The following is a 72,089-nucleotide window of genomic DNA, read 5'->3' as shown; positions in this document are numbered from 1 at the left end:
AGAAGTCTAATTCTATTGAATAAGTTCGCACAAGGCTACATAAAACTGTTGTGTTTATTTTTCTTCAAATGCAGTCTAAGCCGATGAGTTTTGAATGTTATATTTTGTATTTGTTTAAGTAAAAAATAAAACGTATTATAAACTAAACAAATCCATGGTTTATTGTTGGCAAAATGATCATGATAGCCTTTATATAGCTATGTGGTTCAGTCTTGTATATTAATTAGGCCTACTTTGCTATTCTATAAATATATAGGCCTAATAAGTTGTATTATAATATGCTATAATCTATGCCCCCACCCCCCACCCCGCTGTTCCTTATTTCCATTTCAGAAAGTTGGCAACCCTAGCGCTGATCCACAAGTTACTAAAGTTACTCACATTCGGACATGCCTGACAGTCCGACTCGAAATAAACGAATATCGCGGAGTATATTTTACTCCAGTAACTCCAACAGTTCACAGAACTGAGTCATGTTGTGCTGAGAGAACAGTCATGAGCACGAGCAGCTGATACTGCGCATGTGTGCGCACTACCGAACGCACAGGTACAGCGGTTCTCAATCACCAGTACAGAACCGAGAACTGTTTCTTTCAGACACGTTCGACATACTGAGAACTGATGAGCTGATGAACTGAGCATGCGTGCACGTTTTTCAGAGAGACGAAATGCATGATTCTTGTATTTTGTTGAACATCAGTAAGTATAAATATCTTAATTCGTGTTCCGAAGATGAACGAAGGTCTTACGGGGTTGAACAACATGAGGGAGAGTAATTGCTGACAGGAATTTTCATTTTTGGGTGAACTATCCCTTTAAATGAGGGGCCGAAATTCGTCGAAATGTTAGTTTATTTAATAAAAAATCAAATTGATTAAGACCAGTTTATTCACTTATATCTTTAAGACATGTAAAACATCCGCGTTTGCACATCGCCTGTAGGCTACAGGGTTCATTTGCAAAACGTAAATTTAAGAAACTTATCCAAGATGATTTTGACGATGATTATTATTATTTAACTGAAGTTATGATTACAAATGCCTTTATTTGAATGTATTTTAACCGCCGGGATGATAGAATTGACGTCATTACGTGATGACAGTAAAAGAACTGGTGAATTGTTTTTTTGAACCGGTTCATTGAAACGAACTGTCCGAAAGAACCGGTCCGTGGAAAAGAACCGAATTTCCCATCACTAGTGACATCGCCATCTACTGGCCTGGCATGAATAATACTGTTTTTTTTATTTTTTATTGTTTTTGTGGATTCGTGTGAACGGGGATCATTTTGACAACGTTGTCATGTGTACGCAAAAAAATTAAAAGGAAAAACGTTTCCGCTTTTAGTACATCGTTGTTGTGTAAATGCACCCTATGTTTCAACCCTAAGTAGATTTCACATTATAGAAGCAAAACAGGTTGCGAGTGTTGACTTTAAAGAGTTAAAAGTAAAAAAAAAGATTGTCATGGTCTACTCGTCTTTACGATTTCCATATTATGTTATCAGTCAATTATGTCCAAGTCAAATCTTGCACCTTCACCTTCAAGAATGTTTTTTTTTGTTTGCCCACAGCTGGAAAACGTGGTACTTTTTATGTCCTTTTTAAAGACGAACACAATGTGCTACATTACACTTTTTGTGTTCTGTGGAAAAACAAAAAATCATACCGGTTTCAAACACGAGTCAGTATCTTAGGGGGCCAAAAGACTTCAAAACACAATGCTGATTCATAATGGGTGAAATCTATAAATTACAGGAACGTCTGTCTGTCTGTTATTCGCATATCTCTCGAACCGTTAGTCCGATGGGTTTCAAACATGACAGATGTCTTGCTACGAGTAAATTCAGTGCCAAGTTGGAGGTTGTTTGGATTAGAAATGCAAAAGATATCGGTAAAATATATCGGTAAAAGAAGCACTTATATAGTTTTGGTTTAAAAATAAACATTCTGACATAAACACTCTGTCAGCTACACTGTTTACTTCTGAATATTATATTTTATTCACAGCCATCATTTGTAGTAGCCTATTCACAAACGGTTTGCTCAAGCGTAGCGTTTTCTCGGAGTTCACTGTGTCGCTGCTCCCTGAATCGTGTAGTTCAATTTTACATATTTATTGTATGTTATTATGTCAGTATCAGTGTTCGCTTTCTACCATGCACAAATAAAAATGTCACTGAACTTTTGCTGTTTATTTGTAACAATGAGCACTCAACTACACCAAACCAACAATTACTAAAAACACACACAAAAAAAATTTAATTTGCACGGGCACTTTGCAGTAGTGGTTTTAAATAGAAGGCAAACACCAAACTACTTTATTTCAATGCCTTGTTATACTTCAGTGGCATGAGGTCTTAACTATATAAATCATACACAATCTAGCGCCACATGGTAAAGCACTTGATTATTAGGCCTCATTAGATACAGATGCATTGAGCAGTATTTCACAACAGTGCAGTGATACAGCTCTTGTTGTGTGCTTATTCTGTTCTGGTCACTGTAATCCACGGTTTGGGTTTCATCAGAAGACTCCAATGAAGACGCCAGCTATTGCAGCAAATGTTCGGCGACTTTTAAACCCAAGTTGTAGATTATGATTAACAGAAAGGGTGAAGAAAGAGAAAAGGACTTGAGATGGCAAGAAGTAAGAACGGCAGGTTGGCACACTAACAGCTACACCTTTAAAGGTGCAGTGTGTGATTTTTAGCGGCATCTAGTGGTGAGGTTACAAATTGCAACCAACAAAAGTTACGGTGGCCGACAGGAAAATGTCATCGTCTGAGACAGCAGAGAGTAGCAGTTCAGCAATGAGGTTTCTTTACAAGTATAAATTAATAAATTATGTTTATTTAATTATTCAGTAAAAATATGTTATTGCGAATATTATTGTTACTTGTTCATCATTGTGTCAGTGTTTTATTCGCTGAACTAAGCTTGCTTCCTTGCACGAAGAGCAACATAGTAACGAAACGCGTTTGTCCGTTTAGGGCTACGGTAGAAATATGTCGGCGCATTTCAATGTAAGGGAACCCGCGGTGTGTGTAGACAGAAACTGCTCACTCTAAGGTCATACAAATATAACGGTTCATTAAGTAAGGTCTTTAAACACCACTGAAATCTTCTTTTTCAAGATAGTGACGAAACACGCTCTTTAGCGCTGTGTGTTCGATGTCGGCTACGCTAGAAACAAGACGACACAATATGTCGACCTTAATAGAAGAGGGAGCCCGCGGTTATGGAGATATAAATGTCTCATTCTAGGGTGATAAAAACATAACGGTTCATTATGCAAGGTCTTTATACACCACTGAAAACATAGTTATGGATCTTATATTGCATTTCTGTGAAATATTAAATATTACACAATGCACCTTTAAAAAGTGTTGACTAAGAATGTTCACTGAAAGGTTCATTGGGGAACCAAAATATGTGTTTCTCAAAGTTTCGGTAAAGCAATTATCTTTCACAAAAAATAGCTGATGATCAGGGCCGATTATATCCTGTCAATCAAAAGGGGGCAGAAAAATATGTCAGACTGCGACTCATACTGTGTGTGAAGAAAATGTCTCGTGTGTTCAATTTAGGGCGCCAATAACGCTTTGACAGTTAAAAAATTGTGATGTTAAAGAGGCTCTATTTGACCCAATCATCCGTAGTTCAAGCCAGGGTTGCGGTTTAACCAACGTCAAACATTATTTGTAGCACCTCCCAATAATCGCGAAGAGCTTTTTGCTGGTTACTTCTGATAAGAAACAAAGTCTCAGCTTTCAAATTCTGTTCATTACATCACAAAATTTAATAAATAGCATTTAAAATGCACTTAAATGTGACGTGACAGATCGCTGTGGTGCCTCAGTTCAAGCAGTCTTTTATTCCACTTTAATACAAGTTATAACACGAAAACACATACTTGAACATCAAAAGGTTTGTTGAAAGATACAGAACAACTTACTGAAATGTCTCATGTAATCCCTCATCAGTGTTTCAACCGCGGAAAGACGTCAATAAAACAGCTTGTGAACAATTTATCACTTAATGTTACGTTTACCTCAGCAAAGTTCTCCGATGTTCAATTCGTTAGTATACAAACACTAGAGAAGATTATTTACTATGAATTATATATGTATGTTTGAATAAATTTGTCATGAATACAAATGTTTATAAAAACTACCTAAGTTGTATTCAGACAATTATATATATCTAAATTAAATAGCATGTTGATTTATAATAATTTGGGCTCTTTTGTTGATTTTAACCTCTAATATTATAGTAATGCACCAAATGAGAGGGTTTTCTGTATAGTTTACAGCATTAGTTGGGAATTAGTTTAAAAAAAAGGATTGGTATTCAGTATGGGCAGATATTATTCTTAATAATTGGCTATCGGTATCGGCGGAGAAATTTAGTATCGATGCATTTCTATTGAAAGCAGATGAACGCATGGATGCTAGATCGGATGGGATGATGCGGATGTTGAAGAGGGGATTCTTGCCTAAAGTAGCTCATTGTTGTTATATAACCATGGAGTGATTGCAGATGTTTTTTTTTAATGTTTTTGCAGCTGCAGCAGGCTAAAAATAAACGCATAAAAGCTTTATGACTGTACTGTTATGAAAAAAACATGAGTTGCTGACTTGAAGCCTCGTCTATGGTAATGCCCGATGAAAGACGATGGATCACATGCACATGCATGACGGATAACTCACAGCATAAGCACACTGAACTTTCACAATTGTTTAAAAAAGACTTTCCTTTTCGCCAATTCCTCGGTTTCAACGAACTCTATTCTGGTACGTAAAGGCAGACGCTGTGTAAAAGAAACTGTCCACTCGTAAATATTTAATTGGGAGAAGCTCAATATGGTGATTGTAGTTCGCCTAATGCCAGGTTCAGACTACACATTATTTTTCTCTGTTAAAGATACAATATGTAAGACTTTTGTAATAAAATATCCAAAAATCACTTGCACAGTGTGATATATTTCCTGCAGTTGTGTACTTACAATATTCCAAAAGTCCATTAAGGCCTTGTTTACACGAGAACGCTCGCGGTTGAAAACGTAAAAAAACATGGCGACGATGTTTTTGGGACTTAAAACGCAAAAAAAGTGAAACCACCCTCCAGAGTGGAACTCTTAAAAACGCTCCACCGTCGCGTTCCCGTCTAAAGGGTAAATCTGCTCACGGTGGCGCTCGTCGTGTACGTGTTTACGCCACAGGCATGCGCCAGTACAGGAAAATAACAACCAACACGTCGGATTATTTCCATATGTCGGACCTTCAAGTTGCGCTAGTAGCTCTGATAAATGTACAAGAGTCTTTTTGCTGTTCGCTTCGCCATGTTTTGATTTCGCGCTACTAGTTAGAGAAGTAGAAGGAAGGTTTACGAAGGCGAGCGGACTTGGTGTTGTTGTGTGGCAGTACTTCACATTGCCACCTAGCCGCCTGGAGCGCACACTACGTCGAATTTCACACACTTTTGCGTCACCATACCCACGCAGATCCCCCCCCCCATAACGCTCGTCTAAACGCAGAATAAAAAGTGATAACGCAACGCCAATTTTGCGTTTTCTCTTCAGATCGTTTCCGTGTAAACATAGCCTAAGATTTTTAATTTCAGAGAAATTCCAATTTTAAATAATCATCCGTCCCGGAAAAAATGTCACCTGTCAATGACGCAATATCCGTGCTATCCTCGGTTTCCGCAATATCAGGTGGACATATGCGTAAGTGGTGGTTATAGCTGTTGTGTACATCATGGATCACGATTACTCTTTGGCGAGTATTGAAACTCCAAAAAAACGCAAGCGTTGATATGGGGAGACACGCAGAATTTCTGACAACCGGAGGAATAAAACATAGATAAATATCGGCGTGGTGTTTTCGAGATGGAGAGAGCTTCGCAACGAACTTGGGCTTGACAGAGACTATGTTCTCGCGTCTGTTTTAATAGAAAGGTAAGCAAAACTATTGATATTACAATGATTCCCCCTTGTGGTGAAAAATCTTACATATTGTATCTTTAAAACAGTCAGTTGTAGAATCTTTTAATAAACACCTGAAGACATCTTTTTGGACAAGCTTTTAATTAACAATATGGTTTGGCATTTATTAAATTTCTATGGTATTTGTACAGCTTTGTTGTGATATTATTTAATTTTTTACTGTAAAGCAATTTGCGACCCTTCTTTGTCTGTGAAAGGTGCTATAAAAATAAACTTTACGAGCTTACTGTGTCAGATTATGCTATTTTGACTCCTAAATTCATGTCAGAAACAAGTCAGACTAAACTTTTTTTTCCGACCAATCATGTTTTGCCATCTTTAATGGTGTAACTCGACAGCAGGGCCTCATTTAGTATACGCAGTTCTATGAATATTCAAATGAGCCCCGCCTCCACTCACTCACTCAGCTCAGAGATCCACCCGTTGACGATCACACGTTGATCTGATTGGTTACAAGGTAGTTTGTGACGTCAGAAACACCAGCGATTTCAAACCGTGTTTTTGAGACTGTCTTTGGTTCACTGCAGTTTTAAGCAGAAAATACTCAGCAATGCTGTCGACTTATGAATTTACACATGGTCTGTCTTAAAGCATATTAAAAACACCACATGGACATAAACAACATTAACTTGATTTTGGCCACAGGGGGACCTTAAAAATATTTTGTAAAGGAATGCAAAGTGAATGAGCTTATTTGCATTTGTCATATCAATTTTGATTATGGTTTAAAATCACCTTTTTTTACCCACACTTTCTCAAATTATATGATTTATGAAAGCAGAACGCTTTTTATTTCCGCTGAATACATGTAATTGGTTCCAAAATGTGGTTAATCCAAGGGTTCAACGCTGTAACTGACAGATTGTGCACTATAATTTGTAAAAAAGCAACATGAATAAAATGCTCAAGTGTGCAGAGATGCCTAAATTACAAAAAACAGTGGTGTCAAAAATGGCAAGTAATAAATGTAGAATACTACAATAGTAGTCTGGGAGCTGTGGTAAAAGTTATTAGCATCATCATGAGAAGAAGTAACAGTGGATCATCAGCCACAGAACAGATTATTGTGTATTTATTTTGCACCACATTAATCTCAGGCTCATCATCATCATCAGAAAGCTGTCTGATTTTTCTGTTGGAGTTTATTAGGATGACTGCAGTGTTAAGGGTTTCTTCGTCTCCTAGTGAGAAGAAGACCTGGATAAACACACACACCCCTGAGCTGCACTGGGACCACAGCTTTCCAGTCAGCTGACGAGTAAATCAATACATGCACATATCAATCCATCCTCCAGTGTGTGTGTCTCAATAAGAGACGAAAGCTGCATGAATCCCTGCAAAGTGAACAAGCACTCTAGATGGCACAAAACAAGTATGGACCTTAACTTATGAATATTTAAGATTTGGGAGACTCCTGAGAGGGAACATGGCATTAATGGCCAGCCAGAATTATTTATTAGTTTAGACCACATAAAAGCCAACAGCTCAGAAAGATGTTGAGGGAACGAATCATTATATAATATTTGAAATTCACCAAATTGTCAAGCTCATTGTCTCTGAATGAAAACTGTTAGGGGAACCATTACGTGAACCGCACTAATGTCAGACTGGTGTATCAGAAGCCCTGTGCAATATACCTTATCATATCCCCACAGAAACACTCCTCTACCCAGCGGATGTCAAGAGACAGTGCAATTACACGATGATGAGGCATTTCTCAGTAATGGACAGCTTCCAGTCTTACAGAGTAGATAAAAGCAACGATGCACTTTCCTTTTCATTAAATGGCTGCAAGTTTATCAGCTCCAACCAAAATTTGACATGCAATGATTTACAAATCAATAGCCACATTTTTAACAAACAAATGCTGTAGGCAACCTATTCCCTACATGTTTTTATATTATGTTAGGTAAGGTTACACTTTATTGTTGTTTTAAGTTGTTACCTTGTACTTACTCAAATAAGTACTGAGTAATATTGATTAACTACATGTACGAGTTAGGGTTTGGTGGTTTAGGGTTAGTTACTTGTAATTATGCATAATTGACTGTTAATACTATAGTAAGTACATATAGTAACATGTAACTATGTAACCTTAAAATAAAGTGCCATTTCAATACTTTTTAGATGTTATAAAAATAGCATATATATTCCTCCTGTCAGATGATTTGTGCATAAATTTGCTTACGCCACCGAATAAAAAATAAATCACAATTCTGACTTTTTTTTCACACAATTGCGAGCTTATATCAAGCAATTCTGCAAAAAAAAAAAAAAAAATTTATTCAGTGGCGGAAACAAACTTCCATATGTGCATATGCACTGCTCTAGTCCATTGTATATTGTCCATTTGGAAATGGATTTATTTCCATTTAATTATTAAATTGATAAACTGATTTAATTGTACGTGTCACTCCTAGTGCTCCACATTGACATTTTATGTAAAGATGTTTTCACAACGATTCAGAAACGTTTTATTCTGAAACGCTTTCATTATTTCTTTTACTTTAGATGTGGTGTCTAAAGTATTTTACAAACATTGAACTGATCTACATGAATAAGGTGTGACCTCCAAAACTTCCATGACATGAGATTGTGATTTTTAAAACACTGGTTGAGTTTTTAAATCCACAAATCTCAGGGTTATCTAGTTCTTCCTTGCAATACGATCCAATCAACTTTCAATGCAAACCTACGCCCTTGATGAAGAGAGAGAGAGAGAGAGAGAGAAAGAGATAGGGGTTGTACCCTATTGGACGGAGGCTGATGGATGGATGAAATGCTGCATTATGGGCACTGCACCTTGGCACACGTTGTGACACGCCTACAGAGAGCAAACCTGCAAAGCCGGAGAATGTGAATATGCGAAAACCAAATGTAAATCGATGGAGACCACAGTCAGTGCTGCACGAGCAGAGCTTCTGAGACAAAAGAGAGAAGCCTTGGATCATCTGCATCCTACACCAGCATTATGAATCATAAACCTCTTTAATATGGCATTCTTTCAGAGAAATTCTGCACTGAATCGGCATTCACTAGATGCAAAGGCTATATCATTAATGTCTCTGGATTTGTAAGCTAACTGTTATAATTATGGCCATGCATGTGCTGTACTGAAGTAGGCTATATCTGATGTCCAGTTCGTTCGGGTCTTTGAAAGGCACCGCCCAGAAATCTGGATTCACACTCAACGCTGCATTATTGGACTCCTGCATTATTATACTCTATTTTAATGAATGACAGCCAGTGACACACAATATTCCCAAATATGCCTCGTCATCATTTCAGCAGGACTGTGACCTGTCAGTCGGTCCGGATCAACTTGTATGGGCCTTTAGACTAAAGAATGTGCGCGAGCTCACTCGAATCGATTATGTAATCGATATAAGAACGTTGAAAAGATTCGAGAGAGAAAGAAAGAACGCGCGCGCGCTCGCTCGAATCGATTCTGAAAATCTGGAATTTCCAGTGGCAATGCGACGAATGCATTATTAAATATAACTGGAAGATCCCCACGATCTTGTGAGACGGTTCACCTCGCGTGATTATAACTATCTGAATAGCCAAATTATAAATGAATCATTCATGTGCAGAATAATGCATAAGTTACACTTACCGATTTCATGGCAGAAGCCATATCGTCATATCTCTCAGCCTGTTCGGCCAGCCGGGCTTTCTGGACCAGCTGCTCGCGGTCGACCATGTTTAAATCGCGCTTGATTCGGGTGATATGGATGTATTTAGTGAATATGCCGTCGGACGCGCGCGAGCTCCTCTTGCCGCTGCAGCTGCTCTCTCTCTCTCTCTCTCTCTCTCTCGCTCGCTCTCTCACTCTCTGCTGTGCGCGTGCCGATGCAACACGCCCCTCCCCCCCCCCCCCTTACGCTTTCACTGGATTGCGTCATCACTTGTGAGGGGGGTGCAGTGACGTCATGAGGGGTCTTAGTCGATCGAAAATTACTAAATTCTCTTTGTAAACAGCATCCTGAAACTATTTGCATATTTTAAAAATGTATTGCAATACGTATAACTATATTATTAGTCCCAGAATAATGATAATAATAATGGTTTTTTTTAATTTGATGTTTGATTTTCTACAAATTATTTTGCATCGCCGTTAAACTTTATACGTTTTTATGTAAATCTGTTATGATAGCGTACATGTTTGCACTGTTAAAGTTTCTTCTGATGTTTTTTTTTAAGAGACCAATAAAAAAAATAGCCAAATTATATTCAATCATATGTTTTTAAATTTGTTATTTTGGTGATTTTTATTTTGGACTTTAAAATACCTGCGTCATCTGCAGCTTTATGTCTGTAGCGAAAGAGAGAAGCAACGCACACGGAGCGGAAAGAGCTTGAATGAAGCGAGTTTGACTCTAGATAAAAATATTAGAGGATATACTTCTGAAAGATCATTACCGACCGTAAGGCCGTGTGTCCACCAAAGCGTTTTTTCACGCAGCTGGCGTAAAATTCCAATTGTTTTCAATGGGAGCGCCGCGTTTTTTAAACGCCATGAGCGTAACGAGGCGCTGAGCGTGTATTTAACGCTCAAGCGCTGAGCGCCCAGCGTTTTTTACTGGTCGCCGAGAGTTGAAAAATGTTCAACTTTGGGTAAAACGCTGCGCTCATCACTGTCACTTTTTACCCAGACGTCCAATCACAGTGGAGGAGGGGCGGGACAAATACCACATTGACCATCTGTCACAACATTCTTTCTGTACAACGACGTCAACCAGCAGAGCTAACCGAACACAATGGATGAAAAAATAAATTTTTAGTATGAAACAAAATTATCTGCGAAATCAGTTACAAGTAAAGTGTGCTGCGGATATTCTGTATCATAGCAACGAATCGTCACAACTGAAAAAACGCAGCGCTGCCAAAACGCTCTCAAGCGCCCACAGCTAGGCGTTTTCAGCAGAGCGCCTAGCGTTTTCAGCTGGCTAAAAACGCTTTGGTGGACACACGGCCTAAGGCCGTGTGTCCACCAAAGCGTTTTTTCACGCTCCTGGCGTAAAATTCTAATTGTTTTCAATGGGAGCGCCGCGTTTTTTAAACGCCATGAGCGTAGCGAGGCGCTGAGCGAGTATTTAACGCTCAAGCGCTGAGCGTTCGGCGTTTTTTTCACGCTGAAGCGCTGAGCGCCCGGCGTTTTTACTGGTCGCCGAGAGTTGAAAAATGTTCAACTTTGGGTAAAACGCTGCGCTCATTACTGTCACTTTTTACCCAGACGTCCAATCACAGTGGAGGAGGGGCGGGACAAATACCACACGACCAACTGTCACAACATCCTTTCTGTACAACGACGTCAACCAGCAGAGCTAACCGAACAAAATGGATGAAAAATACATTTTTAGTATGAAACAAAATTATCTGCGAAATCAGTTACAAGTAAACTGTGCTGCTGATATTCTGTATCATAGCAACGAATCGTCTCAACTGAAAAAACGCAGCGCTGCCAAAACGCTCTCAAGCGCCCACAGCTAGGCGTTTTCAGCAGAGCGTCCAGCGTTTTCAGCCGACTAAAAACGCTTTGGTGGACACACGGCCTAAACGACCCTGAGCGCTTGTGATGTGAACCCATCCGCTGCTCAATTTAATCTATAGAAAGGTAAAATGGCACAATTATGTATCGCGGTCCGCCATTTGAATACCACTGCTTTAGGGGCTCCATATAATCTCAATTATAAAAGGGTTGGTTATTTATTTATTTAATTTGGTTATTAGAACATTGAGAGTTGCAGTGTTACTTGCTAGCATTTATAGAGTAAACTGGGGCTAATTGTCATAAAGTTACTCCAGTGAATATTTGTCATGCTTGTTTTATTTTTAAATTTTTTTATTTTATTTTCTGTATAGACACCTTCTTCTTGGCTACAGAAAGGCTATTGAAAAAAAACATGTCAAAAGACCCAGACTCCCCTTATAACTAATAATAAATAGTAAAATACATCTATTACATATTCATTATAAAATTTGAATATGTGAAATATAAAACACAGATGACAAAACTTTTATTATGTAGAGCACCAGCGGGGAGAATAAATAATGTGCTGTCTGAAAATTTCAGCAAACAACTTTAGACCAACTTTAAGAATATATAATATATTTATAGCACTTTATTTATGGGCAGAAAAAAGGCAAAACATTTAGTGGTCTTTTAATGATCTTTTTTATTCACAAATCACTGGTCAGGAGTTGCACAAATTCTGTATATATAGTCACTCAGAACAGAATAGCCTTGAAACAGCTTGATTAGAGTCAGTGTTGTTCCTCTCAATGTAAATGGCTTTACAGTTCATGAGCAGTTAAAAATGTTTGAGTTTAATCTGAGACCAAATATTCATAGGGTTCAAATCTGGACTAAACATGAGCCTGATTCCTTCTCAAGCCTGGGTTGTCTTTGCAGCGTGTGCAGGAGCATCGTCTTGTTGAGATAACAACTTTTCATTTGTGGGGAAACAAGCCATTCTGCAATATTCCTCTATACTCTGAACCATTCAAGGACTTGTATGCATGTATTATTATATTTCTCAGCAGATTTTCGAAGACGCCGCTCTGGAGCTTGTGTTTCATTGTGATTCATCACTCTCATATTCAGCCAAAAACTTCATTCTGTCTTTTATGTTTTTCTGAGACAGCAATGGCTTTTTAAGTAGTGCATATGATTAAATTGAGTTAATTTCCTGACCAATAATGTGTGGTTAATGTGTGTCTTTAACTTTAGGTTTACCAAATGTTTATTTATATATTATATATAAAAATCTCAACGTCCTTTTTGGCCTAAATTTCTTTCCTATCTTAATATACTATTATGCAATTAGGCCAATTACATGGTTTAGTTTCCTCAATACAAATGCAATATTTCTTTTATCCCATTATTTTCATTCTGTTAATACTAACAAATGATGGAACAGAGACACACAAAAAAAAAGACAGAAAGAAAATGAAAACATTTTTTAGCATTGAAACCATTATTTTTCAATAATCAATTAAACCAATCAAAATGGACCTGAGAATTTTTTTGATTCTGAGCAGACCAATTCAGACAAATATTTTTGAATAATGAATGATGTTTTGACATTCAATAAAATGTTAAAGATATTCAGATACACTTTAAACTTTACTGTAGGATATGCAACAAAATGTATCTTCAAAACAGAATTTTTTTACGTTTACTTCTAGCATTCAGTTCCACTTTAAGTATCAGTTTTTGTATGGCATAATAAATTTGGTGCTTGCAGTCTATATCAAAACGCCTAAAGAGAGGAGAGTCTAAAACTTTGGTTTCCACTGTATATCAATAGCCTCAGCTTATTTATTCACCTATGTGTACACGTTCGTATAGTTTATAAAGTGCATAATTCGAATTTCCATTCATAATATTTATTACAGTTATTTATATAGCAGTAGTAGCATAACTTATTTTTCATTGTTTCACACCCAAATACCTATTTCATCTTTAAAATCTATTCTTCAGGGTTGGCGTGAGGTGTTATGTACAAACTTTATACAAGTCCTGTAGTCAATGCTATTCCTATCCCCTTACGATTGGATCAGGCTGGTGGGCGTGGCTTGAGGTGGGTGGAGTCATTAGAGTGAACATGTGACGCTGGCGTCCTCTGAATGGTCACAGTTGTGGACGTTCCATGCTATGTGAGAGCACCGAATGAGAGTATCCTCTGTGCCTGTGCATTTCAGATTGTCCAGGTGGATTGTGCCACGACCGGGACCGAAGTAGGCCTCTACCTGTGCGGCTCTAGGCAGCCTGCAGCCCATCTGCCTACACACCACCTTAGCATCTGTAATATCCCAAGCGTCGTCACACACGGTACCCCATTCCCCTCTCAGGTACATCTCCACACGACCCTCACAGCGGTGCAGGCCTCCCACGAGCCTGATGGTGGCTTGAGGAGAGAAAGAGAGAGAGCTGGATAAGATGCGTGTTTGTTCAAACCAAGCGACAACCTTCCGGTCTCTCTCTTGAATCCAACATGGAAGTGACTTAAACTGCAATTCATCGACTGGCCACTAGAGACAGGCTGCAGAAGAGAGTCAATCTCATAGACCCCCATGTTAAAATGCCCAAATTTATGGCAGAAAAAAATGTGTTTTGGTCTATATAGCAAATTTTGCCTTTCATGACAACTGTGAGGGGCGTGATTTGTTTTATTACGCATCCATTTAAATTACATTAAGCCTTAAAGTTCTGCATAATTAAGGGCGTGGCCATTCGAGTGACAGGTGGATTGCCGCTGATGTCACTACTAGGCGTTTGTCTGCTGTTTGTTGGCGTCACGCCACCTCAGCTAATCGCGACTCTTTGCCCATTTTCTGTTATCCGGGAGTGACGCGCTGCCAAGATGGCGACGGCTGGCTCCGCCCACTTTGGGCTTCAAAAATACTCTTCAGAAACCATCGGGTTACGTCACGGACACTACGTCCATATTTTTTTTACAGTCTGTGGTTCAAATACTATTCAGTAAGTGAAAACAGAAAATAGAGACTTGAAACTTTGAGAGATGGTGGTCCCGTTTACAATTTCACCGAAGCTCGCCGCAATTGGCCAGATGGTTGCGCTACAGCAATCAAAAGTAGGAAAACGCTCATAACTCAAATTTTTTTAATATTTTGGATTATTTGGAAAAAAATAATTTGCAAACTAGTCCTAGGTTTTTCACCCGATTGGAATTAAACCAATTCAAGTAAGTTTCTCTGGAGTCTGATTGTCAATATTTATAGAAAAATAATAATTTCGATTTACGCTCGCGACAGGACGCTAAAACCTTCGTAGAGGGCGGGGCTGCTTTTACTAAAGTGTCTTTAACTCTTAAAAAGGAATGAGATATTTTCACCAAACTCGGAACATGTATGTATGGGCTTAATCTGAAGTCACAGTAACAAAATCTCTGTGATTAGCCACTTGGTGGCGCTATGACAGAAAAAAACATGAAAATGGCTGTAACTCACAAGCGTTATTCCGATTGACTTGAAAATTGGCATGCAGTTTCTTTGTGTAAGGTGCCACGTCTGTCTATGAGGACATTTACGTATCTCGAAAAACATGGCCGTAATCGGCCAATGAAGTTTGAGCACCTATTAGACAAGTTTAACGGAGGCCGACTGGCACAAAAAAACGAGTTTTATGCCTCAGATATCACGCATACACACAATATGCATATCATATGTTAGACCTCCTGAACAACTTTGCCTCAAGAATTACTGCTGTCAATCAAATAATTTGTTAAATATTTGAGAATATTTAACCCTTTGGGATAGCTATAACAGGCTCATTTAGAAAAGGGGCATAGCAAAATATACTCAAAAGCCTGTTAGTCCTAAACAAAAACTTAGCATTTCCCGAAATTAGGTGAGAACATGCAACATATGATTCTAAAGAAGCATGCAAACCTTTATGGAGATCGGAGTCTAGGTGGTGCTATAACCGTTAAAAATCTTTAAAAACATATATTTCCTTAGTAAATTGACTGTATTGGTTGTAAATGGTCTTTTCCATCTATGATCTAGATTGTTACAGGCTTGCTAAATAAAACATATTTTGACTAATGTGCTTAAAGGCTAACTTAAAGTGCTTGAACCCCGATAATTGCTGCTCAAAACTATATTAAATACAAAATACTAACATAATTTTGGCCCAAAATTCTTTCCGAGCTTATAAAATAACCACCTAATATAATAAAGGGGTTATGCAATTAGGCCAGTGATATGGTTTCCCATTATCTGCTCCATTCATGAGCACAACATCTGATGGACACATAAATCAGTGTGCTTCCATACACTGCACCATACACTGATGTACAATGTTTCTGAAATGTCTTTGAGGATGTCAAAACTTGAGCGTCACTTTCGGTGTGCTTACCTTCCGCTGGTGTCGTGGTTGTAGTTGCAGTTGTAGTTGTAGTAAGTCCCTCGGTTATCCCTACGCCAAAGTCTCTTCCTATTACCTCAAATTCCAAAGGCGCTGAAAAATAGAAAATACAAAAACTTACTTTAGAAGATTAGGTTACATTATGTTGGTTAACTTTCGTTTACTGTGACCAAATAAACTCTTTTAATGAACCACTAACTTGTGGTTCTCGTTCTAGAATGTAGTTGTAGAAGTTGTAGAAACAAAGATAATTGGACTATGTTATACAAACACATAATATTTCAGTCTTTCTACTTTAAAATTATACTTTGTGAAATATTTATGAGTGAAATATTTCAGAGAAAACACTTTTTTTCCAGTGTATGAGAGTGCTCTAAATGTTGACACTTTTTGTATCTTTATCTCATGTTTATTTCAGTCTTTCCCTGTTCTCTTAAATGCTCATCTATTAGACACATGCATGCATATATTTATGCGTTAGTGATGCACGTGGCTTGTACGGACGGGCCTCTTTATTGTTCATGCAGATATGACCAACTGTCATACAGAAGATGTTGCTGATCTTGAGTCAGTTTTGTGATTTCCCTCTTTCTCAATGGTTTATGTTGGGATTTCTAAAAGAGACAGTGGCCAAATAAATGTACAATGGATGTTAGTTTGTATGTTGTAGTTTGAGAGTATTGGTAATTGAAGGGACAGTGATATATGGATGTGCGTGTGTGTGAGTGTGTGTGTGTGTGTGTGTGTGTGTGTGTGTGTGTGTGTGTGTGTGTGTGTGTGTGTGTGTGTGTGTGTGTGTGTGTGTGTGTGTGTGTTCTTAGTGAAATGCTTTTGTAGTGAATGAATGAATTTCATGAATAAAGGGCACATGTTTGTGTGCATAGACTGACCTTTGAATATATAGTTGTAATCGAAATTATTCACCCCCCATTGCAAATCAAGTTTATTGGCAGAATGCACAGACTTTCAGCTGTTTGCAATGAATAAATCAAACAAAAGTAATTGAAGTACCTCAACAAAACAAACATTTCAAGTGGTTTCCCCAAATTTAACGAAAATGCAACTTTTAATGACTTCTGCAGTCTCCAAATTATTCAACCCCCTGAAAAGAATCCCTCACAACAGCACAAATCTGCAGAACAGGTGTTGTCTCAAGCACACCTGATGCAAATAATCAAGGGCTTCATTAGTTGCAGAAGAAGTCCTGGGTGATACAGTGGCATCACAGTCACCAGACTTGAACCCCACGGAAAATCTCTGGTGGGATTTGAAGAAAGCACACAAACCCAAGAATATTCCTGAACTGGAGGCCATTGCTCATGAGGAACGGCCTCAGATTCCTCAGAAACTCTGCCAGGAGCTGGTGTCTGGTTATACATCTCGTGTCCAGCAGGTTATAACAGCAAAAGGGTGTTCTACTAAGTACTAAAGATGCTTGTCATGAAGGGGTCCAATTTTGATACTGCAGAAGTCATTAAAAATCGTTAAATTTGATAGTCGTTCATGTGTAAATTACACAAACTGTCTCAAAGAAATCAGGACAGAAGTGGTTGAAAGTGGACAGAAGAGACGGATTAAAACACCAGGAGTAAACGTGAATGTGTCTCCCTCGTCTACCTGTGATCCGATCGAGCAAAACGCATCTTAATAGCAGGTGTAAACTGGGCCTAAATGCTTTGTAATGTATGTAATATTTGCTGTTCTCTTACGTGCACAGATCACTCCAGCGTCTTCGTAGTGGCCGCAGTTATGCTGTCCCCAGCCCAGATTAAAGCAGTCGGTCAGCTTTTGCTCACGGCCAGTGCAGTCGACGTTATCCAGCAGAATGGGACCTGAGCCTTGGCCGAAGTAAGCCAGACTCTTGGCAGCCAGAGGCGGGCCGCATCCCAGCTGTCTGCAGACCACCAGCGCGTTATCCATGTCCCAGTCGTCATCACACACGGTCCCCCAGACGGTGAAGTACAGCACCTCCACTCGGCCCTGACAGCGGTCCAGGCCGTTCACCACACGCAAGTTTGACTTCTCTGAAACCAACGATGGACGCAGAGGGTTAGAGATATCTATCTATCTATCTATCTATCTATCTATCTATCTATCTATCTATCTATCTATCTGTCTGTCTGTCTGTCTGTCTGTCTGTCTGTCTGTCTGTCTGTCTGTCTGTCTGTCTGTCTGTCTGTCTGTCTGTCTGTCTGTCTGTCTATCTATCTATCTATCTATCTATCTATCATCTATCCATCTATCTGTTGTTCTATCTATCTATCTATCTATCTATCTATCTATCTATCTATCTATCTATCTATCTATCTATCTGTTGTTCTATCTATCTGTTGTTCTATCTATCTATCTATCTATCTATCTATCTATCTATCTATCTATCTATCTATCTATCTATCTATCTATCTATCTATCTATCTCTCTATCCATCTATCCATCTATCCGTCGTTCTATCTATCTATCTATCTATCTATCTATCTATCTATCTATCTATCTATCTATCTATCTATCTATCTATCTATCTATCTATATGTCTGTTGTTCTATCTATCTATCTATCTATCTATCTATCTATCTGTCTGTCTGTCTGTCTGTCTGTCTATCTATCTATCTATCTATCTATCTATCTATCTATCTGTCTGTCTGTCTGTCTGTCTGTCTGTCTGTCTGTCTGTCTGTCTGTCTGTCTGTCTGTCTGTCTATCTATCTATCTATCTATCTATCTATCTATCTATCTATCTATCTATCTATCTCTCTATCCATCTATCTATCTATCCGTCGTTCTATCTATCTATCTATCTATCTATCTATCTATCTATCTATCTATCTATCTATCTATCTATCTATATGTCTGTTGTTCTATCTATCTATCTATCTATCTATCTATCTATCTATCTATCTATCTATCTATCTATCTATCTATCTATCTATCTATCTGTCTGTCTGTCTGTCTGTCTGTCTGTCTGTCTGTCTGTCTGTCTGTCTGTCTGTCTGTCTGTCTGTCTGTTGGTCATTCTATCTATCCATCCATCCATCGATCCATCTGTCTCCCCAATTGCATTATTTCATCAATTTCACACCACAGTTATGAAATTCTACATCATCCAGTCAAAATGACTAATGGAAGTTCAGAGACGGCCACTGGTGAGAGAACTGAGATTGTCAATGGTCAGTGTCTTCTCTACCTTTAGTGGTTGAGGCTGCCGTGGACACAGTAGTGGTTGTCGTCTCAGTAACTGGCACTGGCGTTTCTGTCACTAAAGAAAACAGAGAAAGGAGGAGAAAAAAGTGAGGAACACAAAATGAGACTGTTTTGAAAGCTCGCCATCTGCTGGTGCTTTAAGACATCAGGACAATCCAGCGTGTGACAGATGGTCTGTTCACTACAGCCCAAAGTAAATGCCAAAACGCATGGTCATGCACAGCGGTTAATAACAATGAATTAGCTGTTAATTCAACCGTGTGTTATTGAAAATAGCAGGTGAAGTTACAGGCCCAGCGTACAGTGGTCTATAGGCAGCGTTTATACCTGCGGTGGTTTCTGGAATAAGGAATCCTCTGCCTAAAGTCTCTGTGTTGATAAACGGGCCCATGGTCGAACTCGAGCCTGCAATATGAGAGAGAGAGACGGGGAGAGTTAGATCTACAATCACATTAATACAGTATCGGTGAATATTCACATACAATGGGCTCTAAAAAGTTTGAGACAATTTTGAAAATTTCTGAAATGCATGTACACACTATCCTGGTCAAAAGTTTGGAATAATTCAGATTTTTAAAATATTTTTGAAAGAAGTCTCTTCTGCTCACCGTGGCTGCATTTATTTGATTAAAAAAAATACAGTAAAATCAGTAATATTGTGAAATATTTATAAAGACTGTTTTCTATGTGAATATATAGTAAAGTGTAATTTATTCCTGTGATCAAAGCTGAATTTTCAGCATCATTACTCCAGTCTTCAGTGTCACATGATCCTTCAGAAATCACTATGGGCCAGTTGTTCAAAACATTTAATCTGGATCAAAATGATCCGGATTTGGAAATCCCATTTTTTCCTATTCAGGATCAGGTAATCCGTCTTACTTTTATGCCGGTTTTTCAAAGCAACAATGGACTGGATCACCCTGATCCAGATACACAGTTTTCAAGATTACCAAATCCGGATTACCAGTGCTCTAAATGGGACAACATATCCTTTAGCTATGTAAAGAACAGGTAGAAGAGCCAACATGGAGTCACTGTAAATGCTTCTTATTTTGAGACAAAACACAAAAATAACAAAAACATCCACTTCCATTCGTAAATTTCTTTTATGACCCCTCATCTGAGCCACAACAAATAAAAAACAAATATACATTGTGGATATTTTGAAAACATCTTAAAAAATTTTTTTGAATGAGGGACTGACTGGACGTTTAGTATGCAATTGTTAGAAATTATTTTTGACAGGCTCATCTCTGATGATTGTTTCTTTGAAATTAATATACGGTGATGAATGACAGAAAAATGGAATTATATTATTTTTGTTTGTTATTGAAATCTGTTTGGGGGATTATTTCATGGGGACAAGATCATTTTTATTTTTACTTTACTTTACTGAATAGCTTTATTGGTAGCCTATGTCTACTTTATCTACTTTATCACTGTTACAACGGTTACACAAGTCAAGTGCAAAATATAATTAAAAGTATATATACACTAAATGATACAAAAGTATTATTTGACCAGTTTTAAAGTTTTACTACATTTTCTTCGTGGAATCCAACTTCAAATCCTACCCCCTGTTGGGATCAGGATAATCCTGTTTTTTTTGGATCAAAGTTATCCAAATCATACTGACAAGTTTTGAACAACACAAACTGAAGGTTTGATCCAGATTAAAACTAGGATTGGATTCCATGATCTAATCTGATTTCAGACTCATTCTTTCCCTTTTGAACAACCCATTTTCAAGATTTGATCCAATCCGATAACCAAAATCTGATCAGTTTACCTTTGAACAACTGGCCCTATAATATGATGATTTGATGCTCAAGAAACATGGGTTAGGTAATGTAAAAAAAAAATTAAAAAAAGGAAATTAATACTTTTATTCACCAAGTACACATTAAATTGATCAAAAGTGAGAGTAAAGACATTTATAATGTAACAAAAGATTCTATTTCAAATAAATGCTGTTCTTTTGAACTTTCTATTTCTTTAAAGAATCCTGAAAAAAAAATTATCGCGGCTTCCGCAAAAGTATTAAGCACCAAAACTTAATATTAATATCCTTGTTTTTAACATTGATAACATTATTAATAACTCAGCACCAATAATAATTGAGCAGGATCATGTGAAACTGAAGCCTGGAGTAATGATGCTGAAAAAGACACAGAAATAAATGACATTTTACTAAATATTCAAGTAGAAAAATTGTAAATTGTAACAATATTTTGCAATATTACTGTGTTATTGTATTTGCAATCAAATAAATGCAGCCTTGGTGGGCAGAATAGACTTTGGACCGGCAGTGTAATTTTTCAGTTCAATATGATACAATAAAAGCATGTCACTAGTGTTTTCCAACTTTAGGACTCTAATGCATCAGAATATGTCTTTATGAACTGATCAGGATCATGTGGTGATGTGGTATCAGCTAATCAGGATCATGCTTTCTTGTAGCTCAAACAGTAGAGCGTTGATGCTTGCAACGCTAAGGCCATGGGTTCGATTCCCAGGGAAAGCAAGAACTGATAAGAAAGGAAATGTGGACCTTGAAATGCAAATGTAAGTCGCTTTGGATAAAAGCGCCTGCCAAATGCATAAATTTAATTTAAATGTTAATGTGAAACTGAAGACTGCTGAAAATTCACAGGAATAAATTACATTTTACAATAAATTCAACTAGAAAACAGTTATTTAAATGGTAACGATATTTCACAATATTACTATGTTATTGTATTAACAATCAAATAAATGCAGCCTTGGTGGGCAGGTTAGACTTTGGACCGGAAGTGTAATTTTATCAATATTATTAAATTTATAAAATGAAAGCATTTCACTAGTGTTTTCAAACTTTAGGACTCAGAATATGTGTTTATGAACGGCTCAGTCTCCCTGTAAGAGATGGAGATCATGAAAGTGCGTATCTAGCCTATACAACGAATGTTATTTCTCGTGCCATTTATACAGCAAAAATAATTTTTGCGTGCATATGATACGCACTTTATGGCGTGTAATACGCACACACTCCACACCCCTAATCCTTCCCAAGGGGATATAATATGCACGCTAAAACCATTTTTGGTGTATAAATGGCACGAGAAATAACATTCGTGGTATAGATACACACATGGAAATGACGTACCTGAGCAGATGGCACCAGCGTCCTCATGATGCCCGCAGTTATGCACTCCCCATCCCAGGCTGTAACATGTGGCCAGGCTGCTCTCATGCCCATTACAGTTGACGTTATCCAGCAGAATCCGGCCCGTGCCGTAGCCGAAGTACGAGTTTGTGGGAGCAGCGAGTGCTTGTCCACAGCCGATCTGTCGACACACGACTGACGCGTCTGCCATGCTCCAGTCATCATCACACACCGTCCCCCAGCTGCCCTGGTAGTAGATCTCCACCCGACCCTGACAGCGGTCCGACGTGCCGGCCAGCCGTGCCACACCGTCTCCTACAGCACAGCAAGATCAGGCAAGCTTACTAACTCTGATCCAGGACCAGTTTCAATGCAACATTTTACAATGTGGAAGTGCAACAAGGATTTGATGTGTAACTCTCGAAATACAAATCATTCTTGTTTTGAAGTAAGAAGAAACATGAAGCCTTGGTTTCACAGACGAGGTTTAAGTCTAGTCCCAGACTAAAATGCATGTTTGAGTTGTTTTAACTGAAAGCATATCTTTAAATACGCTGGTGTCATCGTTTTGTCATGTTGTTTTTTAAGGTTGTCTTTATAAAAGCTTAAATGTCCTAATTGAACTAAGGCCTAATCCTGTCTTAATCTAAACTCTGTTTGTGAAACCAGGCCTGAGATGAATCATTCATGCATCAAATGTTAATTCCGAAAAAAATAATTCTAAAAATAAATTTTTAATGAAATCTTTTGACAAAATATAAGAGTTTGCCTGTGTTTGTGTGTGTGTGTGTGTGTGTGTGTGTGTGTGTGTGTGTGTGTGTGTGTGTGCGTGTGTGTGTGTGTGTGTGTGTGTGTGTGCATGTGTGTGTGTGTGTGTCATATTTGATACATCAGGCTTTGATGGCTCATATACTGAGAATTTGGAGGGAAAAACGTATTCAAAAAGAGCAAAAATATTCAATTTGCTGCAGATCCTGATATTTCTATGTCCAAAAAGTAAGATAAAATTCTGATGCATGTAATGTAAATCAATGAGATCTTTATAAAAGTACAGCAGATACTGACATTAAATGCATATAAATATAAATATCTGCCAATAATATGTCTTAGTAAGATGAAATTTAAACGCTTAGTTTTATGATCAAAGCTCTGTAGTTTTAAAACATATAATGCATTTGATCTTGATTTATGATGTATGGATAAGCAAGTTAACGTAAGTTGCTTCAGTCCCTTAATTGTTCAAGTATTAAAATATAATAGTTATACTTACATTTACTTAACGTGTACAGCTTTAAATATTTTACGTGAATGTCATGGCTAGTTCTGTGCATTTCGGTGTTATTGTTATCATTTACTCTGAAACATGAAATCATCGACAAACAATTGGCTGTATTTTGTCCAACAGAAACTCTAGTTCTCTTACGAGAGTATCTCTCGTACTGCGTAATATCTTACGCTTTGGGGAAAACCTCTTTTCCACGAGATATTGAAGCTAAAAATTATCCTTAATTTTGAATTAATGTAAAACGCTGTGCAGCAGTTTGCAGATATAGGCAGGACAGCTCGCGTGCCTATTGGCTGCCCTGCGGCAACAGCAGCAGCCTATCGAGAGAGGCGCTGCGTGACACCATCCTATGGGGGCATTTCGCGCCCATTTCGTCACGTCCCGCCAGAAAAGGCGCATGTTGCGAACAGGACGGCCGAGGGACGTGAGAGAACGGCGCGAGGCCGGTGGTGCGATTGATAATGAGCAACACCTGTGAGCACACCGGTCTCGCATCTCTCACGGAGGAGCGGAAGCATAAAGGGGGAGCGACGACGTTGATGATCGAGAGAGGAACAGGCCTGTGTTTTAGTTGTGTTTTTGTTTTATTTTAGCCAGCAGTCGTCCGCGAGGGGCTGCTGGCCGTTATGTTTATTTTTGGTAAGCCAGCAGTCGTCCGCGAGGGGCTGCTGGCGGTATTTTAGTTTGTTTATTTTATTTTAAATAAAGTATATATTGATTGTTCGCCGGTTCCCGCCTCCTTCTTCCCTGAACATTGCTACACTGGTGCCGAAACCCGGGAAGAGGGAGGAACGCGCTGTCAGAGAGTCCTCGCCGCTGTGGGGAATCCGCGGTGTCATCGAGCATGGTGCGCGAGTCGCCGCCGCTCGCCGTGGGCCGGAGCCTGCTGCCATCCGCCTAACGAGGGGAGGAGCAGGGAGCTGGGGACTCGCGGCCATGGACACTCGAGGCGGTACGCTGGAGAGAGTTGCCGGTTGGACGGTCGAGCTCGCTGCCGGCCGCCTGTGTATTGGAGGGGCGGCTGCCATCCGGGAGGGAGAGGAGGAGTCGCCGCCGCTCGCCGTGGGCCGGAGCCTGCTGCCGTCCACCAGCGAAGGGGAGGAGCAGGGAGCGGGGGACTCCTACCGTCTGCCCAAGGCACCCGAGGAGCCGTCGCCGTCCACCGGGCGGCGGAGGAGCGTCGAGCCGTCCACCGAGGGCCATCCAGCGTCACCGCCAGGCACCGCGGAGGAGATCGCCCAGCTGGTGGGGGACCAGATGGCAGCGCGTTGTGGGAACCGGACCATTTTTTTTTTTTTTTCCCTCTCTCCCCTCTCTCGATCTGTCGCTCCTCATGCTTCCGTCTCCATTTCCCTCGGCTTGTCGGTCCATACCCCCCAGGGATCGCCGCCGCCGGGGGGGGAGTAGGCACAGGCTCGTGGGTACCCCCCGGCCTGTGAGGGGCGATGGGGGTATGTGGCGAACAGGACGGCCGAGGGACGTGAGAGAACGGCGCGAGGCCGGTGGTGCGATTGATAATGAGCAACACCTGTGAGGACACCGGTCTCGCATCTCTCACGGAGGAGCGGAAGCATAAAGGGGGAGCGACGACGTTGATGATCGAGAGAGGAACAGGCCTGTGTTTTAGTTGTGTTTTTGTTTTATTTTAGCCAGCAGTCGTCCGCGAGGGGCTGCTGGCCGTTATGTTTATTTTTGGTAAGCCAGCAGTCGTCCGCGAGGGGCTGCTGGCGGTATTTTAGTTTGTTTATTTTATTTTAAATAAAGTATATATTGATTGTTCGCCGGTTCCCGCCTCCTTCTTCCCTGAACATTGCTACAGCGCAATCTCGCCCTATAAATATAGTTTGATAAGGCTGGTACACTGATTTTCATCTCTTCAGCGAAGCATCACGCATCGCTGGATCCGGAGTGAGAAGCAACGCCGTCTGAGGACAAGCACACAGCGGGACGAGCCTTTGTGTCTGAAGTCGCTGGCACCGCCGCCTTTAGCCGCCGTACCTGCTACGCTTTCCGGCGTCATATCCTTTCAATTACTGTGTGTGTGTGTGTTCGCCGCTGCGACACACATTTTTTCACTGTCTCTCTCTCTGCTAAAAGAGCTGCGTCTTTTTCAAGATGCAAAGATCCTGCGGCTCGTGCCGAGCTACACTCAGCGACGGGGACCGTCATGTCATCTGCGTTTCCTGCCTGGGTGAGGATCATGCGGCTCTCGCTCTCGTCGACGGCGGATGCCCTCACTGTGAGCTACTGCCTATGGTGACTCTGAGGACTCGCCTGGCATCCTTCTCAGAGCCTGCACTTCAGCCCGCCGTAGCGCCGCGCCGTAAAAAGCGCCGTGCCCAGCGCGGCCCCGAGCCTTCTCCTGCCCGCCAAAGCTCGCCGGTTCGCCCGCCAGCTTCGCCGGCATCGCTCCAGTCCCTCCCCGACGGACAGCGGCCGCCGTCCGCCGCCGCTTCCGCCATTGAGGTCGACGAAACAACCGAGGTCTGTTCTCTCCTGGCATCAGATAGGCTCGGGGCTCGTCCCGCTCGCCTTCTCTCCACAACCTGTCAGAGAGAAGCCGAGCGTGGTCGGGCTGCCCGCTGTGATCAGCGCACCCCCCGCCTCGCACACTGCAAACACAGTGTCTATTTCTCATCACACCGGAGCTCTCCGGCCGCCGCTATGCCGCGGCCAGAGCCCAGATTTCATTCTACCTCTAGCTATTCGCGCAGATGCGTGGGCAAAGCTTCCCGGGGTATCAAAATGGGTGCTGAACACTATAAAAAGAGGCTATTCGCTGCAGTTCACTCGACGCCCCCGACTTTGCGCGGCGCGAGTCGAAACAACAGTAAAAAACGAAGTATCTCATCTACTTTGAGCCGAGATAGCGAAACTACTGAGCAAAGGGGCTATAGAACCTTTATCTCAGGCTCAGAGCGACTGGGGTCTATACAGCAGGTATTTTCTGGTACCGAAAAAAGACGGGGGTCTCAGACCCATTCTAGATCTGCGACGGCTGAACAAAACGCTCATGAAGCGCCAGTTCAGAATGATTACAACCAGGAAAATCCTCGCGCAAGTTCGCCAGGAGGACTGGTTCATGTCAATAGATCTGAAAGACGCCTATTTTCAAATACAAATAGCGTCACGTCACAGGCAATTCTTGAGTTTCGGCCAGGCATACCAATACAAAGTCCTGCCGTTCGGCCTGTCCCTGGCACCCCGTACATTTACGAAGTGCATGGACGCGGCTCTCGCACCCCTGAGACTTCATGGCAAGCGAATTTTGAACTACTTGGACGATTGGCTGATTCTAGCTCGATCACGATCAGAGCTCATAGAACACAGGGCCACATTACTCGAACATCTCGAGAATCTGGGTCTCTCAGTCAATTGGGCGAAGAGCTCGCTGTCTCCCAGCCAGAAAATTTCTTTTCTGGGAACAGTGCTGGACTCGCTATCCATGACAGCGCGTCTGTCGCCAGAGCGCGAACGGGACATTCAGCGCGCCGTGAAATCCTTTCGCCGCGGCTTGATTGTCCAGCTCAAAAGGTTCCAGAAAATGCTGGGCCTCATGGCCTCAGCAGCTTCAGTGCTCCAGCTGGGTCTGCTTCGCATGCGCCCACTGCAGCTGTGGCTGAAAGCGCGAGTTCCGCCCGGGGCATGGACCGCTGGTCGGTTTCGCCTCCGGGTCGATCTGAAATGCGTCTCAGCTTTGGAACCTTGGCAGAAAACCGACTGGTATCAGTCAGGTGTGAGTCTGGGGACTCCCTCGAGTGTGACGGTGGTGTCCACGGACGCCTCCACCTCGGGATGGGGAGCGCTGCTCGAGGGCAGACCGTTCTTTGGCCAGTGGTCAGAACGGGAAAAGCTCCTACACATAAACTGTCTGGAAATGATGGCAGTCGACAACGCGCTACGGCGCTTCTGTCCCCAGATAAAGGGCCACCACGTCTTGGTCCGGTCGGACAACATGTCAGTGGTGGCATACATAAATCGCCAGGGCGGCATCAAGTCCCGAAACCTTTACAGGCTAACGGAACGCCTCCTGGTCTGGGCTCAGCACAACCTGCTTTCGCTGAAAGCGGCGCATGTGCCTGGTCGCCTGAATCTGGGACCACACAGACTGTCCAGAAACAATGTCCCAGCAGGGGAATGGTCGCTGCACCCGCAGACGATCCAACTGCTGTGGGAGACATTCGGCAGAGCGCAGGTGGATCTGTTCGCGTCTCACGAGAACGCTCACTGTCCGAAATATTTCTCCAAGAGCAAGGACGCGCTGGCCCACGCTTGGCCCCGCTGTCCCCTCTATGCTTTTTCCCCCGTCTCACTCCTGCCTCAAGTGCTGGAGCGAATCAGGGAAAACGGATGCCCAGTGCTGCTTGTGGCTCCGCTCTGGACAAACCAGACGTGGTTTCCGGTCTTGATGCGGCTGACCAGCACTGCCCCGTGGCCAATACCGCTGAGGAAAGACCTCCTCTCTCAGGCCAAGGGCTCGATTTGGCGTCCTCGCCCGCAAGTATGGTCCCTACACGCATGGGCCATCAACGGCTACCCGCTAACCTCCCGGAGGGAGTGTTAAACACGATCACGCAGGCGAGGGCCCGTCTACTAGACGGCTCTACTCCTCGAAATGGTCTGTGTTCTCTGCCTGGTGTAAAGCTCAGGGCTTTTCACCAGTAGACTGCGGGGTCACGGAAGTACTCTCCTTCCTGCAAGAGCTACTGGATAAGGGCAGGACCCCATCCACGCTCAAAGTGTACGTGGCGGCCATAGCAGCGTTCACAAAACCTGTGTCTGGCCAGTCACTGGGGAAGAACGACCTAGTCGTGCGATTCCTCAAGGGAGCTCGGAGGCTGAACCCTCCTAGACCTCCTTCAGTCCCGGTGTGGGACCTTTCTACAGTTTTGGAAGCCATGAAAGGTGCCCCGTTCGAGCCAATCCATTTGTCAGACATGAAGCATCTGTCTTTCAAAACGGTGTTTCTTTTGGCTCTCGCTTCAGTGAAGTGCATAGGGGACTTACAAGCGCTTTCTGTTAGCGCGTCATGTATGGAGTTTGGGCCTAATGACTCAAAAGTCATACTCAAACCAAGGCACGGGTACGTGCCCAAATCCCTCAACACACCGTTCAGGGCCCAGGTTATTTCCCTGTGCGCTCTCTCGGCTCATGATGAGGAGGAGGATGTGAGTCTCCTTTGCCCTGTCAGGGCACTGAGAGCTTATGTGTCCCACTCGTTTGCCTTCAGACAGACCGAGCAGCTCTTCGTTTTGTTTGGCGGACGCTCCAAGGGACTGGCCGCATCAAAACAGAGCCTATCCAGATGGATAGTCGACGCCATAGCACTGGCTTACACTTCTAAGGGCCTGCAGTGTCCTTTGGGTGTCAGAGCGCACTCCACGAGAGGCGTTGCCTCGTCGTGGGTGTGGTATAGTGGGGTTACCTTGCAAGATATCTGTACGGCTGCGGGCTGGGCCTCGCCGTCTACATTTATAAGGTTTTATAACCTAGAGGTTCCCCCCTTACAAGCCAAGCTTCTGTCGGTATAGAATTCAGTGCTATCTGCCCCGCTGTGCCGGCCCAGATGCTGAGTTTTGCTTATGTATCGCTCACTGAGCGATAAAACGGCTCTATGGGTGTTGAATAACCCGTACTATTACCCAGTTCAGGCTGAACATGTTCACCCTGCCTGTGTCAAACACTATTAACATAACTAGCTCCTATAGGATGCTATTTCATGGGGAATGATGCTTGCAGCCTCTCTTCTCCGACTCTCTGTGAGTCTATGGTGATTATGCACTACATGAGCCCCGGGCTACTGCCCTTGGGACCTTGGTGTCCAGTACGCACGGCGTTTTGCATTGTGTTCCCCATAGCGTAAGATATTACGCAGTACTCTCGTAAGAGAACGTACTCGGTTACTAACGTAACCTCGGTTCTCTCTAGAGAGGGAACGAGTACTGCGTATCTTGCCGTGCATACACATCTCTGGTTCGCTTCGGCGATGAAAACCAGTGTACCAGCCTAATCAAGCTAGGATGGTGTCACGCAGCGCCTCTCTCGATAGGCTGCTGCTGTTGCCGCAGGGCAGCCAATAGGCACGCGAGCTGTCCTGCCTATATCTGCATACTGCTGCACAGAGTTTTACATTAATTCAAAATTAAGGATAATTTTTAGTTTCAATATCTCGTGGAAAAGAGGTTTTCCCCATAGTGTAAGATATTACGCAGTACTCGTTCCCTCTCTAGAGAGAACCGAGGTTACGTTAGTAACCGAGTACGTTTTCTCCACAGAAGGTGTGTGCCGGATTATTGCTCATTTCATCTTCATTTCATCTTCATTTCATCATTGAATATGATGCAAATGGACGGCTACGGTTTCAAGCAAACACACGCTGATATTTCCGGTATTGTTTTATTGAGCGATGCTGCCACATGGACACAAAACTCATTCTCATATTGCCAGAGGAACAAAGACTCAACCGATGATTCCATCCCATTAAATTCCCCAAACACATTCCCATACGGCTTTGTTGCTTTCTTTAGAAACATATGAACGAGATATGGGTGGCAGCTCTTATGACTGAAACAGGACATGGAAAACAAAGACAGGATGAACACGATCTCCTCAGAAACCTTTAGATCATCGCTGCACTTTTAATTTGGGATAAATCATAACTATAATCAGGGTTATTACTAAAACAGTAACACTTTAAAATATCATTTGATTCATATCATTTTTAAAGTCTCATTTGTTAACATTAGGTAATGCATTAACTAACATGAACTAACAATGAGCATTTGTTACAGTATTTATTGATCTTTGTTAAGGTTTGTTAATAAAAATACAGTCGTTCATGTTAGTTCACAGTGCATTAACTAATGTTAACAAATACAACTTTTGATTTTAATAATATATTAATAATTGTTGAAATTGACATAAACTAAGATTAATAAATGCTGTAGAAGTGCAGTTCTTATTTCATGTTAATTAAAGTAGTTAACTAATGGTAACGAATGAAACCTTGCTGTAAAGTGTTACCACTAAAACAAAAAACCAGAAGCATACAAAACATTGTTTACTGAAATAAAATTAAAATGAAAAAAAAAACCTTTTCAAAGTTGCTTTGAACATTTCTTGTTTTCATTTAGTTTAACGTAATATGCGGAAATAGCTAAAACTTAAAAGAAAATTTATAAAAACTATACGGGCATGTTTAAAAATGACAATAAACATGACAAAAACACAACAAAATTGCTAAAACTAACTAAAACGAAAATGGAAAATATATTAAAAAATAATCTCTATTAAAATATCACTGACTATAAGGAGACACTGCGCATTAGTTTTGATTCAGAACTTTTGTGTCACTTTTTCTCTTAAAAGGCCATACAATATTACATTTTGGGTTATTCACTAATATGATGTCTTATATCATATATATACTAATATGATATATATACTAATATGATGTCAATATATTAAGACATACATGTCTTAATATATTGAATAAAATATAAAAAATTTATTTAATTGAATTATTAAAACAAATATACATCCTAAACTTAATATTTAAAATATTTAAAGTTTTAATCAACAATTCACAATGAATTTTAAATCATTTCCCTAACAAATTATATAGTCATAACTGACTGCTTTTCCGTTGTTTCCAAAATGTCCTTTAAATCACTTTCCATTCTTTAGTAGTCTTGTTTAAGTTCCTAGGAATTACATCATCCAACAGGAAGTGACAACATCAGCTTCATAGGTCGTGAATATTGTGTACACTTTTTCTTATTATATTATATTCACTACATATCGGGACACTGACAACGTCCTCGTTATACAACATCACAACTGGCATTTATGAACAACAGCAGAACTCATATCTTTATATATTATTTTTTAATGTTATTTAAAGTACATTATGATAAATAATTTGCTTGTTACATATACGTGTATATAAAATAACATTTTAGCTGTAAATAAATTATAAATATTTGCTAGATTATGTTCAGTACCTGTCTAGCGATATATGCTTATGCTGAAATATAATTAAATTAGTGCTGGGCAACGATTAATCGCAAATAATGGCATCCAAAATAAAAGTTTGTGTTTACATAATATATATGTGTGTACTGTGTATAATTATTTTATATATATAAATACACACATATGCATGTATATGTTTAAGAAATATTTGTATGTATATACTGTAGCCTATATATATTTATACATAATTTATATTGTATATATTAATAACACATTTTTCTTAAATATATAAATGCATGTGTGTGTATTTATATATACAAAATAATTATACATTAATCACAATTAATTGTTGCCCAGCACTAAATTAAATAATAGATTATATTTTAGAAAACATCTATTGTGTGTCATATATAGTGAGTTGGCTCACGTGATTTATGTTTCATGCTTGAGAACGTCCATTAAGGAAACATTTAGTGAGCACTGATGCACCCTAGTTTTCACGGTGCATTATGGGACTTTTTAGGGAGGGAACGTTTCAGTGACCTGGAAGGATTTTGTGATTGACAAGTGAACTAGGGAGCGGATTGAGACGCACCCCAAGTCTCTCTCTCTAAAACATTCCATCCTGATTAATCACATTATACAAATTAGTTTGAGAGGATGTTTAAATAAAACTCATGTAAGAGTTCAAATCAACTGTTTAACCTACTTAAACCAGAGACCAGACGGGACGGGGTTGTTGGCTCCAGGCCTCGAGATTCCACCACATTATTGCCTGTAAGAAACAAACAACACTTGATCTCACCATTAAACCCATTCATAATTCATTATCACCACATATTAGTAACAAACATGCCAGAAATTCTCCAGTGTTTAGTGCAGGTGTTTAAATAATGCATGAAAATGTGACAGATCCACTTAGTTTCTCCTTAATTTGACTTAAATCAGCAGTGAGTAACAGAATTTATGGAAGCTTGTTTTCATTAAGTTTTCATATGGAAGCTTATTTTCAACTTTTTATCTCACAATTCTGACTTTTTTCACAATTCTGACTTTATATCTTACAATTCAGACCTTAGTGCAAGTTTATATATTTCTCAATTGCAAGTTGTAAACTCAGAATTGCAGGTTTACGTATTGCAGTTCAGACTTTTCTCTCAGAATTGCAAATTTAAATCATTTAAATTTTTACTGCAATTTTTTTTGTAATAAACTCAGAAGTCAGAATTGTGAGATGTAAACTCACAACTGCAAGAAAAAAAGAATTTTGAGATTTATTTTTTATTCCATGGCGAAAACAAGCTTCCATAAGAACATGTGTGAATGTTTAACTTTAAATGTTGTCTAGAGAAGCGTAGCCTGAAAGTTTGGTAACACTTTATTTTAAGGATCAGAAATTAGACACTAATTAATGACTAATAACTGCATGTGTAAGTAACTAGTTATGTACTTGTATGCCATTACAAGCTATTTACAAGGCCTTCATTGGCTGTTGTCTTATTTTTGTCTTATAGCCCCTTTATACTCGTTTCTGTCCTAACAATGTACTAATTAGCTAAAAATAAAACAAACTAATAGCTTGTACTGTGCCAATTACACACTTTATAAGTTCCCAGTACACTGTGTGAATGTGTAGCTTATAAGTGTGAAATAAATATAGAATGGGCATTTCAACACAGACATTTAAATTTGCTGAGAAACACTGTCTTTCTAGCAGTTGTTCTATACTAACAAATTATTTATAACTGAAATTTTCCCTTTGTTAATAGGTAACAAGCACATTTATCACTAATAAATGCAGTATTACTTCAGATTATGTTCCCTATTCTAAAGTAAACATTTGCTGTTTTCCAATTAGAAAAAAGATATGTAATATTGCAGTGAACAACACATCTTGAATAATCACAATCAACACTCTTTTCTAATTGGAAAACAGCAAATGTTTACTTTAGAATAGGGAACATAATCTGAAGTAATACTGCATTTATTAGTGATAAATGTGCTTGTTACCTATTAATAAAGGGAAAATTTCAGTTATAAATAATTTGTTAGTATAGAACAACTGCTAGAAAGACAGTGTTTCTCAGCAAATTTAAATGTCTGTGTTGAAATGCCCATTCTATATTTATTTCACACTTATAAGCTACACATTCACACAGTGTACTGGGAACTTATAAAGTGTGTAATTGGCACAGTACAAGCTATTAGTTTGTTTTATTTTTAGCTTATTAGTACATTGTTAGGACAGAAACAAGTATAAAGGGGCTATAAGACAAAAATAAGACAACAGCCAATGAAGGCCTTGTAAATAGCTTGTAATGGCATACAAGTACATAACTAGTTACTTACACATGCAGTTATTAGTCATTAATTAGTGTCTAATTTCTGATCCTTAAAATAAAGTGTTACCGAAAGTTTCAGTGTTCGCTAGCTATGTTTCCATTCAAAGTTACAAATTTAACTAAGTGCAAAATTGGTATATCACATAAAACATTTGCCAAATAAAGTAGCGTTTCCATCTAATGTGTTCAAGAGAACAAAATCGTCACTTCCTAATAAATTGGCCCAAAACAGCTGTATTAAAAATGTAAGTTGCTGTAATCAAGCTAGATAAGCAAGACAAGTTGTTTGTTGTAGGGAATTACAAACCTGCGCACATATACAGTATTCAAACGCACATAACTATAGAATCAATTCTTAATGCGCATGTAAACGCCATCAGCGTCTATCACAGGTTCACGTTTAAAGTCTGTTTAGAGAGAACGGTGTCGTCTTAGCGGCCCCTAATTTAATAACAAATGATCATTTAGACGGAAGTGAATCAATCAAAACTAACTTTAGCTGGAAATAATAATTATTCAAGAACCACTATAAAACCAAACCAATCTCTGTTACCTTAAATTATATGTTTATCTCTGTAAAGCTGCTTTGAAACAATCTACATTGCTAAAAAAAACGCTATAGAAATGAGGATGACTTGACTTGACTAGATAATGTGTACAATGCGAGATTGCGAGATTTTTACTGTTTTTCGTCTTGTTTTTCCGTATTTAATGTTTTACTTGTTTGTATCTGTCTAGTCAATAATAATGTCCTGTATAATTGTGTTTAAATTGTGTTTATTGTTCTATGTTTCTGCAGAACAGGAACCTGCTGTAAAACTGAGTCAGGCCCGTTTACTGTAACTAAATTGTTGCTCTTAAATTTTCCTGTACAATAAATGAAATGAAATGAGTTTGGAAGCTTGTTTCCTGCACAGAATAAAAAAATAAAAATGATAATTGCAACTTTTTATCTCACGGCTCCACGTACCTCTACAGGTGACGGCCACGTCTTCATAGTAGTAGCAGTTATGGATAGATGAACTATTATTTTTAGTAATAATGCGATAATGCGAGATCAGCTTTGTATGGAAGCTTGTTTCCGCCACAGAATTAAAAAAATACACATTTTTATCACACAGTTCTGCTGACTGCACGTACCTCTACAGGTGACGGCCACGTCTTCATAGTGGTAGCAGTTATGGACGCCCCATCCCTGATTCCCACACTGACTCAAGTACATTTCTCCCCCTTTACAGTCCACGTTATCCAGCAGGATTGGACCGGATCCCTGACCGAACCTGGAGCTGCTCCCCACGGCCACGGCCACTCCACAGTCCAGCTGTCGACACACCACGTTGGAGTCCACCATGTCCCAGTCGTCGTCACACACCGTCCCCCACGAGCCGTTGTGGAGAACCTCCACTCGACCCTCACACCGGTTTCTGCCGTTCACCAGTCGCACTGGAGGAACAACAGCGGGTAGATAGAAGAACGTTCAAGCATTTCTAAAGAAGTCTCGTCTGCTATAACCAAAGCTGTGTTTATTTGAGCAAAAATGCTGTAAAAATGTGAAATAATATTACAGTTTTAAAATTTCATTTTACAATGTATTCACATAAAACCAGTTATTTATTTCTGTGATCAAAGCTGAATTTTCCGCATCATTACTCCAGTCACATGATCCTTCAGAAATCATTCTAATATGATGATTTGATGCTCAAGAAACTTTTATTTTTTCAAGATTCTTTGATGAATAGAATGAAAATTCAACATCATTCATTTGGAATCGTTTGTAGCATTATACATGTTGTTAGTGTCACTTTTAATCAATTGAATGCGTCCTTGTTGAATAAATGTATTTAAAAAAATCATTTTCTTTTTTTTTTACTCTTGCATTGTAGTTTATCATGGTTAACTGTTTTCAACATTACTAATCAGAAATGTTGAGCAGCAAATCATCATATTATAGTGATTTCTGAAGGATCATGTGACACTGAAGACTGGAGTAATGATGCTGAAAATTCAGCTTTGATCACTACATAATAAATTACATCTTAACATGTTTTCACATTGAAAACGGTTCTTTTACACTTTGATAATATTTCACATTTTTACTGTATTTTTTTAATCAAATAAACACAGCCTTGACGAGCAGAAGAAACGTAACAACTAATATACAAACAAATAATAGACTTCAGGAAATAATTTGGCACTGAGTATGATTAATAGAAATACTTTCTTTTTACATGTGTTTTATTTTCTGTGAACTGTGGCAGTGACATGATACTGAATGATGAACTTTTACATGTGCCATTGGTATATGTATTATATGTCCATTAAATGGTATTATAATATCCCAAATAGACACTCGTGAATATAAAAGTTCTTTATTGGCATTGAAGATTCCATGAAGAATCTTTAGAATCTTTCCATTCCGCAAAAGGTTCTTTAAAGTGCAAAAAGGTTCTTTAGATTTTCAAAATGTTCTTAAAAAGAACTGAAAGGTTCTTTGGGGAAGCAAAAATGCTATGAAAATCCCTTTTTAGAACCTTTATTTTTAAGAGTTTACATGTCCAAAAATATGATGTTACCAAATTATTATATCCTAAAAAATCTAGTGTTCAGTTGAAGGTCATAGTCTAGTGCGCATGAAATCTACTCTGGCTTCTGCATAAGTTGAGCTCAAATATAATGATATAATGAACCCAGTAAGAATGTTCCTAATCCCCTTCAACTTAAGGCACAATAATAAGTCTAAATATGACATATGACTCCAAAAAGAAAGCGAGAGAGGACGTGGCATAGCGGCGGAGAAGGGGATTGTGTAAACCGAGCAAGAGGAAGTGACCCGTCTTTTTTTCTTGTCCCTTTGGATGCAATTATGATCAGTTTTCTCTCTTTCTGAACCGCAATTGGCGACGGCGAACTTGTCTTTTCGTAAAAGGGTGTGTTCTTGTTTAAAGTTAGAAAGGGTGAGAAAGTGAATTGCGAAGACGCTCACCGTCAGACTGTGTTGTCACTGGGGCATTTGTAGTATTGGCTGTGGGAAAGAAAAAAACAGGAGAGAAAGTCAGAGAAGGAGAGAGAGAGGGAAAGAGAGAGAGAGCAAGAGAGAGAGAAAACAACGATTGTGGTGAAATTATTTGTTGAAAGGAGGTTCTTGGCCCTCCATAGCTCCAGTCCTCTATATCTACTACATCTATTTTCCTGTAATCTTAGACTCGCTGAAACAGGAAGACTGTGAATTCTGTTCAGGCTGTGATTCAGACAGACAGAAATATGTGGCATGGCTCAATAAAACACTCCTCTCATAATGCAAGATCAGATATTCAGATAGTCTGATCAGATTCTGCTGACAAGCCAGTGGATATTGAATCTCTTATGCAGAAAGAAATCAATAATTCTACTTATGTTTTCTTCCAAATTGTCTGCTTCAGTCTAGACCTGCGAGACGCATTAATGAGACACTTGAGATATGTTTTCAGAAAAGTTATGTATAATATATAAATAGTGTTGTCTCATGTTAACTAATGAGTCCTAAATTATAATTTTTATATACAGTTGTTATAACGTGTTTTGGAGAAAAAAATGTATTTCATAATGTGAATATATATATATATATATATATATCAGTGCTGCTGTCTGAAAGTGTATTTCTATATAGTTCCAGTTGAAATCTATTTATAACTCAACATTTGATGACATTTGACATGTTGGCTAGACTTGGGTGTGTTTGTTGAGAAAGGTGTTTTCTCTTCGTTCCACACACACACATACACACACACACACACACACACACACACACACACACACACACACACACACACACACACACACACACACACACACACACACACACACACACACACACACACACATACACACACATACACACACACACACACACACACACACACACACACATACACACACACACACCGGTCTTTTGCAGGTTTTGCAGCTGTATTGAGACAGCTAATGCCAGCGCCTAAACAAACTATTGTATTAAACTGTGAATCGATGGTGTAGGGTTTCAGAACCTCACAAAGACAGCAGAAAAGAGGCTTTTTTCCATCACATCCCATTTAGGTCAATTCACAGGCTTCTCCGCTTATTAATGCGTATGTCACTGAAACATTAGTCGCTCTAAATACTCGCTTCAGGCATGTTCTGTTCATTCACACATACTGTACTTCTGAAGCTTTAGCATTCATATAAAACATGGCGACAAATAGATTTTTAGAATGTACGTTTTCAAATTGTTTCCCACCACAATGTTCTAAGTTGTTTGGAATGTTGCTACATTTTTGCAAATGTTTTTAGAATGTTGTTATGCGGTCGTTAGGTTGATTCTCGGGGATGTTGTGACTGACATCATTAAGGTTGCTTATGAAAAGTCATAAACAAATATAAATGTTCAGTTTATAATGATACTTACTGGAAACTGATCTTCGTTGGAGTTTGAGATTGAGATTGACATCTCCTGCACACAGAAAAGATCAAAACAATTAAACATAAACCAGACATCATCGTCATTAAGTAACTTAAATATGCGATTCTCAATCAGAAGAAATATATGTACATTTCAAATATTATAACCTTTGGTCACAGTTTAGATTAGGGTCCAATCCTCACAATAATTGCATCAATAAACTCTCAATTACTGCTAATTAATAGTTAGTAAAGTTGTCGTTAAATTGAGGTATTTTAGGTTTAAGGGACGTAGAATAAGTTTGTGCAGAATAAGACATATGTGCTTTATAAGAACTAATAAACAGCCAATATCTTAGCAGACAACAGTCAGTCACATGACACATACTGTACACACATTATCTCACGTCTTTGTTTGTGTTTGCGTCACTGCCGATCATTTGTAAGATTCATGGGAAAGCATTGATCTGCTGGGAGTTCAGTTGTGTCATGTGGGGAACCACCTATAACTCTCTGACACATACACATCTTCTCAGGTGTCCATGTCCTCGTTACACCTTTAGTGAATCTGTCTTTTCAAAAGTTTGCGTTGAACGGGGGATTTACGTCCTGAACTAACAATGAGAAATTACTGTTGTGCTCCACCAGGATCCATTAAGCCTGCACCGTAAAAACGAATTTGTTCAGTTTACTTAATTCAACTGTGCAAACTCGTTGCCTTAATTGAATTAAGTAAGCATAAATTAATTGCATCAAGTTCTTCTTACTTAATCCATTTATGTTTTGTCAACTTAATTCTATCTGTGATCTGAGGAAGTGTACTCCCAGAGTGCATTGCGGCATGAATAAATTAATTGCTTTGTTTTACTATTTTTGGCTTTATTTTACCATTACAATTTTATTTGCTATCGTAATTGGGGTTATACTGACAAGAGACAGCAAATAAAATTGTAATGGTCTAATTAATTAAATTAATTAAAAAACTTGTTACTGTTGTTTTGGTTTGCATGCTGAATGTTGAAGTCTGTGTTTGACTCAAGAAAAATTGCAAGATATTGTCACAAATATAGAGGGATTATATCAACCCAATTAAAAAGTTTATGCCATAAGTTTTAGCAATAAAATGTTACAAGATCATTATTAAACATGAAATATAGTTACGTTATATAATACATTCATTAAGAACATGGAAATAATTTAAGTGTAAATGTATATAATATTTATTACTTCACTTCCTTTGAAAACAAATAACTGTGGTTTCATCACTGCATCAATTGGAAGAGAATTACTATAATATAAATGAAGTTCCAACCAAAGGGAACACTAATCACAATAATGGTGAGAAATTTTAGGAAATCAACATGAATTTATGAATTCAACTTATGTGACGTTCTCCCAAAATGTTTTGTTGTATTGACAATAACATTCAAGATGACTGGAAAATTAGTGAATGTTTACTTGGGTTTTCTGAGTAACAAAGGGATAGCATGCAAACAGTACAGATTACTAAATTATTTTAAGTAAGTTCAACAAATTATTGGACATTAAGTAAAGTTAACTAAAAAGTCTTAGTAATAACAACTTTTAGATTTTACAGTGTGGAGGCTTTTGTCTTTGATTTTGATTATTGTTCCCATAAAGCAGATGTTTAAAGACAGTGATTTAATATTTGATGGCATGATGTAGTGGGGTTTTTATAAAGTAGTTAACTAAACTGGTAGTTAAGTAAAATTAAAATCATAGAAGGAAATCATTTTATCTAGATTTTTAGGTTTTAGTTTCTAGGTTGGTCTGCGTGGTTGGTTCTAATATTCAGCTACTCTAAGGGATTTATGTTGTTGTTTAAAAAAAAACATAATAAAGTAACACGACACCTGATGTGAATTTCTATTAATGTTATAGCACAAATTATCTTGACAGAATTATGCATCAAAGTTTAGTACTTAATGCAAATATTCCATGTATTTTCTCAGTTTGAGTTCATAAAACCTGCATGCATTATTATATCATATAATATTATATAATATTATATTATATTGTGTGGTTTACGGCTGGATTCAAAACATATTGCCCGAAAAGTTGACCTATAACCTATATTATATAATTAGCAAAATGCTGTTTTAAATAGTTCTAATATATATATATATATATATAACTTCTTATATCATACACTACGTGTCTAAAGTTTGGAATAAATCAGATTTTTTAAAGTTTCTTATATGTTCACCAAATAATGTTGTGAAATATTACACTATTACGATTTCAAACAGCTGTTTTCTGCGTGAATATATAGTAAAGTGTCAAAGCTGAATTTTCAGCATCATTACTCCAGTCTTCAGTGTCACATGATCCTTCAGAAATCATTTATGATTTGCTGCTCAAGAAATATTTCTGATTATTATCAATGTTGAAAACAGTTTACATTTGTGTGGAAACCGTGATACATTTTTCCAGGATTCATTTATGACTAGGAAGTTCAATGAACAGCATTTATTTGAAATAAATTATATTTTATACATTTTAAATGACTTTATATTCACTTTCGATCTTATTAAGATCTGTCTTTGCTGAATATATATATTGAGAGATATAGATATATATATATAGAGAGAGAGAGAGATAGAGAGAGAGAGAGAGAGAGAGAGAGGCAGAGAGAGAGGCAGAGGGAGAGTATATATATATATATATATTTTTTTTTATCATTATTATTTTATTATTATTATTATTTAAAAAAAAATGTATACCAAACTTTTTAATGGTAGTGTATCACAGTTTCCACATGGTTTTGATCAAATAAATGCAGCCTTGGTGAGCATAATAGACTAAAAATAAGAAAATTCTTAATTATTCATAACTTTTGTCTAGTAGTGTACTGTATATTATCTTCTCATATCTAAAAGCTTCACACAGAATGTGCTTCTCACTCACTGTGTGGACGAATGGTGGAGACGGCGATCAGAAACAGTGAAGCCAGCAGGCCGGAGAGGATCCAGGCAGCAGATTTACAACCTCTGAGCTCCCAGTCTGACACACGCTGACCTTTCATGGCAGAACAGATCTGGACACCTGCAGAACACACACACACACACACACACACACACACACACACACACACACCTTCAGTGAATCCCTTCAATCTCACACAATCCGTGTCTGTCGTTTACTGTCGCTTATTCTCACTAGTTGACGACACCAGACGCGAGGTTATTACAGTAACTGGGCTACTATTGAATCTGCTCAGATTCTCCTCATAGTATGTTATGTAAAAACAACAACAACAACAAATGTTGAGCCTGCAGGCCACAGGCACTTCTGGACAGACACATATTGATACGAGAGCGGACCGATCGTTCTCGGGCACGCGCTTGCTGATTGGTTTGTGTGGTGTGTTCCAGAGATTTATAGGCCTAATCAAATGTAGCTATCATATGTTAATGAGTTATACATTTTAGTGTTGTTGTTATGTATAGGCTATTTTTGCATGTGAAAGAAATTTTTTAAGGTTTTCAGATTGATTTACACGTGCTAGCTCCAAGTTTTCGACTCATTTTCCCGGAATGCCGTATACAAACATAAACACGTTCAAACACACACACACACACATACACGCACGCACACACACACACACAAACACACTCAAATGTTTAAAGTAGCCTACATTTAACCATATCTGGATTTACAGTGTATTATCTGTTTTTGTTTTTCCCAAAACCCTCCTGACCTTACACTGGAATGCGTGTAACTGGTGGGATAGGGCTCAGGATCTGGGATCTGGGGGAGAATATGATATTCCGCGGGAAAGATAGATAGTGAACATTCCGGGCCTCGGTGCACAAAAGGACATTTCTGCTGTCTGTGGTCGCCATCGCCAGCAGTTAAACGCTCCTTCCGGAGAATCTGTCACTGGGACTGTCCTGAACGCTCGGGCTGGGGCGCCGGGGGTTCGGTGTGTGTGTGTGTGTGTGTGTGTGTGCTGAAGGAAAGCGCTGGTTTGCACCGCGAAGACTTCAGATGACGCAAACTCTGAAGCAACATGCACCAATGCTGCATTTTTTTAAATGTCAATTATTTGTCACCTTGGATCACAATACCAGTCATAAGTCGCACGGGTATATTTGTGGCAATAGCCAACAATACATTGTATGTGTCAAAATTATTGATTTTTCTTTTTTTTACCAAAAATCCTTAGGATATTAAGAAAAGATCATGTTCCATGAAGATATTTTGTAAATGTTAAATATATAAAGAAATTATTTTTGCAAGTGGACTTCAAAGGCGATGTTCTCAATCTCGGCCCAATATTATCCTATCCTAAATAACCATACATCCATGGAAAGCTTATTTATTCAGCTTTCAGACGTTGTATAAATCTCAATTTCAATAAAATGTACCCTTGTGACAAACAAGCTTGTTAAAAAGCAATTATTCATTACTTAAATGGGCTCATTGCTTCTGCATTAAAATTATTACATTGTTTAAATTAATACCTTTTTAGCTAACTGTGATTTAGTATATGTACATTTCTGAAATGCATAACTTAGACAGTTACCTGTGATAACAGATCACTCTAACAGCAGTTGCTAGGGTGCTCTAAATGATTGTTTCCAGTAGAGCCCGACCGATATGGATTTTTGGGGGCCGATGCCGATACCGATATTAGGGAGTAAAAAAAGCCCGATACCGATATATCGGCCGATATTATTTATGTGTATATTATAATACAGTAGCAATATTATTTATGTGTATTATAGTACAGTATACCAGTCAAAGGTTTGGACACTTTCCTATTGGTGTGTAACTTTTGATGGGTACTTTACACAGTAGCTATAAACAGAATAAATATATTTTATAAACACGTTTTGCAATGATCACTCAAATGTGGTAATCAAACACTTGTGTGACACAGATATGTAATGGAGGCAGGGGGAATGATAGAATGAGAATTATACAGCTGAGCTGTAACCAAACTAGTTTGCATTGCATGTTATATTATATTATATTATATTCTAAATACTGTTGCATAATCTTCACTAACGACGACTTTGTCTTTTAATTTAGTCATAACTTGTATCAATAAATATATAAAAAGTGTCACTGACAAAACCTTATTATCTTCTATTTTTACTCTTAATTCCTCTAATCTCTACCAGTGGAGGAAGAACTCAGATCTTTTTACTAAAGTAAAATGAATAATATCATAATGAAAACGTTTTTAATTACATATGTACAGTACTTTTATACTATTTTAAATAATTAGTAAGCAAAATGTACTAAACGTGAAACTAGGCTACTCTTAATGCAAAATGGCCCTATATAAAGTGTTATAATTATATACATTTTTGGAATATTGCTTGATGTTGTAACGTAGCGTTATCAGGCAGAATGAGCTTTAACACTGTGTCTACACCGGACGTGGCCGTTACTGCTCGCGTCGCAACAGCTGTTTACCCTAGACAAAGCAGAATCAGTTTACTGTCGGAGATCGCTCGAGCCACGCATTTTAATCAATGTTTCATCAACCAATTGCCTTAATAAATAAGAAGGCCTAAATATAGCAGACAATATAATCAGGACTTCTCAGCTGCACGCTTGCAATAGTCACAAGCTCACACAATACGTGACAGAGGCTTGTAGCAGAGAAATCAATTCTGTGAATTACACTGCGCAAATCACAAGTAGGCTACTACCCACCGGATGAAGAAGGGTTGGCTCTCAGTCTTCACAGGCTACATAAAATATTCACTTTATTTTATTTTATTTTATTTTTCGTGTTTGCATTTATGAGGAAAAAACAATGTTACAGACGCGACAGTTCAGCACTACGGACGTGAGCGCTCTGAAAGCGGCACTAATGCTTTGAAACTTTCACATAGACATCAAACAGAAAGCACAAAACCTTTCGTTTCAAAGTGAATTTCGTTTTGTATTAATTGTATCTTAATTTTAATCAATGTTTCATCAGCCATTTGCCTGGATTTAATTTATAAGAAGTAAATTTAGCAGACGATAGATAATCTCGACACGGAAGCGCCTGCGGGTGAACTGGAGCTCGTCTCATGAACCGAAACTCAGCGTATAGACCTGAGAATTGAAATATATCTATATTGAAATGTCTACTTTTAAACAGAACAATTCAAAACGAAAGACAGACAGACTCATGTAATCGTATGAAATGTGCATTTCTCTCTCAGCATCGTCAACTTCATCTTTGGCTGACACTGACTGAAAACACTTGTTTATTAATAAACAATTAAAATGTCTCCTTGCTATATTTGTTGTATTCATAATCATTATTTTTGCCAGTTCTTGAGACAGCTTTTAGGTGCTTTATTGGCAGCGCCACCCTTACATGAATCACCGTACACGCATTTTTAAAAATATTCATTTATCGGCCATTATAAATGCCGATACCGATAGTTAGGAAAATGCCTAAAATCGGCCGATAATATCGGCCCGCCGATATATCGGTCGGGCTCTAGTTTCCAGGGTGATATTTAAAGTTTACTTGCCAGTCTGAGTCAAAACCTCCCTCACCTTATCATAATGTTCTGATCCAGAGATATCCCTCTTGCCCTTTTTCAATGGAAGTCAATGGAGGGTGGTTGCTAGGGTCCTGTAACTGGTTGCTAGGGTCCTGTAACTGGTTGCTAGAGTGTGGCTAGGAAGTTGAAATGTCACCATTTATAGGCTGCTTGGTAAAAAAGAGCACACGCCCAAATCTCTACGACAGTCTGATGCAGAGATACAATGATCTGTCCCGCTGTACGAACATCGTTTTATCTTATGTGATTTAGCCTACCTTTTATCTCTTATAAAAGTCTATAATAGTTAAAGCTGTGTTGTCCTCAATAAGACACATGATTTGACACCTCGTCCGAATTCATGGATCTACGACAAATGGTGCTGGACGATTTCTCAATTTCATTTATAATATATAATTTCATAAATAAAAATATAAAACAAAACAAAAATTAAAAAGGACAAAACCTCAACAAAATTAGCCTACTAAAACTTGAACTAAAATGAAAACGAAAACATGCATTATAAAAATAAAAACTCATATAATATCTAATATAGCCATTAAAGGATGCTCGGAGGAAATTGTATTGTAAGAGATCAGATTTGTTATTTTCTCTTCCGCATGTGCCTAAAAAATTATCATAAACGAGCCAAAGCCAAACAGCAACAGAAATAAGCACGTCACCCACCGAGAGAAACATCAACTTCCCATTGATGCAGTTTCTGATCTGCTTGCATCTGAAGAGCTGAAACCCTGTGGTTCAGAAAGCTTATTGTGCGGCCAATTAGAACATTTACTAACGCAAACCGCTGCGAGCCTGCAGACAAAATGGTGCGGTTGTGAGGGCCTGAAAATTAATCTAGTCTCCAATATTATGTTTTTCAATACTCCATTCATGGCTGGATGCAGCACGGGTCCACGAGGGAATAATGTTGCCTTTTGTGTCGCCTGTGTTTCCCCTCCCTCTCCTTCTCACACTGACAGATCCCAGGCGCTCGCGAAAATACCCCCTTAAAGTCCCAGATTAACCGGGACAGACATCAAACTGGATTTTTTAAAAATTCAGACTTCAGTTCATTTTTGCCTTTTTAAATGTCTGATGGTTAAAATAAGATTTGTTTTCCCCCTCTAAATATCAAAACACGAAAATGCAACAGGTGAATCAATTAAAAGAACTTGCATTTGCGGAATAATAATACATATCACTTTAAAACTATTTCTAGAATTATAGCAGAAAATGTGCAAAAATATATGCAATTTTTTAAATATAATTTTATTTAATTTTTGCATGAAGCATCTTTTTAAAAAAGATTACATTTCCTGTTAAAAATTACTTTAAACGACCCCCTTTAATGAGAATGATGCATAAACATACCTTTGATGGAACGGAATTTTCTTTTTTTTTTTTTTTTTTTACAAAAAAGCAACAGTCCACAGTGAATTGAGATGTAGCTCACAGGACACTTCTTCAACTCTCTGAGTTAGCTGGGAAAAGAAAAAAGTGCATCCGGCTGAAGAGCAACGCAGTCTTTCATCTCTCTAACCTTGTGAGTCTATAAGTAGGCTACCTGCTCTAGAACCTATTATATAAGGGGAGATATGAAAAAAAAAAGTACAACAGCATTCTAGGCCTATGTTAATGCCCTGACACCTCGTCCCTGCCTGGTACATGTGAATGAAGAGGAAGCGGGAGGAGGAAAGAAGACAGTAAAAGCCAGCCCTTCACAGCATCTCTGGTTTCAGGTTGCGCTCACAAAAGGTGCGGTTTAGTTCATCCAAATAACTGTACAGTAACATGAGTGTGTCTGTGTGTGTGTGTGTGTGTGTATTACCTCTGTCTTTCACATTTTTTTCACATTAAACCACAACTAACAGCATTTTTTAATAATCTTTATTAACAGGCCATCAGACTGCTGGATCAATACGTTCGGCCACAGCACAATATCGATGAAGTTTGGACAGCTTCCATAATCATTATCGCCAGCGCTTGACTTTGACACATTGTAATTTCAATCTATTCACTTCACCCAATGCTATAATTCAACAAGTCATAATGGTTTTGACAACTTGCTCTTAAAAATATGTTCAATGTTATTTGAAATTGTCCGGTTCTGTTCCACATCTATAGTGAGCTTCCTACACATTTAAAGATGCTCCTGACACAAATGTCTGAATGCAAATGCCTTTTAATGGCAAAATATAAGGTGGCTTCTTATGCATCCTTTGTGGAGAGGGCTATCCCATAATGCAATGTGCCAAGCTCAACGGGTGAAAACGTTTTAAAGATGTTGCTATAAGCAAAATAAATACTGTTTTTAAATTAGAGGTGGGCATAGATAAATTTTTTAAATCTAGATTAATCTCACTGGAATCTTGGAATTAATCTAGATTAATCTAGATTAAAATGGCTCATTTGAATTCTGCCGATTATTCTACCCAAATAATGACTAAAAGTAAGTCTTTGAGAATAGTTCGCCTCGCGTAGGGATGTGCATTTCTGCCAAAAATGCGATTCGACAATAGAGGAGCAAAAGTCGAATATCGTTCAAAAAAAATAAAAAAATAAAATAAAAAAATTAATCGCACAATTACAATGACAGAAAGGGAGGCCAATTTCATCTTTAGCGATTTGTCATCAAACAAACTGTTTATTAATTGAACAAGTAACATGTTTTCGTCGTTTTTTTTACATATTAGGCTAATTGGAAGAAGAAAAACAATAAGCACGACGTAGCTACAGTCCGTTTTTGCATCGCCAAACCAGATGCTCGTTAGATCAAAAAATAATGTCATATGTCATAATGATTTTATGTGAACCTGCCTTTATAGGTGTTGTGCCGAATTTTGACCCCCGCCAAATTACTACCCCCCTAGCATTGGTAGGTTTAGGATTAGTTGTGGGGGAGGGGTTAGGATTAGGGGTGGGGTTAGGATTAGGCAATCAGGTACTGACTTCAACGAGGGGGGTAATAATTTGGCAGGGGGTCGAAACACCTGCAATAGCCTCATCCTTTTTAAACAAATTAGTTTCAATCAATGTAAACTATTCGTGTGACTATGCCCCTGCGCAATACACACACATTACCGCGGGATGGCGGGTGTTCATTTCATAAACTGTACACAATGGTAGCTTAATTAACCTGTAAACCTTTGCCAGTGCGACGACGCTCTGAAGAGTTTTTTTTTTTTGTGGCCTATAAATTATATGTCCAACGGATAATGTCATACTTTTTAGTAGTGCTATCGTGGCGTAATAATCTGTTTGGTTGTAAAATGGATTACCTGAATGGAATGAAATCGAATGTATCGTCCTGTGGAATCATTCATTCACAGACAGCTTACGAAGATGTTCAACTAATAAAGATCTGCATCGCTGGCAAAAATATGATGCATTTGCAGATTTGCTTTCACTAGACTAAACTGTAGCTCTTGATGTTCTTAAATCTTCCTGTTACGACTCCGTGTCGAGTGTGATTGAACGCGCTTCAGACGATTCAGTGCGTGAGGAACTGAACAGAACTGATTCGCGAACCGATTTAGACAGATCTGCCAACTTGTTTGATGAAGTCTTTGAACAGAATCGACCCAAAAGAGTGATTCATTTGTGAATTGAGCATCGCTAATGCCTATAAAATAGATACAGCGCGCTTGGAATAAACTCATTTAACAACATGTAAAGTAACGAGAGGAACGTCGCCCAACCTAACATGTAAAAGTATACACCTTGTGTCCCTGACAGGAAAATACCCTGCTGCGCGATTTGCGCGAAAATATAACGATATTCGAAAAAGCTATTTTATGATCCCAACCCAACTTTGAGAATAGATTAACGGCGATATTTTTTTATCGCCCGATAAGAGTCTCACGTTAACGCAGCACCTTAACGCCGATAATGGCCCACCACTATTTTAAATATAATTATATTTAAAGGGCTATCTAAGAATTTGTATGTATTAATCGCTTTTTTATTGGCGATGTGTGAACAGCTTGTAACGAAAATTGCAGATGTGTGTTTTCTACAGAGAGCCTCTCTTCTGTCCACATGTAACTAATGCTTATACAATGTTCAGGATAATGCTGAAAGAGCCGTTCTGGACTGTAAGACAATGTGTCGTGCGAAGAAAAGAGATTCATTCAAACTATAGTCTCACATAGTTAGATCTATATAGTCTATAGTCTCAAATATACTTTATAATCAAACTATCATAACAGTTTAATTTTAATGAGCTCATCTGTCGCTGCTGCAAACATCTCCACATCTCTATGATCAGATGCTTTCTGAACTGCTGTTTATCATTTCTGTTGTGTTTATTGTGTTATTGAGAGGAAAGAGCAGCAAATATTCAAACATTCATCTATTGCTCTCAGCAGTGGACGGCTTGGGGATATTCGTTAACAGTAAATCACTGTCTGCAACGGTATTTCCAACTTCTTTTTACTTTCAAAGGGAAGAACGAAAGAACTTCACCGTGAGAATATCAGGTCTTGAATCACGTTCAGTCTCTTGTGTGTTATGTGAGCACAAATGCGAAGCTGCTGCTGCATTTCACTTAACGGCCACCGGTGTCGCTAAAAACAAGAGTTTCTCAATTCTAAATTTAGCACCTTTAAAAATCAATGTTTATATTGAGTAATTTAAACTGAGTTGAATTCGATTCTAAATTGAATTTATATATAATTCAACACCAAAGTGCATTGAGATCAAATATCTATAGAAAAGAAAAATATTAATTGATTTTAAATAGGCCTATTTTATGTACTTATATTTAAAATTAATGTTTAAATTGACTTATTTAAATTGAATCCAATTCTATATTAAATTGATTTTATGTAATTCAATACTAAAGTAGCCTATATAAAATATTTTTAGAATCTGTTTAAAATAATGTAGTTTTATGCCTGATAGAGTATCTGATAATATAATTTGAGGACATTGAGGAATAAAGAAAAATAAGTGTGGTGGTTTATTCATTTAATGCAGGTGAACTTCCAGACATACATTAGATACTGAAATTTGCCCTGAAATTGCTAGTAAATTTCACAATTTTGAAGTATTTTGAAGTAGAAAGACTGAAATAGTATTTTCTTGTAAATCGTACTCCGATAATGTTTGTTTTATTTTTAACTTTGAAAAATATTTTTTTTATAGTGTATATGGTCTAACACGGTCAAAACTGGCCGTTTACATGTCATTCACACAGTCTCTTCCTGTCTAAGTGTGCGGTTATTGTCTAGTAGCCTATTATCTGCAGTTATCTAGACTGATAAACGTCTGTCTCTGTGAGAGATGTCTCAATACGGCTGATCCGTAATAACAGCCGAACCCCTCTGAGCGGGACGAGTGTGTGTGTGTGTGTGTCTTTTGTCTGGTGTGTTTCTCAGACCCGCGGCCTGTGTGTCCGTCAAGTGACAGAGCAGGTCAAAACACAGCTGAGTCTCTTTCATCAGGATAATCTGCTCGATTTGGGACACTGCCTGGTTTTGTGTTGGATTAGCCCGAAGAAAAGAGATGATATCCTTGGTGCGAACGATCATTTTCTCTCATTAGGCCTACTTTAGGCTACAGGAGAAACTATTAACACGAAATTTCATGCTGATTTTTTCTTCCCAGCAGCCACACTGATACAAATATATAGCTATAAAGTTTTTATAATCCACATTACTATGCCAATAGCGGCATATAGGAACGAAATCGTTGGAATCACTTTTTTAGTTGCCACAGTTGTTTTAAGATGCAATGCATGCTGGGAACTTGCAGCACAACATTTTATCAGCGTAAAATTCTTAGACTCAATTTGGAAAGTTCCCGAAAGTGCGTATGTATAGGCCCAAAACGAATTTCTCGTGACATTTATACGCTAAAAATAGTTTTTTCGTGCATATGATACCGCGTGTAATACGCACGCACTCCACACCACTAATCCTAACCAAGGGGTTTTCAGTGCGTAGCATATGCACGCAAAAAACATTTTTGGTGTAGCCTATAAATGGCACGAGAAATACAATTCGTGGTATATATACGCACTTTCTTATATTTTCCTTCTGCTTCTGATGCATGGAGGAGATCCAGTCAGATGATTAATTCAAATTGTATTTCTTAACAGCAGACAATCAAATTAATAAATGAAGAGTAAAATTAATTCTTCCATAATCAGTATTAAAAGTTTAATAAAGAAACATAAATAAACAATTGAAATCACGTCTAATATTTCTAAGTAAAATATAATTCAAACACTCTGAGTATAATATTCTTGCCTAAAGATAAGTGGTTGAGAGATCTCTCTTTGAAAAGAAAGGATAGACTGACCAGCACAGAAAATGATTCTTCTTCTTATGCATTCGATCGTTCGGGGGGCGTACACACCTTGTCTTGTAGGCTACCCCAAATGTGCCAGAGAGTTGTTAATCTTATACAATAAAGAACCTCTGCACAACATGTCTCTTCTGCAAGATGTTTAAGATGACATTTGTTTACCACTTTATTCTGAGACATTCAAGCATTTGTGGTCTGTCTACTTGACCTGGTCTAAGCAATTGCAAAAGTTCACAGCTATTTGAGGCATACAAATGAATAAAAGAAAAGTAAACATACATGTCAAATGATAATAATGGTAAACACATCATAATGATAGAAACACATTAACATGATAATAATGATTTCTAAAAATATGATTACATTTGATTAAATTATATTTAAGATCTAAATGATTAAATGATGAAACATAAGCAAATGAAAAAACATAAGCAAGAAATATATTTAAAAAAATCTAATTCATCAGCTTCTAAATAACCTCTTGTAGTATTCTTGTTCAGTTCACACTAAAAAAACGTTGTTAAAGCTACTTTTTGAATATTTGTGAGAAGAACAATTCGCAATTTAATTTTGAAATATCTGAGAAATAAAAACTTTAAATAGAATTATTTGAACAAAAGCTTGAATTGCAAGTTCAAAACATTTTATATGAAAAATACAGATACGGAGAAATATTGACAGCTGACCCAAATAGCTGGAGTTTAAAGTCAATATAAAAATCAATATTGACCCTGTTCTAATTCACCTTCATGGTTTATTATGACTTTTTCTGTCACTTTGATTTAAATTTCCACATAAATTTGTACTTGTTCGTCACAGTGTCAGTTATAGTATAATACAATTTCCCCCAGTTATGAAAATAATTTTAGGGAAAGATCAATATTTTATACTTTGGAAGATTTAAAAAAAAAAGCGTGAGTACATAGATTTCAATAGATTGTGTGTTTGCTATTTAGGCTTGTTTTCTTAGACACTCAATAGCTGTTGTTTGTACACAAAAGCTTTTACAGCACTTATATGCTGGTTGTGCAGGATTTTACTGGTTCGGTGTCTCTTGTTTAGTCAGTATTTAGGTTGTGGGAACATGGCTTTAGGGTGAGAGCTTTCTGTCATTATGTTCGCATTCAGGCCTCTCTCAACTCATCTCACATTCACATTAACCACAGACACTGAAGATGTACATTAATGAAATATAATGTCTGTTCTGGCAGCATGTTCACAGAAAGTATGGTTTGGTTTGTTATTTTCTATGTTTTGATTTTATCACCCAACTAACAACGTTCTCAGAGCTGTGGCTAACCTTCTGGCAAGGTTCTCTCAAAGTTATGAAAAACGCTTTTAGTTATCGGGAACACGTAGATTTAGCACTTTATCCTCAGGCAATGGAAAAGACTTGATGACGGAGCAATACAGATTCTTCAATAAGATAAAAATAAAGGACTTGCATTCATTGTTTGAGAATGGGGGAGAGCGGGGCACAACCTAACGCTTTTTGACCTTTTCAGTTTGTGTAAACTAGAGTATTTATTTTTCCCGCATTAATTTCACGTGTCTAGTACAATTATGTGGTTTTGTTTAATTAATACAGTGTATACTTTTTCTTGATATACCCGAAAGAATGGAAGTGAAATGTGCTCAACATGCCCCATACATTGTAACATGACAGCTTAAAATGTTATCTGATAAAATATATATCTATACAAGACAAACTAAAGTATTTTCTCAATAAAATACAATTATTAACTTTTTCATATGAAATAATGCCATTTTTTTATTAAAAATAAACTAATTTCTGAGTTTGACAACAAACAAAACAGATATACAGCATAGTTCAAAACATAATAATTAATAATTCCTGAACATTGACTCTCAGTGTTTATTAACCTTTTTCTCATGGTTTCTCAATAGAAGTACAGAGTAGAATAGCAATAGTTGTAACGCAGTGTGACAACATGCCCCGTCTACGCAACTGGTATTTAAACCCGACTAGTGTCTTATGCTGTTAGATCAGCATTATCTCAACTGTTAATTAACAGATATAAGATAAAATAATATCAGACTTGTCTAATTTTAAATTTAAAAGTTTGCTATGGTTAAATAGCCTAAATGTTCAGTGATATCTTCCAAATATTTCTATAGTGTTGAATATTTCTATAGCGTTGATATGGCAACTAGTAAATACAGGTCCTTCTCAAAAAATTAGAAGCCATCATAATTTTGCTTGTCGTTCGGAAATCAAGGTGCCAGAGTCTGGAGGAAGACTGGGGAGAAGGAAATGCCAAAATGCCTGAAGTCCAGTGTCAAGTACCCACAGTCAGTGATGGTCTGGGGTGCCATGTCAGCTGCTGGTGTTGGTCCACTGTGTTTTATCAATGGCAGGGTCAATGCAGCTAGCTATCAGGAGATTTTGGAGCACTTCATGCTTCCATCTGCTGAAAAGCTTTATGGAGATGAAGATTTCATTTTTCAGCACGACCTGGCACCTGCTCACAGTGCCAAAACCACTGGTAAATGGTTTACTGACCATGGTATTACTGTGCTCAATTGGCCTGCCAACTCTCCTGACCTGTCCCCCATAGAGAATCTGTGGGATATTGTGAAGAGAAAGTTGAGAGACGCAAGACCCAACACTCTGTTGGTGTGCAATGAATCTAAAATATATGAAAGTTTAATTTTTATCATTACATTATGGAAAATAATGAACTTTATCACAATATGCTATTTTTTTGAGAAAGACCCTTACACTTAGTTTCGTCATGCTGGCATGAGTGGAAGTATTTAAAACAAGTCTGTTAACTAGTTGTTTCCCGCTAACCTCTAGGCTAGTAGCCTATTATGTGTCGTGTTTTGAATCAATACCAGTTGGAACTCCTAATCAAAGGATAAAACTAATTACAGCCAGGTGGGTGTTAATTAATTAAATCAACGAGATGAATGCGTTCCCGAAATATTAAGAGATATATCGCTGTAGTCAGTGCAGAGACGCTGCAGTAAACAGTGTAAGCCTACATCTAGGTTTCTGAAAGAGAGGCTTGATTTAGGGTTAGTCTTAGGTGATTTTTCCTCATGGCTGTGAGGGAGATTTGTGTTTGGAAAGGGCTCATTTTAGCCCTTTTTCTCTTTGCTGTTGATGGATATAAAGTACCAGGGCCGTAAGTACCATTAAATACTGTATGCTTTGAAGTGAACAGAAGCATTCTGTTATCTGTTCTTATTTTGGAGTTGTTTACTAAACTTTATAGATGGTCAAAATAAGCTTTGTGAACCAGTAAAGCTTTCCTTTAACACGGTTTGTTGCCATCTATTGATCAAATGGATGATGTCCTGTGGTTTTTGAAACTAAACCTTTGTATTTTTCCACAGGTTGTTCATGGTGACTTACCCTGCTGTGATTGAGTCTGGATCTGACTCCAAATTATGTGTAACTCTTCTGAAACCCCAAGAGAGCCTCACGATGACAGTTTCTCTGCTTGATGTGAAAAACAAGATGACTCCACTTGTGAAGCATGTTTCTTCAACGCCGTTTCACCGTTGCTTTGGTTTCCAGGTTTGTCATTAGACACATGTGGCTCTTTTTGACTGGTTTGTTGTAAGTTAACTGAAGTTTTCTACAGGCTCCTCGGGTAGATGGAGAATCGGTGCAGAAACTGAAGGTGGAAGTTCAAGGGAAGGTCTTCAGAGCGACAGAAGAGAGCAAAATCATGTTCAGACGTTACCTATCTTTGACCTTCATCCAAACAGACAAGCCTATTTACAATCCAGGACAAACAGGTGAGCTGTGAATGACCCTTGGTTGAAAGTGTAGAAAGTCCATTACGCTAAAAGTTCTGATCATCTTCAAATGTATCATGCAAAAATGTGAGTTTATTGGTGTCTGCAGTTAATTTCAGAGTTGTCACCATGGATCCCAAATTTGTGCCTTTTGATCAAATGGTAAGACCAGATGTTTCACCCTATTGAGTGATCTGATTATAGATAAAATGCAGGTTCTTTTTAAGATGCAGAAATTTCAACTTTAATGACTGCTTTTAAATGTTTATTATTCCTGTTTTTGTCTTGCAGTACAATCTGGTCGTGGTGGAGGTGAGAATTCGCTCCGGTGCAACTCTTTAAATGGAGCCAGTGCAGCTTTTTGCACTTTTTTTTTTTGCTTTGTTTGCAGTTTTCTGAGTAGTTAATTTGTTTTAATAGGACAAAGATAATAACCGGATTGGTCAGTGGACAAATGTTTCCTCAACGGGGTGGATATTGCAGCTTTCTCACGAGTTAAACCCAGAGGCTCAGATAGGGATGTACACACTAAAGGCTTTTATTGCCGACCGAGAAATCTCCCAAGTTTTTGAGGTGAAAAAATACGGTAAGTTGTTGTGAGTGCAGCAGTTCAATGACAGATCTGAAGTCTTAACCTGAAGTGCTTTGTTTCTGGTGTAGTTTTGCCCAAGTTTGACGTGACCATAAACACACCAAAGATATACAGCGTTGCAGATATGGGACTGAAAGTTGAGGCTTGTGCCAAGTAAGTGATGCTTTATTTTCTTGTTTTGTGGTTGGTCAGTTCTTTATCTTGTTCTTTGTGATGTTTCCCAGATATACATATGGGCAACCTGTCCCTGGTCAAGCCTTGGTGGAAGTGTGCCGTGATCCATTTCCATACATTAGTCATAATTTGACCAAACAGTGCCTGAATAAAACAGCAAAGGTATGAGACTCCAGCCTTACCGCTGAGGGTTTTTCTTCGGCTTGTGCTTTACTTAAATGTGACTATCTTTGTCCTGCTACCAGATGAATGCCATGGGCTGTGCCTCTCTTACTGTCGATACATCAGTGTTTTTCAACACCAAATTTGAAGACTATATGCAAGACACATTTCTAGTAAATGTGAATGTTACTGAGGAGGGAACAGGTGCGCTATTGGCTGATCTGAACCACATACTTTATCATCTTAACAAGACATCCACTTTAAGGCACATACTCGAGATTTCTTCACTGTTTTTGTTTGGTTTTTCTCTCATGCCCCCCCCCCAGATGTAATGTTGTCAAAATCTGCAATGGTGTCCATTACGTTTGAAGTCGGCAATGTCACGTTTGTGGACCTCGTGGTTCCTTATTTTGAACCTGGATCAGTGATTAATGGAAAGGCAAGCAAAACATCATCCCTGATCACAGAAGCCTTCACATTGGTTCCCTCTCCTAACCTTGATCATTCCCAACAGATATCCGTGACTCGTTTCGATAAGACTCCAATTGCAAACAAAGCTGTGTATCTCCTGGATGGTAACAGCTGGCCCAACAAACTGCTACTGAATCTAACCACAAACAAGAATGGACTGGCTGCGTTCTCCCTCAACACTGCTAATCTTCCTAAGGCTGATCTGAATCTGGTGGTACGATTTGTATTTTGTGAAATGAAGCCTTTCTCTTGCATGAAATTCATTGCAATTCATTGTTCCCCAGGCAAGTGTGACTCCAGAGGTTTTTTATGGTTATAAATCGCCATACTTCACTACAGATATGAGGGTTATTCAGCTTCTCCAACCCGTTTCTCCCGACAACCCATCGTTTAGTAAACTGACTATAGTGAAGCTCAAACAGCCGCTCAAATGTGGTGCTTCGTTTCCAGTGACCGTGGAGTATTCTTTTGTTGGAGAGGCTGGTAGCTACAGTGCTGACATAATCTATATGGTGAGTGGACATTAGTCTTTTGGCTTTTAAAGTTTGCCGATCTGCATGTTCAGCAACTTATGCACCTATGTCTTCTGTCAGGTCTTATCCAGAGGAGTGATCGTCCTCCATGGATTTCAGACAGTCAAAGCAAAGACTTGTAATGCAGTCAAAACAAAGGCTTGTGATGCGGTCACAAGCGGCTCCGTGACGTTCCAGCTGTCTGTCAGCGTCGATATGGCTCCAGCAGTGCAGATTCTGGTCTACAGCGTTCTTCCCAGTGAGAATGTAGTTGCTGCTAGTGTGTCGTTTGACACGGACATGTGTTTCCAGAACCAGGTACTGTATGATGTGCAATGGCAATTTGTTTCAATTGGGGAATGGTGGCGTGTCCTACAGTGTGTTGGTCCATGTTCCAGGTGTCTCTGCAGTTCTCTCCAGCTACGGCTGTTCCTGCTGAGGGAAACGTTCTGACTGTTTCTGCTCAAGAAGGATCTCTGTGTGGCCTCAGTGCTGTAGATCAGAGCGTCCGGATCATGGAGCCAGGAAGACGTCTGAGTGCTGAAAGGGTATCTGTGTGCCTCAATTGGATTTCTTGTTTTGGCTTTTAATCTATATATTAGTGTGGCACATCTGATTAGAATGCCACGTAAGTTTTCTGCATTTAACTCCAGTACGGAAAGCCCTGACATGACTGGACTACTTGGTTTTTAATGAAGTAGTCCAGTTAAATCAACACAACACACTGTGACTTTAGTCTTCTAGTAGTGGACACACACACCTTCAAGGAGCACTTTTCTCTGTTGTCAGGTGTTCAACTTACTCCCAGTGCGATCATTACCAAATTATCCATATGAAGTTGAGGATGAACAGGAATGTCTGCGTTTTCGAGCCCGTCGAGATGTTTCTGCAGACCAAACTTATGAAACATTCAAGGTAGAAAAGGGTTACTCATTCTGTTACTTTTGTGTTACTCTAAATCAGAGGTCTTCAATCCTGCTCCTGGAGGGCCACTGTCCTGCAGAGTTTAGTTCCAACCTGCTTTAGCACACCTGCCTTTGTATATTCAAGTCATCTTGATGAGCTGATTCAGGTGTGTTTGATTAGGATTGGAACTAAACTCTGCAGGACAGAGGGCCCAGGAGCAGGATTGAAGACCTCTGCTCTAAATGCTACTTTTTCAAGTGTTTTTGTCTTCTGACAGAGTATGGGGATGAAGGTCACCACTAATTTGCCTATCAGAGTACCTCAGTGTCTGAAGTACAAAGGCCTGAGTTTTTATCGCAACTTCCATGGCGGTATGTCCGTTAGTTTGATTCTTGCTCTAGAAACTGCTACACAACTTGATAAGCTACCAACTATGAACTTAAGCAATCTTTGACCTGAACTGCAAGCCATTGGATGAACTTTAATGTACCATTACAACACGAGAGTAAAGATCCCATTCAGTAACAAAAGTCAATATATACCATGTAAAGACAATTAAAATGTTTGAGGCTACAACTGGCCAAACCATGCATACATTTGAAGGTTTGAACCCTGTGTATTCTGCGGACACTAGGACCGTTTGGAGGATCTGGGTGTAAAATTGCTTGTCTCTTTCAGGGAACTTTTTAGCCAAGGCATTGGCTTCTCCAGTAGCACAAAGTGCTGGAGGCGACACTTCCTCTTTTGACGTGACTGTCAGGACTTACTTTCCAGAAACCTGGTTCTGGCAGCTTGCTCAAGTGGGGTTCGTAAAACTCATTTGTTCCATCTAAAGCTACTTGCCCACAGTTTTTAATTCTCCTGCCCCCTCACTACTTTTTCTGGTGACTTTTTTTTCTTCAGAGCCACTGGATCCACACAGGTTCCTCTTAAGGTACCTGACACCATCACCACATGGGAGACTGAGGCATTCTGCCTATCCTCCAAAGGTTTCGGTCTGGCTCCTCCTACTCTGCTGACGGTCTTCCAGCCCTTCTTCCTGGAGCTCTCCTTGCCGTACTCTGTTGTCCGTGGGGAGTCTTTTGATCTGAAGGCTACAGTCTTCAACTACCTGTCCAAGTGCATCATGGTCTGCCATGGTTTATTTTTATTTATAATGGATCTATATAGAGTAGCTTCTGTGTCTTTGATCCATGTTCACTGTTTTTTTGGCAGGTTAAAGTAACTCCAGCTTCATCCACGGCCTTCACTCTTAAACCGTATACTGATTCATATTCATCCTGTCTATGTGCCAATGAGAGAAAGACCTTCAAATGGGTTTTCTCCGCTGCTGTTCTCGGTCAGTTTTGGACTGTCTGCTTCCAAATTGGGACTGTAAGTGGTGTTTCTCACTCTGTCTGTCACTGCAGGAGCTGTCAATGTGACTGTCAATGCCTCAGCTGAACCATCCCGGACTCGATGTGGCACTGAGGTTGTGACCGTGCCGACGAGAGGACGGATTGATGTAGTCACTCGAAGTCTAATTGTCCTGGTAAGTCTTGACCAGCTTTCTGGAGTTTGATCATGGAGCTCAAGCTGCTTTACTGATGTGTTTGCCTTTATAGCCTGAAGGAGTTGAAAGGACAAGCACCCAGAGTTGGTTACTGTGTCCAAAAGGTTTGTTGTACTGATACCCAACACATTCTCCGTCTACAGCCTAACACTCAATGCTGATCCTTTCTGTTCGGTCCCTAGGAAAAGCTCTTTCTGAAGACGTGACTCTAATATTTCCAAAAAATGTGGTTCAGGGATCCGACAGATGCTCAGTTTCAGTCCTCGGTAAAGCGTTTCGTTGACAGACAGATGTGATTGTTTGGCAGTATAACTTTGTTTCTGATGTGGCTTTTATGCTTGACCTCTCATAGGGGACATAATGGGTCGTGCACTGAAGAATCTGGATGGGTTAATACAGATGCCATCTGGTTGTGGAGAACAGAATATGATTATTCTTGCTCCCAATATTTACATCCTGCTGTACCTTGAAGTCACAGGGCAACTCACCGCAGCCATCCGAGCGACCGCCACCAGCTACCTTCAGAGAGGTAAAGATGTCCGAATCCCCTTTAAATATGTAGGAGTCTAAATCCTACTGCTTCCCATTGAAATGGTCTATAATTCCTAATAAGCCCCCCTCCGATATGTGGTTTTTGACTTGAACAGGATACCAAGGACAACTAAACTACAGGCGCAGTGACGGATCATACAGCACATTTGGTTATGATGCATCTAATACATGGTGAGTTTCACTACCACTATTCTAGCCTTGTGTAGCCATTGTCACCAGCGGTTTGTAAGTTCAGTTGTTTTTAATGAAACTTCCTGCATGGCTAGGTTGACTGCCTTTGTCATGAGGTCTTTTGGTCTAGCGAAGAGATTTGTCTTCATCGATCCGGATGTCCTTCAGAAAGCAAAGAACTGGCTAATAAGCCAGCAGGGTTCAAAAGGGTGTTTCATACAACAGGGAACTTTGTACCACAATGAAATGAAGGTACATTTGATCAAATAGACCTTAACCCATAGACTGTCCAAGACTGTTTTTAATACGTATGATGGTGTGTTTTAGGGTGGAGTTGGTGATAACGTGACCATGACTGCCTACATTGTTGCATCGCTGCTTGAACTAGGCGTCCCAGTCACAGTAAAAAACTCTCTAGCAGTTGTATGAGCTTCTTGCAGATGACATTCTTGTTCGCCTGTTGTATGATATCTGTTTTTCTTTAAGGATCCTGTTATTACCAATGCTCTATCATGCTTGAGGCCTGTCATTGAGAACCTGGGAAACACTTACGCCACTGCTCTGCTGGCCTACACCTTCAGTCTGGCCGGAGAGACCACCACTCGATCACAGCTTCTAAAAACCTTGAAAGACCTTGACATTAGTGAAGGTGAAATTTACCAGCCTCTTGTTTGAGAGGTTCGTGTTCTTTGGCATTAACTTTTCCCTCCATCTCATCCAAAGCAACTAAGGTCCACTGGTCTCAAACCACATCTGGTAGTACTCTGGCGGTGGAGATCAGCTCTTATGTGCTGCTAGCAGTTCTTGCCGTTCAGCCACTCACGACAGCTGATCTAAGCTATGCTAACCGCATTGTCAACTGGTTGGTGACCCAGCAGAATCCCTATGGAGGCTTTTCCTCCACCCAGGTGCCTCTGACTACCAAACATGAGCTCAATCATTTATGAGGAGGTTTTTAAATCTGTTGCTTGTTTTTAGGACACGGTGGTGGCTCTTCATGCCCTGTCTGTTTACGCTGGTAAAGTCTTCAGCTTGGATGGCTCCAGCACTGTTACTGTACAGTCCTCCATAGTAGGAGGAGACTCTTATAGCTTCGACGTGAATCGGGACAACAGGTTGCTGTATCAGGAGAAGTCACTGAAGAAAGTTCCAGGCAAATATAGTGTTAAAGCGACCGGAACCTCTTGTGTTTCTGTGCAGGTCTGTATCTCCACCCCCTCTGTTTCTGTTGTGCACATCCACATCTTATTTTGCCTTGTTTGCTCTGTGCATGTATTGTAGGTTGCATGTTTCTACAACATCCCAACACCGGTTAAAGACACCAAGACTCTGAGCGTTGAAGCGAAGGTGACTGGAGACTGCCAACCATTTCTCATGTTGAACTTCACTGTGACGTAAGAATAGTTTTGTGTCCTGAAACTAGCTCTTTTTCATGACTTAAAACAAGAAAGCGATGTTCTTGATCATGTTGACACAACCTGTTTATTCCCCAATCACCCTCATTCAGTTACAATGGTGTAAAAGCAAGCACTAACATGGTTCTTGTGGACATTAAGCTCCTGTCAGGCTTCACGGCAGATACATCACTGGTTCGTATGTTTAAGCTGACTTTGAAAGTCCCAAGATGCTTAAGGCTCCTTCAGATGTAACTGCATGTAAACAATGGTCTTTTCCTCTCAGCTTGGTTCTCCACCCCAATCGTTCGCTCCGCTAGTGGAGCGTGTTGATGCTGGAGATGATCGTGTCCTAGTGTATCTGAAAGGGGTGAGACACCACATTGGGGATATTCCCAGCGACATTCACTAGCTGCCATATTGAGTGCGGTGTATGTGCTGCTGTTCATCCTTTGTCTCCCAGGTTACCAAAGGTGTACCCATGAGTTACGCACTGCAACTGAAACGGGTTCTTGGTGTGCAAAATCTCAAGCCAGCAGTCATCAACATTTATGACTACTACCAAACAAGTGCGCCTTCATCCTAATCAAGCTTTGCTCTGGCTTAATTCACTGTACATGATGCAGCTCACTTTCTTTTCCTCTTTCAGGTGATTCGTTTGAGACAACCTACACGTCCCCCTGTCCATGCTGCCGTCAAACAACTTAAATTAAAACTGCTTTTATACAATTAGTCCTTTTGTCCGTTGTTTTTCATCTGACGGTGGTTTGAAGCGGGAAGTTGCAGTGTTCATAAGTTTAGATTTGTCCAGTGACCTCAAATCCCTACATGACTGAAATGTAGTTCACTCAGGTAGTGGCTGTTATTCACTTTTTGGAGTTGTTGAAAGACTCTAGACTGCAACTATGGGGCTGTTTACACCTGGCCATTTCATGCGTTTTCTGTGATCGGATGGCTATTTGATCGTGAAAAGACCAGGTGTAAATGCCCTCCGATTTGAATCCGATCGCTCAAACCACTTCAGGAGGAGGTCTGGGCCGCATTCTAGATGAAACTGGAGAAGTGTAAAGGCATCTGGTGGTGAAACCACATGTAAATTTTACTCCTCCCAAAAATGCTATAAAATAAACGTGAGCGTGTTATAGGCCAAGTAATGTTATAGCCAGATATGATCTATTCAAGCCAGCGAGCAAACTATCGCAAATCAAAGTGAAATTAAGTCGCAGACACTTACAACACAATCATCATTTTAAAGTAAAGAAATGCAATCTTACCAGTGTTGTTGCCGCTCTCTTATTGCGGTCTTTGATTTTAGCTGATTATCAATAACATGCAGCTCATATGTTGCTTTTGGTGACGTGAACTCCATTAAATCATATAGCGTGGGGAATTGAAGATTGGATTTTATATCAGTTTTGCGAAAACATTGTGACCAGGTGTAACTAGAATCATTTTGATAAATAAGATGGCTATCCGATCTGAGAACGCATGAAGTGGCCAGGTGTACAGCCCCTAAATCTTTTTGAGATCAACTGCTGTTGCACTTCATTTATTTGTAGACTTACGTGTAAAAAGGTTGAAATTCATGGGTTTTAATTTAAAACTGATGTGCTTCTCTTGCAGGGGAGTTTATTAATAACTTGCAGATTTCAAAACTTCTTGCAGCCAGTTTTACTACAACAAACCAGAAAACAATAAATGGACAAAACTGAATAATATATCCTTTGTAAGCACATTTTATTTATGACTAAAATATATATTTAACAGCATGTTGGATACATACAGCTCTTAAAGTGACAGCAGCCTAATAAACCTGACTTTGTCTTTAATGTCCATCTAACAAAAGACAATCATCCACTGCTCTTGATTGAATGACTTTGCATAGTCTTCACTGTATAAATTACCTAAAGATTTATCCTTATCAGTGTTATTTTACATTTGATTACTTTATTTGATTTCTGTACCTGAAAATTATGTATCTAGAGATGAGCTACGAGCACAACCGTTCCCAAGCCCTGCTGGAGCAGCTCTAAATATTCGCTCTGCTATTAAATTACAGATCAAATATATTAGAGGAGCTACAATACATTTTAACGGGCATTATTAGTTAACTGATGGACATAGATTTGCTAAATGATTTAAGCAGACTAATTTGATTCATATACTTTTGTTTTCACTACCCAATATTAAAAAAAAAAGTTGGAAAATGTGCAGAATATAATCAGGAAATAAAATGATTAGAAATGCATTTTTTTTCTTTTTTTATGATACCTGGACATTGAAATAAACATGCAACATTATTTATATATATATATAATTAACATGACTGACAATGTAGCATACTACTGTAATGATACTGTTTCACATTTTTTTTAAATAGTAGGCCAATCTCCTATTTTTTCCTGTAAACCTTAAATATTTCATTTATTTTTCACTGCATATCAAATACACCTTTGATACTATTATTTACCAGATGCTTAGATGACCTGATGCTTGTGTTTCCGGGAACACTGTTATGTCAGATGGGCGGCTACTTATTCTGCAGTTCGTGAAAATAATGAAGCGAATTAGAAAAGGACAGACTCAAGTGTCTTTTATGTGAGAGATCACAGCCTGAAGGTTTTTTTGGAATCGGTGAATGTGAACAACTCTGAATTAATACAGATAATTGAAGCTGCTCTAGTTTACCAAAGATCAAGTTGTCGCTTCTGGGCTATATTATTGAGAGAGCAGTATCAAAACCACACAAAAATACAAGTACTGTGTAAACCAATATACACTAATATATGAACTCGGATGTGTGAGATTGTAAAGTGTTTTGCCAGCCCGATCTCACGGCAAATCGTACGAATTTTACGAGGTGGCTAATTCGTACGAATTCATACGACCTCACTCGTACGAATTAGTACGATTAGTACGAAGTCGAGCACAGAAACACAATAAAACATCCGGTTATTTTCAAAATAAAAATATACTTTTCCCTTTTGCAACAAGAACAATAGTTAACTTTATTTACACAGCATACTACTTTCCCAATACATTCAAAAAGGAACCCAAAATTTACATTTAGTATTTTATAAGTTGATTCTATAATTATAAATATTGAAAAATCTTGTGAGTATTCACTCTAATTGCTAGTTCAGGTTTGGCTGAAGGCTGCAGTTTGTCCGGTCAGAACAATGATGTCTCACTCAGGTTATATTCCAAATCGTAGGTTTATTAAATGTGCATAGATGTGTGGTTCTGTGAATACAAAATACAGATATAAACATATATAAAATACAAACAATATAAATTACTTATTTGGTAAAATACTGACGAATAGCGGTGAAATATAACACAATACAATCTCTATGATGATATACTTGAAAAGTGGGACTGGATGTGTGTGCGCTAACGCTGTGCACGAGCTGTGCATGCGAGCATGGCTACTGCTACATGTGCGGTCGAACCGAGATGTAAACAACTGAGCGCATGCGCGAGACCTGAGATACAACTGTGCATTGGTGATTATAAGGAATAAATTTAACTACTATACGAATGACATCAATATAAATGGAATGGCAGTAATGTCACAGTAGTAGAATATGATTAAGTAAACAACCTTAAATGTAAACACAGCTACAGGCGGATTAGCATGCGCTGAGAACGTTCAACAATTATGTGATTACTTACAGTGTGATGCACGCACACGCACAATCGATAAATCTCCTTCGATTTGGGCTAATGCACTATATTTCACTCTACAAACTATATACAGTATTCAGCCTATCTCCTTTTCCCTTTATTATCTGTCTACTCTCTTCCCCTTCACTTCGCGAACTCCGGTGGAAAGTTTGGAACAGTCCATTTCTCGCTGAATGACAGGGGTGACTGGGAGAGTCCATGTGACAAAGGGGAGCACTTTCTACAGCCACCCCCAAATTCACAGTGTGAATTTGCCAACTTTAAGTGACTTTGCTACATTAAATATAAAGCTAGTCGGGAAGAGAGGGGAGACAAATAATTTTGGCTACAGGTTGGGTGTAAGTTTTGCCGTTAACCTGTATTTCCGCAGATCTGACTCTCTTGTCCAACCCAGGAAAGACCTGAACAATTATCCCTACGGGCCAAAGAGCGCGGGGCAGTTGTTGGTCCACGATCATGACTGTGTCACTGACTTGCAGGTCAGCTTCTTCAGTCCTCCATTTCTGTCTGATTTGGAGGCTGGGTAGGTAGTGCTGAATAAAGTGCCTCCAAAAGTGGTCAGCCAAGAGCTGGCTATGTCTCCATCTCTTACGGCTCAGGAGTTCAGAGTTTTGGTATACCACTTGCGGTAATGAGGCATCTCGCCGCCCCATCAACAAGATGTTTGGAGTAACTGGATCTGGATCCGCGATGTCCGAAGAAGTGTAGCCAATGGGTTTGGAGTTGAGGATTCCTTCTATTTCTATGAAGACAGTTCTCAGCACTTCTTCTGTGACTGTCTGGCTGCCAATGGTGACGTGAAGTGCAGTCTTTAAAGAACGAATTTCTCTCTCCCAACATCCACCGAAATGGGGTGAACTGGGTGGATTAAAGATGAATCTTATTTGTTGGCTGGCGAGTTGGGCTTGAAGCTCAGGGTGAAGGGCGATGAATGATTCTTTCAGTTCCCTTTCTCCTCCTTTAAAGTTGGTGCCTTGGTCGGACAGGAGCTCAAATGGTTTACCACGCCTGGAGATGAATCGTCGTAAAGCCATCAAGAAGGAATCTGTGTCAATGCTGGTGAGAATGTCAATGTGGACTGCACGGGAAGTCATGCATTTGAAGATGATTCCCCATCTTTTCTCATTCCTGCGTCCCACTTTTATAGTGTAAGATCCAAAGCAGTCCACACCTGTTGAATAGAAGACAGGTTGATGGATCCTCAATCTGGCAGCTGGGAGGTCCGCCATTTTTGGTGGATGTGGTTGTCCCCGCCATCTCTGACACTCTGCACATTGTCGTTGATGGTTTCTGACTGCAGCCCGTCCCCGTATCACCCAGTATTTCCTCCGAAGTTCAGCAAACACCCTATCTGGTCCTGGGTGATGTAGCCGATCATCATAGTCCTTGATTACCAGTTTGGTAGTTGGATGAGACGAGTCGAGGACAATAGGATGTATTGTATCTTCCTCTAGCTGGCTGATCTGACGGAGATGACCGCCAACGCGCATGAGTTTGGTGTCCTCATCAAATTCCGGGGCTAAGCACAACAAGCGACTATTTTTTGGCAAAGATTTACCTGCTCTGAGGAAGGACAGTTCGTCTGGAAATGTATCAGTTTGGCTCTGATGGAGTACTGCCAGTTCTGCCTCTTTGTAGTCATCTGCTGTTGGGTTATCAGTGGCCGCCCCGTTGGCATGCTGGATGTAAGCCTTTAGTAACTCTGGAAGAGTATGGTATTTCTGTGGATCAGGAGTAGGTGGAGTGGAGATTGATAGGCCAATGAAGATTGGTTTTCTCAGTTCACTGTCCTGATCAATGGTCGTAAACGGTGGCATCTCCGGCCAGTGGTCAAGTGTCTGTCTGAGGAATTTTGGCCCCTTATTCCATCTGCTTTCCTGGCCTATGTCACACAGCAGTTTTCCCTTTGTGATGTCATCTGCGGGGTTCTCTTTTGATGGCACGTATCTCCAGTTATCAGACTCCGTGAGTTCCTGGATTTCTGCCACTCTGGTGCCTACGAAAACTTTAAAACGACATGAGTGTGACAGCAGCCAGGTAAGGACAGTTGTGGAGTCAGACCACAGAGTGACGCTGTGGATGGGCAAAGTTAGCTCTGTCTACAGAACTTTTGCGAGTTGTGCACCTGCGAGTGCTGCACATAACTCCAACCGTGGAATGGTTTGCTGCTTTTTTGGGGCTACCCGAGATCTACCGGTTACAAAGGCTACTTCCACTCTACCTTCCAGGTTTTCAGTTCGTAAGTAGGCCACGGACCCATAGGCTCGCTCTGAAGCGTCACAGAAAATGTGGATCTGCCTCATGCTGGTAGGGTGATCCAGTTCTTTACTGCAGTAAGCCCTCGGCAAAACAACGTGCTGTAAACCATCCAGCTCACTCTCCCATGCTTTCCACAAGTTCAACAGATTCTCAGGCAGACGGGGATCGTCCCACTCTCTTTTCTTGTCCCATAACTTCTGTACGATCACCTTGGCCCGTGTCGTGAATGGCACTATATAACCTATCGGGTCATACTGGCTAGCGAGGATATGATATATGCTCCGCGTAGTTGGAAGTGGGTGGTCTGTCCGCCGCTGCTTATAGGAGAGAGTGTCTGATGAGCAATGCCAGTGTAACCCAAGAGTTGACTCTTGTGCATCTTGATGACCTTCGCTGAGCCACTGGATGCTGCTTTGAGATCGAGCATCAGCTGGCAGGTGGTCGATGACTGATGGATCATTGCTCGCCCATTGTCTTAGGTCAAAGCCTCCGGAAGATAAGAGACTGCGGAGTCTGTCTACAAGACCTTTCGCTGTCTCACTTGAGGTGAAGCTCTGAAGGCAGTTGTCAACATAGAAAGATTTCTCTACTGAGAACTGTGTGTCTTCAGACTCACTGTGATCCAGGACGTGCTTCTGTAACGCGTATGTTGCGCAGCAAGGACTGCACGTTGTTCCGAATGGAAGTACTTGCCATTCATACACGTCTGGTGCCTTGTCTCTCTGAAGATTTCTCCAAATAAATCTCAGTAGTGGTTTGTCCTCAGGCAAAAGGCGTACCTGGTGGAACATCCCACGAATGTCACTACTAATGGCGATGGAATGTTCTCTGAATCGCAGAAGAACTGACAGAAGAGAAGGACTAAGTGGTGGACCAGGGAGCAAGTACTCGTTCAGGTTGTGGCCTTGGTAAGCAAACGAACAGTTGAAGACAACCCTTTTCTTTCCATTATGCTCCACCAAATGATGTGGAATGTACCAGCTCTCTTTGGAACAGTCCACCTGCTCAGGAGTGAGTTTTGTGATGTAGCCAGCTTGCTGTAACCTGACTATCTCCTCTTGGTAGGCCGCCGCTTGATCAGGATTCTTGTTCAGCCGATTCTCTATTCCCCTTAATTGTGGCAGGACAGCTTCTTTAGGTGCATGTAGACATGGCATATCTTTGGCACGTAGAAGAGGGGTCGCATAGCGCTGGATTCTGTTAACATTTACTCTCACGGTTTTGTTGGATGGACTCTTTGTCTTGTCTAGACCTTGTCAGTACCTTCTCGTTTCGATATGGAAGAATGTCCATTTTCCACAGTTTCTCCACATTCGCATAAAGGTCGTTAGTGGGCCGTAAGCTGGTGAAAAGACATTGCTGTGGGGAAAGTCTGCTGGTTAGTTCTTGTGCTGGTCCCTGTAGTGTCCATCCTAGGCGTGTTCTCACAGCAGCAGGGCCACCAGGTGGACCCAGTCTGACTGGTTCTATGGGTGTGATGAGGTGAGGGCAGTCAGAACCGATGAGAACCACTGGTTTCACTTTGCCTGCAAGATGCTTGTACTTCTTCTGGAGTACCTTGACGGGATGCGTGTGCTCTGCTAAACCCAGGCTGTTGGCTGTGAATGCGCTCCGTATCATGAAAGCCTTGCGAGGGTTAGCTACTGAAGACACAGTAAAGGTCACAGCCGCCCCGTGAAGGGTCTGTGTATCTTGCCTGACTGTACGGAGAACTAAGTCCTCTGGCTGACCCTTCAGATTCAACTTCTGCACAGCTTCATGTAGGATGATGGTCCGCTCTGACCCATCATCGAGGATTGCATATGCCTCCATGGATTTGTTGCCGTTTCGGAGCAGAACTTTAGCCACCTTCAGCAGAATTTTATTGTCACAGGTTGGACGATCCACATACAAGACTGCACTGGCTGGAACCGATTCTTCTGTGGCTCTGCTCTGGTCATTTACATCATGTAAGGCCAGCAAGTGCTTTCTGTTACAAGATGGACAGAGGGCTTTCAGTGTGCATTTGGCAGCATGATGACCACGCCCACAGCGCCAGCATCTATTTTGGCCTTTAATCCAATTCACCTTCTGCTCTTTGTTGAGTAACTTAAAGTTCTCACAGCCGCTCAGAAAATGTCTGTTGTTGTCGCAGTATGGACAGTAAACATTCACCCCTTCTCTCTTAGCAGCAGTTGGTTTGGGTGGATAAACTGGTGATGCTGGGCTGGCCTTTGGTTTCTCTGTACCAAGGAGGATGGTAGTGGGTTTGCGGGGCTGTCTAGAGTCTCTCCTCATCTCCCTCCTCGGCACTGTCAAAACTCTAGACTGACTGATATAGTCAGTGTGGTCATCCTGAACTTGTAGCTCGTACTCAAGCCAGTCCGCAAAGTCCAATAATGTGGGGATAGTGACATGAAGAGGATGAGTGTACCTCTTGAAACTGGACCTGAGATCATGTGGCAGTTTGCTCATCAGTCTGGACACATGTGATCCACACTCCAACTCGACATTGCCTTTCTGACCCAGCTGTTCCAACATACTGACCAGGGAACGCACTTGGAGTCCGAACATGCGAAACGTTTTCACATCTCCACTTCGAATGTTTGGTCCATCCATCAGTTCTGCAATGCGTTGTAAGGCTAGCTGATGTGGCTGGCCATACATTTTATTGAGGGCTCTCATGGTGTTTGTGAAAGGAAAGTTTGAGTTACTGTATGAGTCTGCCACAAGTAGGGCTTCCTCCAACTTAAGATGGTCAGTGAGGATCTGATATTTGAATCGCTCTGTTGCATCCTCAGGCAAAATGTTCTCCAATGCTATTCTCAGTCGAGAGAACTCCCTAGGATCAGGGGATGTTAGGAAGGGAATGGTTGGAGCAGGGCCTCAGTACATTTTCTCCTGCATTGATGAAGGCTGGTAAAACGCTTGTCTGTGGCCTGGATGCGGAGGTGGCATACTGTTATATGCTGTGGTCTCGAACTCTGACTGATAAGCTGGAATGTGTTGGGAGGAACGAGGGTACCTGGGTTGAGGTGGGTCGCTGTAACGCACTTGTGGTGGTACTCTATCAGGTATTGAGGAGGAAATGTCCATGTTTCTGATATCCTTAGCTAATCCAAGGCGCTCATCTATTGTAGCTGGCTACAGCTCCCTAATGGCCGTAGGCGGCGTTGGGGGGGTTTTCCGTGGGGCTGGAGTAGGACGGAACCGTTGTGGAGTTTCAGGGCTCACCACAGGAGGAAAGGGACCTGGAGATAGCACTGGTAAAGTCACTGGCCTGGAGGGGGCTCCCCTTTCTGCCTTAAGACTTTGAAGTTCGTGATGTAATATGGCATTCTGTTGTTGCATCTGCTGTAATGCTGAAATAATCTCTGGAAGCTGGCTGGTTTGTAGCCGCAAGTCAGCGTTCTCGCGTTTCATCACCTGCAGCATGGCTGTAAGCTCTACTTCCTCTTCTACTCGCCCATCGGATCTTTCACTTCGCCATTCATCTCTCAGTGTCCACTTATCCTGATCTAACTCTTGACTGACGGGAGAGGACGATCGGGTCAGTGCTACCATACTTGGTGACTGGACTCTGCTATGGCTGAAACCTGGGAATGGCTGTCGATGTGGCAATGGCTCACCAAGCTCATAATCCACTAAATGAGTTGGTGGTTTGATCTGTCTTCGTGGACGCACGACAGGCGCTTCTCTCTCGGGTTGAGACATCTCTGTAGCAATTCAACAATCCGGCTCGAAGGACCATGAAAAATCTTGTGAGTATTCACTCTAATTGCTAGTTCAGGTTTGGCTGAAGGCTGCAGTTTGTCCGGTCAGAACAATGATGTCTCACTCAGGTTATATTCCAAATCGTAGGTTTATTAAATGTGCATAGATGTGTGGTTCTGTGAATACAAAATACAGATATAAACATATATAAAATACAAACAATATAAATAACTTATTTGGTAAAATACTGACGAATAGCGGTGAAATATAACACAATACAATCTCTATGATGATATACTTGAAAAGTGGGACTGGATGTGTGTGCGCTAACGCTGTGCACGAGCTGTGCATGCGAGCATGGCTACTGCTACATGTGCGGTCGAACCGAGATGTAAACAACTGAGCGCATGCGCGAGACCTGAGATACAACCGTGCATTGGTGATTATAAGGAATAAATTTAACTACTGTACGAATGACATCAATATAAATGGAATGGCAGTAATGTCACAGTAGTAGAATATGATTAAGTAAACAACCTTAAATGTAAACACAGCTACAGGCGGATTAGCATGCGCTGAGAACGTTCAACAATTATGTGATTACTTACAGTGTGATGCACGCACACGCACAATCGATAAATCTCCTTCGATTTGGGCTAATGCACTATATTTCACTCTACAAACTATATACAGTATTCAGCCGATCTCCTTTTCCCTTTATTATCCGTCTACTCTCTTCCCCTTCACTTCGCGAACTCCGGTGGAAAGTTTGGAACAGTCCATTTCTCGCTGAATGACAGGGGTGACTGGGAGAGTCCATGTGACAAAGGGGAGCACTTTCTACAAATATTGTACTAGAATCACAATAATTCCCACAAAAAGGGAGATCAGCACAGAGTTGTTTCCCCTGTTCTCCTCTGGATGGAAACAAACTGTTGCTGTTTTTTTTTGGTTCTGTTTATAGAAATTACATCCTGTTATATTGCGCGATATCGTGTGTCCTCGTGACTTCAGCTGTCAGTCATGGCCGCAGCCGTTCCGCAACATATCCGGATCTGGTAGGTAGGCCTATTGAAGAACGGCGGAGCACGTATCCG

The 72,089-nt window shown here is 39.8% G+C and overlaps 3 protein-coding genes across 5 annotated transcripts in view; 1 reads left to right on the top strand and 2 right to left on the bottom strand.

The window, feature by feature from the left end:
• The window catches only part of LOC143738545 (14-3-3 protein gamma-1), a 16,536-nt gene extending 6,690 nt beyond the window's left edge, over window positions 1-9,846 (bottom strand). The window contains exon 1 of the mRNA XM_077230547.1: window positions 9,625-9,846. Coding sequence (XP_077086662.1) covers window positions 9,625-9,711 — 87 coding nt within the window. The 5' untranslated portion in view covers window positions 9,712-9,846. The remainder of the gene's footprint in view (window positions 1-9,624) is intronic.
• A 2,321-nt stretch (window positions 9,847-12,167) lies between these two features.
• LOC143738543 (scavenger receptor cysteine-rich domain-containing group B protein-like) lies at window positions 12,168-46,460 on the bottom strand. Of its 3 annotated transcripts, none has more exons than XM_077230544.1 (12): window positions 46,159-46,460; window positions 41,192-41,329; window positions 38,271-38,315; window positions 36,834-36,872; window positions 34,991-35,293; window positions 32,218-32,283; window positions 22,250-22,564; window positions 19,429-19,506; window positions 19,085-19,156; window positions 17,613-17,927; window positions 15,895-15,996; window positions 12,168-13,921 (listed from the first exon to the last, which is right to left on the bottom strand). In XM_077230544.1, exons 2-12 carry the CDS (start codon window positions 41,307-41,309, stop codon window positions 13,608-13,610), a joined length of 1,767 nt encoding a protein of 588 aa, XP_077086659.1. In that variant the 5' UTR covers window positions 41,310-41,329; window positions 46,159-46,460; the 3' UTR covers window positions 12,168-13,607. The 3 variants fall into 3 exon arrangements, with proteins under 3 accessions (XP_077086659.1, XP_077086658.1, XP_077086660.1); XM_077230543.1 differs by lacking the exon at window positions 46,159-46,460 and adding an exon at window positions 45,472-45,539; XM_077230545.1 differs by lacking the exon at window positions 46,159-46,460 and adding an exon at window positions 44,798-44,921.
• A 7,654-nt stretch (window positions 46,461-54,114) lies between these two features.
• On the top strand, window positions 54,115-62,082 carry LOC143738544 (alpha-2-macroglobulin-like). Its single transcript, XM_077230546.1, has 34 exons — window positions 54,115-54,248; window positions 54,460-54,643; window positions 54,711-54,867; window positions 54,977-55,029; window positions 55,159-55,179; window positions 55,288-55,453; window positions 55,528-55,612; window positions 55,684-55,795; window positions 55,879-55,999; window positions 56,122-56,234; window positions 56,310-56,480; window positions 56,551-56,778; window positions 56,860-57,096; window positions 57,177-57,326; window positions 57,568-57,693; window positions 57,962-58,055; window positions 58,363-58,489; window positions 58,588-58,813; window positions 58,900-59,023; window positions 59,094-59,215; window positions 59,289-59,340; window positions 59,419-59,502; window positions 59,589-59,765; window positions 59,884-59,959; window positions 60,055-60,211; window positions 60,287-60,361; window positions 60,446-60,608; window positions 60,683-60,867; window positions 60,938-61,159; window positions 61,241-61,353; window positions 61,467-61,548; window positions 61,640-61,723; window positions 61,817-61,922; window positions 62,003-62,082. Exons 1-34 carry the CDS (start codon window positions 54,163-54,165, stop codon window positions 62,059-62,061), a joined length of 4,338 nt encoding a protein of 1,445 aa, XP_077086661.1. The 5' UTR covers window positions 54,115-54,162; the 3' UTR covers window positions 62,062-62,082.
• The last annotated feature ends 10,007 nt before the right edge of the window (window positions 62,083-72,089 follow it).

The sequence above is a fragment of the Siphateles boraxobius genome, unplaced genomic scaffold, assembly GCF_051911475.1.
Source record: "Siphateles boraxobius isolate OS27281-9 unplaced genomic scaffold, OSU_SipBor_1 149, whole genome shotgun sequence".
In the NCBI taxonomy this organism is placed as follows: domain Eukaryota; kingdom Metazoa; phylum Chordata; class Actinopteri; order Cypriniformes; family Leuciscidae; genus Siphateles; species Siphateles boraxobius.
The sequence above is the reverse complement of the archived record's forward strand: the minus strand, read 5'-3'. Positions and strand labels throughout refer to the sequence as shown.

Coding starts and splice junctions, on each gene's coding strand:
- LOC143738544 (XM_077230546.1), top strand. CDS start 54,163: ATGGCTGTGAGGGAGATTTGTGTTTGGAAAGGGCTCATTTTAGCCCTT. Junction 58,490..58,587: donor TGGCAGCTTGCTCAAGTGGG/GTTCGTAAAACT, acceptor TTTTTTCTTCAG/AGCCACTGGATCCACACAGG. Junction 59,503..59,588: donor ATGCTCAGTTTCAGTCCTCG/GTAAAGCGTTTC, acceptor GACCTCTCATAG/GGGACATAATGGGTCGTGCA.
- LOC143738543 (XM_077230543.1), bottom strand. CDS start 45,520: ATGCAAGCAGATCAGAAACTGCATCAATGGGAAGTTGATGTTTCTCTC. Junction 36,873..38,270: donor CCAACGAAGATCAGTTTCCA/GTAAGTATCATT, acceptor TCTTTCCCACAG/CCAATACTACAAATGCCCCA. Junction 35,294..36,833: donor AGTGACAACACAGTCTGACG/GTGAGCGTCTTC, acceptor TTGTTCCTCCAG/TGCGACTGGTGAACGGCAGA.